The following is a 61,885-nucleotide window of genomic DNA, read 5'->3' on the forward strand; positions in this document are numbered from 1 at the left end:
TTTAAGTTGTTTGATTCATTTGACCTTTAATTCGAAGTATGAAGGCTGGTATCAACGAGCATGGAAGAAGTGCTTTGACTTGTATCATGGGGCAAATTTAACATTTCAGAGTATTCCAAGAAGATTCTGAAAATTATGTCCTAAAATTGGGATAGAAAATACGGGGAGAGGCATTAAACCTCAACTTTTGTATTTTATGTCTTTTTCCTTTCAGAACTAACTGCTACTGTAATACTAGAACAGAAGAATTAGTCATTCCTAAGTCTGGCATCTAAAACAGTGAAGAATAAGGTTGCCTCTCCCTATGAAATGTAGCAGTCAGCAGTTCTTATATAGATTAAAAAAAGGGGAAAGTGTCAGGAAATGAGGATATTCCAAATTCTGGATCACACATTCTGCACATCCAGTAAGGGACACTTTGTGGTTTATCATTTACCACAAAATAGCTGTGGAATTGCCCTTCATGTATGTTCCCTTCTGGTTTGGGTGGGGATTTTTGTTGTTGTTGGGTTTGGGGTTTTTGTTGGTTGGTTGGTTGGTTTTTTTGGTTTTCTTGTTGTGGGTTTTTTTGTACCAGAGAGGAAGACATGCTGCTCAAATGCCCTGTACTCTTACACTACAGGAAAAATGAATGCCAACAATATTTTTTTCAAAATCCAAACAGAGCTCCACAAATATCAGAAATTATTTTTATAAGATTATTTTGGATTATCAGGAAAAATCTGTATTTTTTAAATTAACAAAAATGGGTATACATTTTAAATAAACTGACTGTGGTGATATTTCATGTATAGGTTCTGTTGTCTGTGTGACCAAAAATACTTATGTACACACAATAGGGGTAACACGGTACAAGGACTGAACATGTGTTAGGGAATGATATCAAAAGGAGAACTACCTCCTAAACATTTAAAACAAAATCGTCAGTATATTGCTTTCTTTCTTAAAAAAAGTAAATTGTTAATTGCCTGGGGCACATTGGCACCCAGTCTGACAAAAACTTACGAAGCTGCCTAATTTTAGGTATGATAATAGTCCAGCTGATGCCTCTAGACCTAAGTGTGTGTAAAACAGTGTTTGTGGAGGTACTGGGTCTGCCTGGCAGACAGTTAACTTTCTTCATAGCAGCCTGTATGGTATTGGAAATACTGAACAAAAATTTTGTTGTTGTTTTTGCTTTGTTTTCAAGCAAAATAACATTCTATTTTCTTAACCACTTGAGATCTGAGTGTTGATTTTTCTTTTGCGTTATTTTATACAAGAGGAAAATGAATTAGCAGAATGGCTTTATTCAAAAAGTTATTAACTATGAGCTTACAATTGCCTCTAATAACATTTTATATAAAGACAATAAGTAAATATTATAGTCATTAGTGTTAATCTGATAAAACAATAAAACTATTTAAATGTTAGTTTTTATAAATCATACTTTTCTAGAAGACTCCACATATGAAGTTTAGAATGAATTTGTACATACCTATGTGCTTTATCTGTGGGCTTCTTCTGGTCTTATCATAACGAAAAGCTGCCCTGGGATGTTCTGATTGCGATCTGAAGAGCCCCCAAAGTTTGGGTTGCTTGTTCACTCATGCACGTTTATGTTCTTGGAGTTCTTGGAGTTATCTCACTAATCTCAGTGCGACAGAAGTCCCTCTTGATTTCCGCTGTGCTAGTGTGATCACAGCTTTCATCCTTTTATGATCGTCTTTGCCACTAATAGAAAAAGAAAACTGGGAGGACTTTTCTGAATGGAAAAGAAGCAAATTGCTGGTGACATAGCCACTGCTTGCCCTGGGAGTACTCACTGCATCCTTCAGTTTAATTTGCTTAATATATGTAATTAATTAAACAACTACAAAGTGGTAGAAATGTATTTGTGGATTCAGTCTCTGTAAATTAGTGATAAACAATTTGATAGTGCAGGATGTTAGTGCTTTCTCTGTGGGACTAATGATCTCTAATGCCTCAGCAGTCGTTTGTGGAGCTCATCATGTTTACCTATTAAAACGAAGTCATTACATTTTGCTGTAGAAATCTTAGAATGCTCTTGGTACTCCCTGTATTTGGATGTGAATTTCTGATCATAAATAGGACCTGAATGTTTAGCCGAATCCTGGTGGACAGGACCCTGTGTTAAGGGTAGATACTCTTTTAGCTTTAGAGGGCATTTTGAGGATTCAGCTGAAGTACCAGCAGTTAATTCAGTGATGCAGGACATTCTGCAACCTGAAATTTAACAGAATTACCCTTCTTTCTTTCTTTTTTTTTTTTTTTTGAAGCCTCACCTACCTGATCTTTCTCAAGTCTTCTACACAGCAACTATACGAGACAATTTTTAAGTGTGATTCATTTTATGGGAGTCGAGGGATTAAGGTGTCCTCTTCAGAACTTGATTTATAAACATTTGGGTATGCACGCTTCTGTGTAATGTCATTGGAAAACATAATGCTACTCATGAGGACCAGTGACTTCAGGGTTAAAATAAGTCTCTTCAACAAAGGTGAAGAGTGGTCTCCTAAAGGGTGGAGATCATTTACAATGCTTGGGCTGAATAGCTAGAACTTGGCTAGAGACAGCTTTAGTGTGCGCAGGTGCTGTGCCCACGTTGTGTGCAGTTTGGGTAGCTACATACGCTGCTACTGAGTCTGCATGCACAATGGTAAATTTTTGTATATGAAAACCTGTAGAACAAAATTCGGAGGTTAAACTGAAAGAATTTTCAAAATTAGGCTCAAGACCAAGCCTTCCTACTTCCTAGACAGCATTCTTGCTGTTTTTCTTCCCTTGAACTATTTAAAGGAAACTGATAATTTAGCTGGAGTCCAGGCACATGGTTATTAGTGTCATCTGTACCCAAGAGATAAGTGACGTAACCTTAGTGCAAAGAAACAAAATTGCAACTTCACTTGTTTCTTGCAAAAGTTGTTTTTTTTCTTGAGGAAATTCTGTGGTTTGTTGTCACTGTCAAGTGGTGTAACATACTTATGAACTTAGAAAATGTATTATTTGTTTGTTTTTGCAAGCTGTGGCCTACATATACAGGAGATTTTCCTGTATGTGGAACAAAATGATTTCTCAATAGTAAAGTGTAAGTAAGTTGAACGTACTGGTATTATTAATAGAGGTTAAAAAAAAAAAAAAAAGATATTTTAGTTGGTGTCCTGTGTCTGTAGCATACGTAGCAAAAGTCTTATGCAAGTCTCAGACCTAAAGTATTAGTGTTGTTTTAAAAAATGAGTGAAGCAGTAAGAGTTTTTTAAAAAGTAGTATAGTCATAAAAAAATCAGTAAGTACAAAGACACAAGATACAACGATTTAGCCCAAAACTTGGGCTGAGATGTGTGTTCTCCATCCCTTTTATTAAAGTTGAGGCATTGTGCAACAGAGCACACACGAGCCATGAAGCGGGATGAGAACAAGCAGGCCCTTTGGCTCTGCAGCACAGTGTTGCGAAATTCAGCTTGGAGAAAGTGGAAGCATCTAACCAATGGGTAGCCCTAGACCATCGCATCTGGCTTCACTGGGCTGAGACTGAAGCCATGACCTCGTTACACAAACTGAAGCAGTTCAGATCATGCCAAAAAAATAAGAGCTGCAGATCTTCAAGGAATGTTGCAATCATGCCGGGAGGTACCAAGTAAGTTTAGACTATTCCAGAGCCAGACAAATGAGCAAAAATTTGCTGAACTACATTTTTTGCCTTGGACATCAAAGTCCTTTGAACCTAGTCTCAGTAACCTAGCACATTTTTCACTTTACTTGGGTTTAATGCTCTCAGACCCGACCTAAATTTTCACAGGGTTAAATGTGTCTATTATTGTGCTATGTAAACAGGGTTAGTGTAGCAAACACCTTGCTAAGTATGATTTCATTTGGTGCATATGCTGGAAACGACATGCAGCTTTTAAACATTCTGTCAACTAATGTTCAGGTTGAGATGGTGGTCTTCAATCAGAGTACAATGTATTGTGTTTAATACATCAATTCATTAAAAAAATCATACAGTTTTAATGGCAACGGCTATATAGAATTCTCTGCTACTATAAAACATAAGCTCAGGAAAAGTCCTAGCTCCACAGAAGTCACTGGCATAAACACTCATTCCCAGTGAAAAGAGAATTTCAACTTAGGCTTTTGGTTTCAATGGTTGCTTACAAACTGTAGGTACGTGGAAGGAATTTTTGAAGTAATACAAGTATCAGTGTCTAGCTGGGCTTGGAGATCTGACTTTGAGACACTTGTGAAAACAAAGCATGCTTGTGTGTATGTAGTAGAAAACAATTTTGTGTGTATGTTGTAGCTTGATTTTCTGGACTGCTATTTTTTCATGGAAAAATAGAGAATTCAGGGTATTAGTGTATCTTCGGCAACTTTAAAAGGATTTAAAACGTTTAACCAGCTGATGTTAATTGTATTCTGAAGGGTAACCAGCTTACTTGGTTAATGGGGCTCCCTCGCTGGGGACAGTACGTGAAAGGTGTACACGTTTTCAATACTTATTTTGTTCACGTGAAACGACAGGGCTTACACAATCGGTGATCTTGGTGTCTCATTACGTTGCCCAAGGTTTGGGACCTTTTTGCTGTCACTGATTTCCTTTGCTGAAATCGAACTGCAAACAAGCTAACTAGAATGTCTGAGACATGTGTCAGGCACTACTGAGTGCACAATAATTGCAATGTTTTATTAAGGCAGTCATGAAAGATGCTTAATTTCCTTTAAAAGGGGGGGGGGGGAACCCCAAAGAACCCACAGGAACAGCTCTTTGAAAAGCACGAGATAAAGATAAAACATGTAAAGGTAGAGCCAAATCGCTGCTCTAGGCTCCAATGCCAGCATGTTGGGAGAGGAAGAATCCCTTCGCTCCCTCTGTGCATCTATCTGGCCTGTCAGTCCTATCAGCTTATTGATCCAAAGCACTACACCAGAGCGCTGGTGCAAGTTGTGCTCTGGCATGTGACTGCTACGGGGCTGGAGCTCTTTCAGGCTTTCCTGAACTTGCCTTCTTTAAACTTTTTACTTCCCTGTGTGTGCTGTGGCTGAAGACTCTGCCTGGCTCCCTTAAGTAGTTGGGCCCTTTTCCAGAAGAGATCTGAGACACTTGTGGGCTCACCTTCAGCTTTGCCGAGGGCAGAGATGCTGCTATGGTTGGCTGAATATTTGAGAAGCTGAATAGGCTGGAACTGCGGTTTTGGCAGTTACATAAGGATACGTGTGCTCACTGCAAGATGTGCCCGTTCCTCCTTTAGAGATACGAGATCACAGGCAGTTGGCACGTTTACTTTGCCCCAGTACTCGCGTGTAAAGAAAGTAACCTGCCTCAGATTGTCAAAGAAACATAAATGCAACGGTTTAAAAGCACGTCCTGGATAAAAGAGAGAGATTCTTTTCTGACTTGTGCAATGTGAGGAGCAAACATAGATGTTTACCCTGTGCCAAAATCTGCCCACATAAGCAGATCAGACTTTTTTTTTTTTTTTTTAAATGTTGTTCTGGAAGGTCAGAGACTATTTTGTTTGCTGCAGGTTTTTTTGCTTAGTGAAGCAAAGTTCACAGGAGCCAGAGTAATGATTGGATTTCCAAGTTTTCTTCATTCTTCACTGTGTGCTTAGTTAAATATATCTGTGGCAGTCTCAGCTTTGAGCAGTAGCAAAGAAGCTGTAACTTCTAAATAAACGTCTTTGTCCATTTAAAAGAAAAAAAGGAACTTCAGAATTACTGTTCTAAATGGTATTAAACGACTCGAGAGCTATTTACATCACGAGTGCTTACATTATGTGCACTGAAAATTTACTATGCAGCTGTTTGAGGTTCTGCCTCTGAACATCTTCATGTGCAAAGACTCTGCCACCTCCTATAACTCTCACTGCTCTCCTAGAGTCTGAAGCAGAAATTTGGGGTTAGACACATCCAGTGTGCAAATGCAGTGCTAAGAATAGTTGACCTTTTTGTATTGTGTATGTTTCAAACAGCACTGAAGGATTACAGTATTGTCATATGTTAGGGCTGAATCATGAGATTGAGTCTCTTTGCTTTGCCAGGGGCAGTTTTCATTTCTATCTCTTTACCATTATATTTCAATGTCTTATTTGCAAAATAGATAATAATTCTCTGTCTGGTAAGGGTATGGTGGCTTTTTCTTGGTGTTTGTGACTTTTTTTACTGAGTGTGTATTTTTGATAAGCTCTTAGCAAAGCGGACGCATAACACTGTGGATTGTGTTGTTTTGGGTATGTATTAATGCCAGCAAAATACAGAGATGGTCAGCTAGGGCCATTTGCTGCAAGGTTATGTGGCCCACTGATCGATGAGATAAACTGCCCTGTTTATCCCAATACTCCCCCGCCCTTTTTTTGGGGTGAGAGAGGGAGGTTAGAGAAGGACTCAACTTCCCCTATTGTGTAAAGATTCTTTTATCCTGGATATTCTGTGCCTCTTGTTCTGAGTCTTGTTTGATAGTGTTCACCCTCTGAATATATGTAATAGTGAAATGGAAGTACATGAGGAAGTAAATGAGGTACATTTATGCTGATTAAAACTTTCTAAACTGTTTTTAGTGCTTACTTACGCAGTGAAACTTGTAGAAAAGCTCAGCAATCAATATCGCCACAAGAAAAAGACATTTGTTTTCTGAATAATTTTTTCTGTGTGTTAAACACTGAATAACTTTATTTCTAAAACATATAATTGATCAAGTAAAATAGCTGAGGTGAACAACAGCTGCCTATTTGTTTAACTAGCATTTTCTTTATTTAGAAGTGATGGCTTCTTTACACCCTTGTTGCCTTTTATCTGTGTACTATTGAGCTAAAGTTACGAATATTTGAAGTAGGTTTCAGCACAACTGCACCTGAAATCAGTGGACTTCAAGGGAGCAAATTTGCCCTTTGTCAAAATTATGACTGACACATCCACTAAGGGGGATTTCAGGCATGGAAACTGATAAGCTGGTAAACTGAGGAGGAGGAGCTATACCTATTGAGGATAAACAGAGTATCTCCTCTGCATTGTAACTTAGGTCTAATTGTCCTACATCTGTTTTCTGCCATGGAGGGTGTATGATCTCTTGGCCCTTGTGGCAGACCTCAGTTTCATGGTCTGGAAACAGCTTTAAATTCAATGAACTGTGAGTCATTGCATTTGGAAGAGGCTGTCCGAGGAGAGACCACAAACAGAAGCAACTCTGGGGCAATTCCACAAAGTACCGAGTAGAACCCAGAAGGGCCACATGGGAAGCTACTTCCAAGGTTTATGCTCTTTCCAGAAATGTTACCACAAGCTGCTCAGAGCAATTTCAACAGCTGATCATCTCTTTTTTTTTTTTTTTTTTAGTTTATTCTTTTTCTGACTCTTAAGGATCCAGACTTGAAGTTGCGGGTTTTTTTAAAGTAATTTTGGCACTAGGTTGTTACTGAAAAAAGAAATTGATTCTTGTTATACTCGGCCAATAAACTGGTACCATTACTCCACTTTTAGCAACCAGTTATCAGGACACACTCTGCAATCAGAAAATCTGTAATCAGATTCTTTTGAACTCTTGTACGAGTCTTGTCACAGCACCTTTCTTTCACTACGTGACTTCTGCCTGCACAAACACAATTTAATATTGAACTTCATTTAGATTAGCCAGTGTAATGTTGCTTGATGAGCTGCCAGATAAGCACGTGTATATACTTCAACTGAGATTTGATCTGTTGCTGCTGAACTCTCACTTGCCTGAGGTTTTCACAATCCATTCTTCCTGTACTTAGGGCATTATCTTGGCTGCTAATTACTTCTCTCATCATGTACAAAATTGTGTTGTTTACCTTAAAGGTGATGCATCAGCTTCATCCCACTTAACTCGCAGACCTGCAAGTTAACTGCCTGCTTCTAGTTCTTCCCTTGAGGTTCTTGTTCTACTGGTTTCCTGTCAGCTTCCATTTTTCAGTTAGAATAATTTGGAAACACTCGATTTCAGTAGCTGAAATTCCAGATTGTGGAATTTAGTGAATTTTACCTATCAGGCATACCTGTTTCTACTTCACTTTCAAATGAATATACAATGTCAGTGGTTGCGTATCTGTGCAATGATTGTGTTTGACTTCCAAAATATTTTAAGATATCTAGGTGCAAAATGTCATGGAGGTATACTTTGTACTGTGTTATGTGCTACAGACCAGGCCAAAGGAGAGGATATAGTTTAATCATTAGGAAACCTTGGACTGAGAGGCATGACTTTACGTTTCTATTCTTGGTTTTAATGCTGACTTAACATGTGACTTGTGCAAGTGATTTAACCTTTGTATGCCCCTGCCTACCCACACATAAAATGAATATTACAATCTCTACTTCTCAAGTTTTGTCATTAAAAAGACTACACTAGTCTCTCTGTTGCAAGCACCCTGTTTGACAGCATGTTAAATACAAAGTTCAGCTCTAAAGATTAATTTTCATCCATCTCCATCCTCATCCCTTAACGGCATAGCTTCTACTTACTGGGGTACTGGCTCCTACACGCAGTTAGTGACCTCTCACAACAACTACGTTTCAATAAAACAAAGGAACTATAAACCTGAAGAATGAGGTTTGTGAGCACAGGAGAAAGCACATCTTTGCAGTATGGCCTGTGAATCTGCAAGTCACTCCCACAAGCAATCCTGGTAGCTGTAAACCTCAGCTTCAGAGTAAAAGGAAATAACATACTACCTGAGCTTAGTCTTTTTGACCTCACTACTCCAGACATGCCAAAATTCAGTGCTTGCAAATGAGGAGAAGGAAGAAAAAGCCAGAGCACCAATTAATTTTTTTTGTGCATAATTTTGTGGTCAGGTGCCATGTTGCCATAAATTATGTATTTGGATTGGACAAAACTGTGACAACTGTGTTCCTCTATGGTCCATACGTAAGCTGTGTGAGCAAGTTTTATTTCTGCAGGAGTTAAAAATATTGCACTTACGCAATTTGTAAGTGGTATAGATTTACATATGCATGAGTCAAAACCTTTTTTTTTTTTCCCCCTTGCTCATGTGAGTAGACCGACTAGAGACAAAATGGACCTCAACAGGATTTGGCCCAACTGTGCATCTGTCTTACCTCTCTGCAACACATACGTCTGTCACAGGAGATGTGAAAGCTCTCTGGAAATTCTTACTCTTGAAGATTAAGTCCAAGCTGAAGTCTTGACAATGCTGGTTTGGATCCATACTATGTTCCTGCCCTCAAGTTTCTAATCTTCAAGATAAAGAAGGAGAAAACGGAAGTAGAAGTTCTTAAAAACTGGAGCCAGAAAAGCAAAAGAACAGTTTTGAGTTTCAAGTGATACTTGGGCTAAGTTTAACAGTAGGGAGAAACTGAACTTCATTAGCTCCACCTTCATGTGCAGAGACTCTGCAAGGATTAGTGGAAAAGATTCCAAGTGTAAAAGGTGTATTATAAAATTAAAAAAAAAGAAAGAAGTAAGTAAAAATACTTCATCAGACACTGCTGCTGCAACAGATTTCTACTGAAGGCTGGGAAAAAAGTGCTGAAAAGCCACATATTCTTTCCTTGGCTTTCTGCATCTGCTCAGAAATAACAGTCAAGAGGGAGACATTAAGAAAATATATAAATGATCAAAAAAATCTAAATAAAATTTAGTATGGAGTGACTATATCTGATGATACAACTTGGAGAAGGGGCCAGAAGTTCTGTGTGTTAGTACAAAGCCTAACTCCAAGCCTGATACATATTCTCTGAGTGCTCCTGGAATGAGTGGTAATACTGATATAAAGATGACTGAGTGAGGCACAGACTAATGATGTTATTTATTACAACAAAATGCGTGCTTTGCTGAGGGGGTATATATTTATTAGAGATGAAGGCTGAAATTCTGGCCCTGCTGATGTCCATGGCAAAACTTCTACTGACTCTACCTCCAGCAGAATTTTACCCATCACCTTGAAATTTAGCCAGTGGAGGTAGCAGAAAACTACTGTGAGGCCGTCTCTCACGTTTTGGTTCCTATTTAGTGTTAGACTGTGGTCAGATGTTTAATGAAAAATTAAAATTTCTCTCTTTGCCCTGCGTGGCTTGCTTTTACCATCCTCCTCTGTTTCATTGGAGGCTGCCTGCCTGCTCTGGCAGGTTGAGCTGGGCACTGAGTTTGTAGAGAAGCAAGTGAGGAGGACTCATACAGTCCGTTCTGGTGTCTGCTGCTGGTATTCTCAGGCAGGAGTCATAGCGGTGTATTAAGCAGCTAAAGCTGATTCTGCAGTGAACAACTCATCGCTTTATTGAGATCATTTGTAGATCCTTTTTTTAGCACTGTTTTGTATTAATGATGCCAGTGGCTCACTCTGGTATGCTCTAGTTTATTCTCTCCTGTTTGACCATAGCTATATTAGTATACGACTTCATACCTGTAGTGTTGAAGTAGTACAGGATGTAACCTTTTCTTTATGAAGTGTTTTCCATTAATTTCCAAAACTATTCTTCTAGCTCCTAGCCCTTTAATTTTTCAATATTTCCTTTTAAAACATGAGTACTTAATTCCAGAACAGTCTCAGTGATACAATGCATGCAGAGCCGAAAGAGCATCTTTGTTCCAGTTGCATTACCGTCCTTGTAAAGACTGGACTAGCTGCTTTTACAGCGCAGAGGGCTCATGTTTGTTGAGTTTTCTACAGTAATTTAGATGGCATTTTTAGTCGCCACTTTTTAAAACACAGCCCACCATTCCGCAAACATTCGTGTTCTGTTCCTACATGTATGGCCTTGCATGGCTTCCAAGAGAAATGTTTCCTAAAATACAAGATGTAACTTAAACTTGGCTGTATAAGCAAAGGAAAACTAATTACAGAAAACCAAAAATATTGCCTCAAATCCAAGGAGTTTGAGACAGGAAAGTTTCTGTCATTCCTCTTTAGAAATTAGAGCGCATTCATGTTTAAGGTTTTCTCAGAAGCCAGTTCTGAACTTTCTTGGAAGGAATTCAGAAAAGTGGGATGAACAGCATTTCCTGTGATTCTTCAGTCTTTTACAATGGATAATATTTAAAAAAAAAATCATATTCATCCGGTAGAGGTGCATACCTCTGTATAGTAAATGCCAACTGACAGTAGCTTTGCTAATCTTAATTACTTTTTATGGACTTATGAGAAGTAGTCCATGAGCTCCCAAGGGGCCTGCAGACCACCGAGCGAAAAAACTCTGACCTGATCTACTCCAGGGTTTACACCATAGCACAGCAGTGGGCACATGCTGTTTAGATAGCACAGATCAGCAAAATCTCCAGTCACTGACTCCTTTGGCAGTATTGAAAATTAGCGCATGGGGTGGGTTCCTGGAGGCTCGGGGGTGAGATGATGGGTGTATGAGTGTAATTCTGGCAGTAAGCGGACTATGTATCAGACAATATGATCTGGTGTGTTGCACAGATGATCACAGGTGCCTGACGGCTGGACCACGAATGGCAAAAAGCTAAGGCCCCGATCCCGCGAATATGAATGACACCAGCGGAGCTACTTCTAATTACACTGCTGATGTGTGCAAAGCTACTCACCAGGTATCTTTACAGGTCTGGATGCCAAGGTGAGTGCAAGAGAATGGAGATAATGTGTGTGGCACTTTTATTTTCATGTAGATGAAAACAAGGGGAATCAAAGCCTTAGTTTAGGCTCTAAAATCTGAAGATACTTCAGGCTGTTCTATGAATAAAACCACGACTTATTTTCACAGTGGAAAAAATACCTTGGGGGGGGGGAGGATATTTTTGTAGTAAAACGCAACTTTTTAGCAAGTGTAGTGATGTAAGTAGTGTTTCATTGTTAGGTAGGTAGGAGGGTGAGATGGCAGGATAAATGACTCGGTTTGCACGCATGAGTAACGACCCAATTCCTCTGTTGAGCGAAGGTGTGATTCTTTGGCAGACTAATATTGCTGTGGAGGCTGCATTAATTTGTATTTGCATACTATGGGGATTACTTTCCACAGATCGCCTTAATTCTGTGTCTGAGATGATGTTGCATCTCCTCCGTGGTGTTTATTACCTCATGCTGTATTTGCTCAGGAATTCTGCTCTAAAGGGGGAGTTGTCCTTCACTCAGGGAGCACAGGTGCATGGTGTGAGGTAAAGCATTTTACGTGGAAAATAAAGAAATCTGCATTCAAACACACATCTTTGATAATGGGAAGTTTAGTATGTAATTCGGTGCCAATTCGAGATAATTTCATTTCCTCGTAGAAAGACGTGAACTGAACCGCAGTATGTTAGCAGCTCTTTCTAGTCCTTGAGAAGTATGGAAGTTAGGGAGCTGGAGGGGTAACGCTGGGGGCTGAGAACAGGGAGCCTGCAGTTTTACTCTTGCCCTGGCAATTATGCGCCACGTATGTGGCCACAGCATTTAACTCTTGCGTGCCTCAGTTTCTCTGCCTGAAAAACCAGTGACTTGTGTGTTACGCACAGGGAGCTCGTGCCGCATGAAAATTCCTGGTTGTGAAATCGGCTTACGTTTTTTTGGCGAGAAGAGTTGAGGGCTGCAGGGTGCCGCCAGCAGGGCCACAGGCGCGGGCTGGGTGCCGACACGCACGGCTTCCCCGCTGCCAGCCTGGCAGCGTTGCCTCCGATCTTCATTTCGGAGCGGGGACGCGGCAGGAGCCGGGCGGCCCGCACCCCCGGGCTCCGGCCGAGGGGGCGCGACCGGGAGCGAGGAGCTCCCCGGGAAGCCGCCCGCCGCCGAGGCAGCGCGGGAGACGGCGGCGAGTCCCAGCCCCCGGCGGGCGGGAGCCCCCCGCGCTGCGGCGCGGCTCCGGCCAGGCCCGCCAAGAGTTAACGGCGGCTCCCCCGGGGCCGCCGCCTCCCCACCCCGGCGCTGCATTATTATTATTTCCCCCCCTTCCCTCGCCTTCCAGTTTTGGCAGGGGATTAAAGTAGCTCCCCCCTGTGGCAGCAGTGACCCAGAAACGAGTTTGATTCACGGAGTCCTTCCTCCATAACAAGTACAAACGTCAGGCAGAGGGAGTCTCCGTGCGTGTGTGTGTGTGAGTGAGTGTGTGTGTGTGTGGCGCAGGGAGCCGCTCTCCGCGCCCGCTCCCCGGCGCCGCGCCGAACTCATGAGGCGGCCCCGAGCCCTCCGCGCAGGGGGGAGCCCGGCCGCGCCGCCCGCCCTCGCCGCCGCCGCCGCCTCGCCGCCGCCCCGCCGCCGTCGCCAGCAGGTAACCGTGCCCGCCGCCGCCGCCGCAGCGCCAGCCGCGGGAGCCGCCAGCACAGCCATATTTGATGGGGTTTTTTTGTCGCTCCGGAGGCGGCGAGAGAGCAGTTTCGTGCCGAAGGTCGCTGCCTAGTGGAAATAAGATAGTACGTCATTAACATGGCGCCAAGAGCCGAGCGGCTCGGTACGGGGCGAGGGGAGGCGGCCGAGTTGCGGCTCCGCTATCCCACAAGCAACTTGTGCCGGGCCGGGGCGGGCGGGAGGGACGGGGCGGTGGGAGGAGGGAGGGGAGGTTGTGCCGCCGCTCGGCGCGGCGGGCCGGTGCCGGCAGCGGCGGGCGGCTTTTTTGTTCCGCTGCGGGCTCCGGCGCGGCGAGTGAGGACCGCGCAGCTTCGGGGGGTGCAGCGGCCGAGCGAGCCCACGGCGTGCCGCGCTCCCGGCCCCGCGCCGCGGGCGCCGCTGCAGGCTGCGCCGGGCGGGCGCCTCGGGGGCATGGCCGGGCATCACCCTCCGCGGGAAGTAGGAAGCGCTGGAGCAACTTGGTAGGCAGATGGCAACGGCGGAGCGCAGGTCCTGCTCGGATACCGATGTGTAGGGAGGGGCGGGGGAGCCATGGCCGGCGTCTGTCACCGTGTCACCCACGCGTCCACGAGACCCGTCGCCTCTCGCCGAGGGCGGGGAGCGTGTGCGCGGGGGAGGAGGTGTTTATCTGCGGAAGCAGCTTTGTAGTTACACTGACACCCCCCCGCCCCCGCACTTGGCTTTCGGTTGTAGGAAAAAAAAAAATGCTTGGAAAGCATAAAAACTGCTCATCGGTGAAATGAAGCAGAAGTTGCCCTTTGGGAGCGGGAGAGGGGAGAGCCGCGGCCGTCGGTCGTGCGCTCCGCGGGGCGTGCGGGCGGGGGGGGGAGCGGCGGGCTGTCAGAGGTGCTCCGCTGTCCCCGTGCCCCCCCCACCCCCCGAGGCGAGCGCGCGGTGTCTGGTGCTGGAGCGCAACTTGCGGGAGCCCTGAAGTGCACGTGTTGGGGAGCGTGTGCGCGGGGGGCGGCGCGCGGCGCTGCCCGGGCCCGCCGGGGCGGGGGGCGGCATCCCTGCCGCCGGGGCAGCGGCCGGCAGGTGCACGGCGGCCCCGCAGCGCACTGCCCCCGCCCCGGGCCGGGACTTGGAGTGCGAGAGCGGGGCGCTGTCAGGAGCGCAGGCGGGGCGGCGGGGGGGGGGGGGCACGGTGCAAACTTCGGCAAGGCGCAGGGCGGGGGGGCGGTCCCCCGTCCCGCGGCTCGGCGGTCGGTGGGTGCCTTGGGGCAGGGCGTTGCTCTGCCGGCCTCCCGGGGCGGCTGTGGCGCGCCGGGGTGAATCGGCGAGGCCGTACCGGAGTTCGTTGATGAGGGAACGGGACGTCACCGGCGGTGTTGAACCGCGAACGTAACGTCACAGAAGAACAAGCGCGGGGGAGCGGCGGCAAACGCCCGAAGTTGCTCGGGCGCCAGTCAGGGTAGCTCTGCGATTTCGCTCTTCCCGGGGGCCTGGCAGGCAGGACGGGTCGGGGCTGCGGCGTGCCGGGGAGCCGCGTTGTCTCCGTGTAGCGGTCCGTCCTCGGCCTGCCGGGGGAGGCCAGTGCGGCTCCAGCGATTATTCCACTTGCTGGAATTAGACAAAGCCGCCCTGGTGCCGCTGCCACCGTGCCGCTCCCTGGGCTCGGGTGGTTGCCTGCTCGGAGGATGATTTTTTTTTTTTCCTTTATTTTTTTTGCCTTTCCCTTCCCGCTCGCGCCCGGCAGTTCATTAACGCTAGGCGGTGGGGCGTTCATCGTTTTGGGGAGGGTGGAGGCGAAGGGTGTTTGTTTGTTTGCACCGCCTGCTGGTTGGTTTCCTGTGACAAGAGGTGATACACAGTTTCCAGAACTGTCTGGGAGTGGGAGGAGAGACAGACACAGAAAATGAGCTCGAGTCTCCTCCGTGCTGCTGCTGCTCAATCCGCCAAACCGCCGTCCCGTCCCCCGTCGTGTCCCCCGTCCCCCCCCCCATCGCAGCGCGGAGATGGGGGGGCGGGGAGGGGGCTTTGGCCGTTTTCGGCAGTGACGGGGGTTTGGGGGAGAGGGAGCGGAGCCGGGGGCACCAAGTTTGATTTGCAGCCGGGGCCGAGCGGATTGGTGCGGCCGGCGGCGAGGAGGAGCAGGAGAGGGAGCCGGGAGGAGGAGGAGGAGGAGGAAGGGGCGAGCCGGGCCGTTTCGAGTGGAAACCGGCGGCCGCGCCGCTGCCCGGGCAGGTGCCACCCCCGCGGGGGAGGCGTAGCCCCGCGGCACCCGGGCAGGGAGGCGGCTCCGTCTCCTCTCCCCGCGGGTGCCCGGGTCTCGGCGCCGCCGCCGGCGGCGGGAGCTCTCGGCGCGGGCGTTAACGGCCGGCGGGCGCGAGGTGGGATGGCTGCGAGGGGAGGAGAGGCGAGGCGAGCAGAGCCGCCCCGAGCGGCAGCCGGCCGGCCTAGGGCCGGCGAGCGGGGGACGTGAGGCGCCGCTTTCGAATTTGCTCGTCAGCCCCAGCTCCCGCCCTCCGGAAAGGCGGGCCTGAGTTGGCGACCGTTGGCTCGGCGGGTGGCGACCGCTCGCTAGGGTGGGTAGAGGCGCTGCTCACCTGCGAGGCGGCTTCAGAAAGGCACGCTAACTTCTCCCCGGGTCTCCTCCTTTCCCTTCAGCTGACAGCTGTGTTCTAGTAAAGTGCCTTAGATCCACCCCTAAGGGGGGCCCGGGGGGTCCTGAGGCCTGCCAGTCGGCCGGTAAGAGCTGGCCGCGTGTGGCAGGCGAACGACTGGTTTGTGTGGCCGCACACTGGCGTTAAGAATAGATTGCCTCTCCTTGGATAGCTCTGAGGTAGTATTAGAAATTACGGGAGCGTTTAGCAACACATTTTAGTTGACATTTTAATGTCAAAGCAGGAAGATGCTTTTACGCTAGCCCCGTTTTTTCTTTTTACAGAAAGATTTAGCTGTGATTTGGAATAATTTGCCTTTTAAGCAGGCGCTGTCTTTTAAGTAAGTCAAAAGCTGCCCACACTTGCAAACCTAAAACCTTCATAAAAGTTACGCCAAAATATGCTTGTTATGATTCTATTTCTAGAGGTTTCTCACACTCGCTGGGATATTGTTGAAACAGCAAGGGTTGTACGTTTTAGCAGCAGGATTTTCCCTCTGGCTTCAGATACCACTCCTTGCTTTTGAGCTATGTTTAATACATATGTTTAAAATAAAATAATAATAATAAATTCCCCTTTCCTCTCACAGCTGCAGATTTCCCTTCCAGCTTCTCTGGTTTCATTCCCAATTCACAGAATATAGTAAAAAAAACTTCCAGTCTTTTCCTCAAATGTTTTCTCCATGTGGTTAGTACTGCTGCTTCGCACTCCTGTTTTCAGCTGGAGCTGACCGAGCTGACAGCTTTTGTTAGAGATGAACTGCAGTGGGTGCAGGGTGGGTTGAATTAATTCACGGAGCCCAATTTATCATTGCTTAAGATTTTGGGCAGTTTCACCAGCACAGTTTGGGAATAATTTGCTGCCGCTGCCCAGATTGTAAGGTAACAGTATGAGCTGACTTGCACAGGTGCATAAATGAGCATGTGGATTGCTGAGAAGCGTTGGGCCGATAGGTCCAAATTGTGCTTCTGCCTGTCCTTGTGAAATTTTGAATAGGTGTGCTGAAGTCAGTAGAAATATTCCTTGTGGAGAACACTCTTGGCCTTGGAACATACTTTTTTTCTTTTTCATGAGACTTGGAGGATTTTTTTCTCCACATTTAAGGTCTGTGGCTTTTTTTGTACCGTGGATTGTGCTACATAATACAGTAGTATTCAATTTAAGAACTCTTCTTGTATCTTTGTGGCTATAAAATGTCACTCTCGAAGCTTTCATAGGTGACAAAGAGGAATTATAAAGTTTTAGGTGGATTTTAACCGTATAACTTATTTCTGATGTAGTTACTTTTTTTCTTCTTGGTCTGGGCACAGAAGGAAAAAACCAGTTTTTTTTCTTGCTGTGTCGGGTGTCGGTTGGTGAAGACTGGGGTGGTGTCATAAACAAGCTATTTAAAAAGAGTACAGTAGTAGAAGCCAAATGCCTTCATCTACTATCCGTTTTGTTAAGACTATGTCACACTTCATTTCCATTTGTACAATAAGTGTTTTGAAGCGATTTCTTGTGTACTAGAGATAATTAGGTCTTAGTTTCATTGCAGTTAGTGGGTTACTTTCAGGAAAAGACAGTTTTTCAGTTTGTCTTCAGGGTGTACATCTGTCATAATTCTGCTTTCTTCCCATTCTGTCTCTGCAGCTGTTCAGTGCAGTTTGTTACAGTGACACCCATTAACACGGTTACAGTTAATTGTCTGTCAGAGTTTGAATTATACACCCTTTTTACCTAGAGGTTTATACAGCCCTTAAAAAAACTTCAGTAAGAATTGTGCTGTGTAAAACCTTTGACCTGAGGATGTAGATTTTTTCATGTATAATTATTTTTAAAAATCTGATTCTGTTTAGCTGTTTGCATAACAAAGACTGACAAACTTTACATCTTTCTGTTTGATCATCTCTCTACTTGGGGTCAAACTGAGTGAAAAAGTATATGGTCTTCTTAACTGCGCAGTAGTAGCATAAAAAGTTCTGTGGTGTGTTGCACGTGGGTGTACGTGTGTGCGCGCTGCCATGCCAGTTTTACGGGCAATGTCTGGATTTCTGCTCTGAGTAAGCTAGGAAAAAGGATTCAGATTTTTTTCACTCTTATCTGTGCAACTGCTGGGACTTCAGTGTGGGGGGAAAAAAGTAAAAGGCAAGATTTTGGCATTGCTGTCCAGCATGGTTTTTGGTTTTTGTTGGTTCTTCTAAGTTAATCTCTTGCAGAGCTAATAACAGAGGAGCATGATAATGCATACTGGTAAAAACAGTGAATTTGCTGTACTGTGTCATGTTGCTGGTTCTAACCCATTGCACTGCATCTGCCAGCAAATACTGGGAAGTAGGCAGAAATGTCTGTATTCCTGACTGTATCTAGTTATTTGTGTAGAGTTAGGTGTTTGTTGTTTACCTCCACAAGGATATGTAAATCCAAATGTTATTTTGTGGCCTGATGTTGATAATATTGGATTATCATCTAGTCATTTCATTTGCATAGCATTTTACAGGTATTTTGAAAAAGGCTTGGTGCTCTCCCCAAAATACAGTAGCCAGAAGAAAGGTTTTAGGCATTGTAATCTTGCCGTTAAAAACGATCTGAGCAATTGTACCATGTAAGTCCAGAGTTACTTTTATATGTTTGAAGATTGTACCTAATCAATGAGTTAAAACCCAGAGCTTAGCTTTTGGAGCTAGCATGATGAAGAAGGTTGGAAAAGCCACTGGTGACATGTCTCTGTAAAGCACGCTGCCTTCAGCTTCTGGAGCAGTGCAGCAGAGCGTGTTGCAAGCTGTGCTAGCCTCACCAGTACTGCCCTGCTATGGCTAGCTCATCTGAGGGTGCTTGGTGGCTAAAAAGTCATGGCCTCTGCCCCGTCGATGCCATTTATTGCGGTGGTGTGATTGCATGAAGCGCTTTTAGATGCTTTGTCCACCCTTGGAAACGGGGTAACATTGCCAGCAGTCGTGGCCGTTTCTATAAAGCTGTGCTTGGTTGAAGGCTCGCATTTATCTTTCTTATGAGGAAAGGCTGAGGGACTTGGGTCTTTTTAGTCTGGAGAAGAGAGGACTGAGGGGCCATCTTATTAATGCTTCTAAATACTTAAGGGGTGGGTGCCAGGAGGATGGGGCCAGTCTTTTTTCAGCGGTGCCTAGTGACAGGACGAGAGGGAACGGGCATGAACTTGGTCATAGGAAGTTCCATCTAACCATGAGGAGGAACTTCTTTCCTTTGAGGGTGGCAGAGCACTGGAACAAGCTGCCCAGAGAGGTTGGGGAGTCTCCTCCTCTGGAGATACTCAAAACTCGCCTGGACGCATTCCTGTGCAACCTGCTGTAGGTGAACCTGCTCTGGCTGGGGGGGTTGGACTAGATGATCTCCAGAGGTCCCTTCCAACCCCTATCATTCCGTGATTTGCCTGAGTCCACTTCCTGCCCCTGCACCCCAATAAATGGGTAAATGTTACAATAGAGTCCTCAGGAGAAATAACTATCAGCATGCTGATAGTTGCCTGATTTCTGAAAGGCTGGTTTTAACATGAAGAAACAATCATCTTTCAAGGAAATGAAACTGAAACAGCGTTATTAGGTTATTAGGAATTTCCACGTCACTGAAAACTCGGGGAACGTTTGGCTTGGTGATGCAGCAGCCGTTGTTACATTAGGGCTGCTGGACTCTGCTGTAGCTTTTCAAGTGTTGGGCTTAACTCTGCAGGTGAACAGCATATGGGCAAATGCCCTTTTGGGGCTGGTGTAAGAATTCGGGAAAAACAGCTGCAGAAATGTTTGTGATAGAAGATACAGGGTTCAAGGGCACTGCTTGGTTGGCTGCTTCCTTGCTTTAGAGAAGCGTTCGTTTTGCAGAGGGGATTGGGAAGTTTTTCTGTGGCACGTGTGGGTGCAGTGAATGTTTTGTGGAAACTTCTGGACTAAACAGCAATTATGTGGTTGCATGCAGTTACTGGGAAGTGAGCTCAGTAATCTGGGTGGTCTCTTCCTGTCCTGCAAGTGTTGCAGGCTGAGTGCATGGTTTTTACTTACTATTGCTATGAATCTTAAAGCTTGGTTTACATGTTTCACCCTTTTTGTGCTTCCATGTGAATTCTCTTTGCTTACAGGCATAGCGATCATAGCCAATCTGTACCATTAAACTAGCTGTGGTACAGGCAGTCTTGATGAACCTGCCTTTACTTCTGACCCGTTGGAATTGACAGGCCTACTTTTGTTGCAGAATGTTTTAATGAGATCAGAGTTAGATCAGATGCATTGTATATATGCACCTGAATATATTAAGTGTATGTCAAAATAAAGTCAAGTGAAAAATACTGCCATTTTCATGACACTGAAGAGTGAGAATTTCAAAGAAAAGTAATACTTCTGGCACTGAAATCTCAGATTAGGAAAGGAAAGAGAATAAGATAAGTAATTTTTCTGAAAAGTTTGATAGTTTTCTGCCTCTTTCAGTATAAAAATACCTCCTTATTTATACTTAAGGATGTCCCGTGAAGAATGAGTTACTATAGGTTGTTTTTTGCTTGAAGATTAAAAAAGTGTTACTTGAATTCACAGTATTCTCTAAACATGCTGGGAAAATGTGTATGTCTCTGGTTGAACAGGGAAGGCCTGCACCTTCAATCTGCACCTAACCATCGCTATCCATAATCCCTGTTTATTTTTAATGCAGTTCTTGCGTGACTTTGAGGTCACCATCACCTGATAGAAACCGATAGTCTTTTGAGGCAGAGGCACTGTGATACCCTTAAGAGCAGCAGCATTTCAATCTGTGTGGTTGTAATTCTTACTAGCTGTTCTAGCGTTATCTCTAGAACGTGTGTTCTGAACTGTGGATATGAACATCTGGTGGGAACAGTTTAAAATTATTTTAGAAGTTGAAAAAAGCTGTTTTATTGCTTCTAATGACAAAAATTCTAGGGGGTTAATCTTACGAGGTTTGAGACTTGCTCTAAGAAGCCAAATGCTGCTTTTCCATCTGTGGTTTAGCTCCCTGTAAACTCAGGTTAGGTTCAAAGGTGGGAAAATGGGATCTCTGGATTTTAACTCTTTTTTTTTTTTTTTTTTTTTTTTTTAACATGCATCTATAAAGGAATCTCACAGAAGCTTCATCAGATGTGGTATTTCTTTTAGTGTTACTTTTGAGAACACAGGCTTTTCAATGTAACCAACTCCAGAAACCTGACTAGAGTGGACAAGGAAATTACCTACCTTATCTAATACTCTGTACTCCAGGAAGGTGGCTTCTGTTCTGTCTTTTTTTGAAGAACTGTGGAGAGTGCTTGAATTGAGAGGCGTGAATACCACTCTCTCCTTTAAACAACAACAAAGATGTTTAGTTTGTTTTTTAAAGACACCTGGTAGGAAGGAGAAGCTTCCAGGTCTTTCCTTATTTTGTGAATTTGCAGAAAGTATGGCTAGGAGAAGATGAACTCAAAATACACTTACCCAAAAAGATGTGGAGGAGCAGAATTTTGAATTTTCTTGTTCATTGCAAGCTCATGAGTATGTCTCAGTGTATATACACTATGTTATTTTGTTTTACGGTGCATAGTGCTTTTCAGACCATGTGGGTGTGAACCAAGAAGTGAGGATTTTGACCAGGAATATACAAGTTAACTTAATTTTTCTTTACTTTGTTTATGGGAGATACTTCCATTCTGAGTGGGTATGTTCTTTTACATTGCTATTGTTAGTATTTCTTTCAATTACGGGAAAAGTGTGTGAACTGCTAGAAGAAGTACCTTACAGAACAGATATTTATCCCCCTGGTTTTGGCCATGTAGCAACTAATTGATTTTTCAGTTCTGTCTTAGCCTGTTTTGGATCTGAATGTTGGCTTTGTGTCTTTATAAGTGACCGTATCAGAACTTGGCTCTGGATCTATTACATTTATAGCAGATCTGTATTCAGATGATTGTGATGGCCAGGCTGGTCTGTGTATTTATTCATTGGCAGCATTTCCATCTGCCATACACACGAAGTTCTGGTCTGCTTCAAAGCAATTCTTTTGGAGGGAATTCTTCTAGCACTGTAAGAGGTTGTCATTTATGATTCTTTATTCTCTGGCATCAGACATTATATGTGAACTTTTGATATATGAAATGGTGGCAAAAGGTCTTGGTGAAGTGAACCACTGCGTTTCTCTTTACCTTTAGAGAGCAAAGTTTGCACCTCAAAACTGTTACGTTTCAAAGACAGCCATATTAAATCCCGCTCTGGAAAGTCAGTCTGTGGGAGGGAGGCTTTCCCCCCACCTCTGTTTGCATGTATGGTATGAAAAAGGAGGCAATCTTGCAATGCTCAGGCTCTTACAACTATATTACATTCACTGGAAGTGTAAGATAGAGTCTCAGGTTCAGTTGCTTGTGATTTGCTAGTGATGATAAAATGAATTCTCTCAAAAAATGCTTACTTCTTTTTATATGAATCACTTTTGGAAGAGAAGATACTTTTGTGCTTTTTTGGAAATAGTGTCAGGCTTTGGTTGGGCTTTCTGGGTTTCCTTATTTTGGGAATTAGTCTTACAAAAGTTGAAAGCATTATTGAGTTTACTACAGTGATACGCGTTCTCAGTGAACAAAGTTGAAGTAGTTAACTGTATACCGAAGAGTCAATGAAGAAAGTTTTGTTGAAAGGTTTCTAGGAAATCCCAATTCACATGAAAATGAGGAGGTTAGATTTTCTGCAGCTACCTAGATGCAAAAAAGTATTTTGGCATCTGATTGCCAAATCTGCGCCCCAGAGGTATGTATGAGGGCTTTGCTGCTAGCAGAACATCCAGACCTTGTTGATATCACTATTGATTTGTGGTAAGCAAAGATTTAGAGGATTTGATGTGCATCTAGAGTCCTTGTCAGTTTAGTTTACAGTGGATATGCCTTTCTGCACTTGTCATGTTTTTTCTGCTCTTCATCTTACACTTTTTAATGTTTTTTTACATGTAAATGCTGACTAGCTATTTACAGCTTCTTTAATTTTTCTGAATTTGGTTTCATTCTACAGAGAATACATGCGAAAATACCAGCACCCTGTGAATAGTGGTTAAAAAGATATGAAACTTTTTGCCTTTACATCACTGGTTCATGTGCAGTTGAACTCAGTATTGCTAGAAGTCTGGCAGTTCGGAGGAGCTTCTGTGTAATCAATCGGTGGTCTGATTCCTGAAAAAGTTAGTGTTAGGTGTGGTGCTAGAAATGTGCCTGCAGGAGGAAGTAACTCTTTTACCTTAGAGGGTGGTGCCTTCCAGGGCATAGATGATGCATGTTTAGTTAATTTGGGAAAACTTGGCTTGCTACTGCTGATGCTTCTTTTTTATATATATCTAAGTGGATGACTTTAATCTTTGATTTCATAAATCTGGCACTTTAAACAGGAATAAAATGGTTCCAAAAACATATTAGCCAAAGTAAATATTTACACAAGCAGTAAAAATGTTACTGTATTGCAAATCTAGTGTCAGAACGGGTATGGGAAGTTAAGCACATTGACTGAGGATACTTAGTGATTTTAAGACCTCTCAGAACAAAATACGCTTTTGTTTTGGGGGTGAAAGTGTTGCTGGGGTTGTCATTGATACTCTCCAGTTTTGTTCACCTGCTCATATGATGACTGCCTAATTAAGCATCCTTGAGATACTCACTGTTCATATTTCAGATGCTGTTTAAAGTTGTTTGTTTTCCTTCCTGTGCTGTAAATCCTCGAATGCCATCAGAAACACAACTTGATGACTGTGTATTATTATCTTGGGTTAAGTGCTGTCTCATTGCTTTGCAGGCTGCCTGCTGTTTCCCGTGGAGATCATGAAACGACGTCGGCTTCCTAGCAGCAGTGAGGATTCTGACGACAATGGCAGTAAGTGCTCCTTTGTTGTAGAGTGCAGTAGGTTATGAGTTCGAAAACACATTTTAATGCAGTGTTTTATGTGACAGAGGCATTTTGCATATTGGTTGGACTGGTAGAAATGTGTTACAGGGATTCAGTTTTGAACTCTGGCATTCTGAGCAGAGGTGGACTGTAGATTAAGGATCCCCCCACTGTACTGACTATACAGTGTTAGTTAATAAGATAAACCGAGAAAAAGTTGGCTGTCATCTTTAGAATCTTTGCAAGCAGCATAGTTTATCATTACAGGGACAGAACTTGCATAGAGGCATCTGCTAACATTGTCCCGCAGCTTAATATTTAATAGAAATTTGCATTAGGATTTTAAATTTGCTTCAGTGTTCTCATACTCTTTCATGCAGTGGCAAGGTATATTGCTTCAAACTTAAGCAGAAAAGATTGATGGTGCATAAAAGTTATTCCTTACTTTGTTTGAAGATTATCTTATTTGAGGAATAACTTTCAAGAATTTTAATTCAGTAAACCAGTAATTTGGATACAGAATGTATTTTTTTTTTTTTTTAACTGTTTCTGGACTGACATAACTAACACTGAGCTCTGTATGGTATATATATCTCTCTTGTGTTTGGATTCCAGGGATTGATTATCTTTCATTTAAGCAGGAAAAAAAAAAAGAAGGGGGGGGGGGAGATAAAATGGCAGTTTGGGAAATGTGTCAAGGTGTTTTATTTGCCCAAACAAGCAAGCTGATTGTACTTTACAATAGTGCAGCTTAGCCAGTTGTCAGAGAGATTTTCCTGGTTTTAATTTGATCTGTCTGGGTGCACATCTTCAAATCTGAAGTCTTTTGTGAGACTTCAGTCTGAAATGTAACATAAAATGATCAGGGAGGTTTCCAGGTGCTTTTGAAAGCTCTGCTCTGAAAATGTAGCCCTGTGCTGCGCTGTGGCCCTGTGTCGGTTGACTACTTCACCTGCATGCATTTCTTAGGTGTGTCTGTGCTGCATGGGAGTCTGCTTGGGTATGGCTGAATCTGCGCCTTAAAACAACGTTAGGCAAACTGTTGCAGAAATGAGGGAGTGGTAAAAGGATTGGAGAACGTGAGAACCAGCGAGCTGATTAGGAGTTAGCTGAAATAAGAGGTGTGGGATTTTGCTTGTTTTCGGAGAACTACCTTCAGTTGGGGGATTTTGGAAGAAAATAATCCCAAATCAGACCTGTTTTTTCTTGGTTTGAAGTTTACTTGGGGTTATAAAAATTGAAGTCGGTGTATTTTCTCAAAGGTAGCATGTACTTCCCCAAAACAAAGATGTGTTTTTACTTGTAAAATAGACAAGTAGCAGCAAATGGGATGTCTTTCATTAGAATTTTGCTTTACCCTTTTTTCATTCTCTAGCAACTTTATATAATAGTGTTTCATTTTCATAATACTGTTTATTTTCACTGTCTTACCTGGTTTTTTTATTCTTTGATCTCTCCATGTGCCTTGTGTTACAGGCTTTACCAAATAAAATATGAAGCAGATAATCTTGGAGTTGAAGTTCCGCAATAGATACAGTTGACTGATCTGTTGCTGATTGTAATGCCTGTTTGTAACGTCATTTGATGTATCACTATCTGGAATAGAGCTGTCGACTTACTGAATTATGTTTTCCAAAAAACTGTATTTTCATCTGTTCCATAGATCAAGAGCTAAGAAAATGAGTCAGGAAAAGAAAAATAAACTCTTGCCCTTTTATGATCTCTTTATTTTAAAGCCTAATTAATATGAATAACTATTTGTTGAATAAATTACATGGCACAAAGCAGTGAAATTTTAGAAGTATTTTCAAGTATTGTTTGAAATATATAACACTTCCCTTTCATTACACTTTTTTTTCCCCCTGACTTGATTATGTTTTTTTCCCCTTGTGAAGTTACTGGGCAAATTCAGATACAGGTTCCTGCATATTAGTTCTATTACTATACACACGTTCAAAAAGATCAAGGGCTAATAATCAGAAGCTGAGATAACATTTAATGCAGGGTCAGCATCTCTAAGGCTTTTTGTCATCCACACTTCCCTGAGAACAATGTCTAATGCTCAGGCCTTTTCTCTCCACTTTTCCTGTTACAGGAGATACCAGTAGATCCTGACAACTACGTTTGAATGTCAGGGGTTCTCCCCTTACAGGTTTCCCTTCATTTAATCTTTTCTTGTCTTCAGTAGAATTACTCTCACTATGTTAACTTCTGTACTATTACTTTGTCAGTAGTATCTCTGATTCACTGTATGGATACTAGTGTTAGAAGGGTAAGCAAATTTGGTTGCCTAAAAAAATAAAAGGTAAAAATTTCTGTGAATTTCTGGTCTCCTTGTTGAAGGCTTTAAGTTTTTTGCTTGCTATTTTTCTTTCTCGGAGTTTCCAGAGGCAGAAAACAGTTAAATAGACTATTCTAAGCACTTCAAACAGCCGCCTTCTAATTGAAAAGTTGAAATTTTAATCAACACTTAGTTGGAATCCTATTGCCAAACATCTGCTTCCCTTCAGTCAGTGGCACCTCTTGACCCTCCAGTGCGCTTCTTGCATTCCCGTCATACTGAACTTGATAGTCCTTCAGCTCAGAGCTCAGCACTGCTCTCCCTCATCTCGCAAGGTGAGGATCAGGCCTCCAACTGTTGGGTTTCTTCAGTTCTGAAGTTGAGTTTTCATACTGTGCTTTAGTAGACTGTGATCAGGTGTCTCGGATTCATCACGAGTGTCACTGGATAAATGTTGGAGTAACCTGAATGGTGATGCTTGTCTGGGGTATACTCTAGCGTGTAGACTGGTGCCACCTGGAAAATATTTTGGCATGAAGAAATAACATTTTATTTTATTGAACTCAGGAACCTGAATATTTATAAGGTAATAATAATGATGCTACTAATAATGGAATTTATCTGAAAAAATAAATGAACATACAAAGATTGTTTTTCATTAGATCACTGAATTGAATGAGTTTCCTTGGTAGTCACAAGGTGATAGAAGAACAAACCTTATACCCCAAGCACTAGAAGTGTATTATACTGAAGATATAAGCATATCTGTAGTTCTTCAGAGGAAGAAGAAGGTGCTGTCCTTTTGTGAGATGAAGGAAGGGAGAATAATTTTCATTTGGGAGTGAAATACAGAACAGAAGAACACTTAACAACACGGCTGCGGTCCTAGAGTACGTACATGTATTTAGTGACTTATGTAAGATATTTTCGTGTGGGTGGTTATATATTATTTGCAGTATTTTAAAGCCTTGCAGCTTAAAGACACAACTGTTACTTTTCTCATCACTTCTTTTTTGCCCTCTGACTTGATTCTTTCCCAAAAGCTAAGTGCAGACTTTAAGCCCCCCAAAGTGTTTATTTTATGCCCTTCAGCCTAGCAACTGAAAATTGTTGAGCTGTGTCCCTTTAAAATCAGAGTTCTAAATCCTCGTTTAGACATGAGGGCAAAAATGGCATAATTTGAGGCACTGAGCAAGAGGTGTCAGTGAAAGTTGTGCGCAGCAGTTCTGCAGTTAGTCCCCGGATATCTGAGTGTGTTCTCAGAGATTTCATTTTCTGAAATTATAGGTCACTTTTGAACATTTTATCCATGAAATATAATTGAATGAAAAATGGCTGCAGGCATAGTTCTGGATTTTGAACTTTTGTCTAAATACAAAGGAGTGGTATTGGGAGAGGCTTGGGGAAGGGTTTAAGATTATTGGCACCTCAAAGTAATCCTTTTTTTGTCATCTGGCACCTTGTTAGTTTCTGTCCCTTTCCAGATTAATGTATTACAGCAACTATAATAGACATTAATATTAGCCAGGCCCATCATAAAAGCCTCATGATGTACATGCCATCTTCTTCAAAACCTGTATTAAGTAAATTAGTAATGTTTACCTCAAACTCCATTGCGTCCTTGTTACCTGCATGGTTGGCTAGGGCTTTGATAGTTTTTAAGCAACTTTTCTTACATTGTATTTCAGCTTGCTCCTCCATCGCAAAAACTCTTCTTTATGATTCTAGGTCTTACTCTAATTAAATGTTAGATACTGAAGCTGTTTTATCTTTCCGGCTCAGTGTTTGACCTGACTTTTTAGCCTCGTTGGTCTGTAAATCTGCAAAGGTGGTTTGTGCTGAATATTCCATGTGCTTTGTTTCCTGGTGAGATAAAGCTGTGCAGCGGGGCGGTTTCCATTTATAGCTTCAGGGCATTCCTTTTGCACAAATTACATAGACACATGGACAGATTGTGTTTGAGACAAGATCCGAAGCTCAGACAGTTGTATTGTAGGGAGCTTGGGTGAAGTTCAGACCCTCCTTGATGTCAGAGAGAGTTTGGTCGCTGTTTTCCATGAGCAAAGAATTCAGAGTGTGATTTTCTTCACACTTTACTTGCTCCCACGATGCCTCTTCATTTATTCTTGGAGGGGTTATCAATTCATCATACTCCTACATGCTGAGTGTCTGAGAGACGAACTGAAGACACTTGCAGATGAAAAATACTTCTAAGATTTACAAGGTTCCATATCAGTTCCGAGAAATGAAAGATTTAATACTTAAGGATTATGGAATATAGTTCTGTAATTTAGATGGACCGTTATTCTATCATTGCTAAACAAATGTTATTTTAAAGTTAAACACATTTTGCCAATATCCATTGCTCTGACTGAATGATGGGGATCTTGGATTTAGAAAGGGCTTTTCATCCCAGTGGATTCCCGTTGTGTTTGAGATGGATCCCAGAGTGCCTTCACAAAGGTTGCCGAGTACGTAACCTTAGGTGTATACGTCATTTACCACAGAATTGCAGCTGCTGGTGGCCTGAAATGTGGCCATTACTTAGCAGTGCGCGTAACGCTGTGCAGCATTTTATGAAAAGTAAGTGAAGAACATTTTTCGGTTTTCAGTTGAACTGGCCGGTAGGTGAGGGATGGTGATTAAACAACAGAATGCAACGTAGTTACAGTGCTAGAATTTGGGCAAAGCAGCAAGTTCAGTGGTCACTACTATGCTTTTGAAAAAGGGTTGTGGCATTTGGAGCAATGACAAATGGTCAGAACTAGCATCTTACCTGAAGGTTAGGCTCACTGGGGCAGGGTGACTTTTGGTGAAGTTGTTAGCTTTTGAGCACTCTGGAAGAGTGATTTGCAAGACTTATCTTGGCTGATAGGAAATTGCATCTGAGGAAGGGACATCACATAATCATCACCGTTGTTTTTGGAGAGGCACATTTTTCTTTACAAGGCTGCTAATACTGAGTACACCGAACTCCGCTGGAGTTTTAAGGCCTGGCAGCATCATGTTATCAACCTATGAATGCTAGCTTGGGAGGTGCTCAACTTGACTTTGATAACCTGTGTTAAGCGTGCACTAGAACTTTGTACGCTGTTACAGTAAAACATTGCTATGGTGGGAAGCCTTGGGCACTTCGGTCTTGTGATAAAAAAGAAGATGGGGTCTAGGAATTCCTCACTGTTAGAAGAGCGGCATGTGGCTATGCATTGGTTACGTGTGTGTTGTTTGAGACTGTAAAACTCAAATGTGTGCTACTGAGATGTGCTACTGAGAAAAGGGATGATAGGAGGGAACTTGTATTGAACTGCTGTGGCAGGGAGCTGCAAAGACTGTTCATTATGTGTGTCAGACACTGAGCAATTGTGCAACGTTGTTGTAAAGTACTGCAGAGATCATATGGATCCATGCATTGTTCAGCAGCTGCAATTGGGTAGTTGTCAAGTGACACTAAATTTTGAGTAGGATTGGTGTTGACAAGAGATAAAAGGCCGTTGCTTTTTCTGTTTTGATCCTGAATGAGATTATTGTATAGTAATATGCTATTATGTAAAGGTTAGGAAGATAGATGGGCAAATCTTCCAGCAACAGAAACATGAGAAGGGGAATTTGGCTATGTGAAACGATGTCATAGATTGTGTTTGCGTACATGCTGCTTTCTCTGTGATGAGGCCTGAAGACTTCTGCAGACAGCTCTTTCTATACCTAACATAATGGAAAACTGGCCTTAGAGTAGTCTGCTTCTGTTTTATTTGTGCTGGTATTTGGGTCTAGGCATGTGGCGTTATGTCTAAGTGACATAAAGCCTTACTGTAGAGAGTTGTGGGCCAGGCAGCAAATGGGGAGACTCTGAGCATCTACGTTTTCTCTTCAGGCTGCGTGTCGTTCTGATAGAGCGTTGGCAGCAGCACCTAGTTGGTCTCGGGAGTGAGTTGAGGAACAGTATAGGCATCTGGAAATGCCATTGTTAAGCAGAAGTGACAGCCAGACATACATACGTGTCGGGGATGTTTTGTTCTGTTGTGCTGCCTGGTGTAATGGTGTAGCGGGAGTGTTATTTACGGTGGGAGAAGTGCTTTCAGACGCCCAGTGATCTGAGGCTTTGAAGTGTTCAGAGGCTGTAGCAGCAGGTAGTTCTCCAGGGACACAGCTGGGTGCCTTGCAGGTGGCTTTACAACAGCCGTGTGCATGATGTGTAATAGCTGACCCTTTTCCGCTCATGCTGAGTAGTATATTAGTTGTGGGGTAGAATTCCCTGAGGGCTTGAATTGCTTTATTGGTCCCAAGGAATTTTCTGTTTTGATGGGCGTTTTTAGAATCAGATCATATTCTTGACAGATCATTTAATAAATTGATACAGTTAAAATTGATATGTTTCTCCTTTTGGGAAGTGTGTGTTCTTCACAAATACAGAAAAAGAATTCACACTCCTTGATTGCTTTCTTTTATTATCAGGAGGTGTGTGTGTTACATACACCCTGTAGCGGTATTATAAAAACACTGTATTTACAGTGTAAAGTGTGTATGATAGCCTAGGGGAACAGAAAGTTTTCCTACTCAAGTCTTAGAAGTCGCCTTTCCAGCACTAGCTGTGTGTTAGAGCTTTGCCTCTCTTGCTGTCAATTACACCTTGTTAGTGGTTTGGGATTTCTTTTTGCTTTTTGCCTGTGAGTGGATAAATGCAAAGGGAAAACTGAGACACGTAGCGAGAGTGTGATCCTCCTCCCATTGTTCTCGCTGATGAAAACCTTTTAAAACATCCGGACACCTAGGCCATCTGAAAGGATCCTAACTATAAAAGAATCAGAATGGTCTTGGTGTATCTCTTGGAGTGATGATGCTAGCTAGGCTACTATGTTCATCCTTAACTTGCACAATCATGTAGCAGGATAGGCACTTAAGACACCTTTTGTCTGTGATGTCTAATGATGATAGTGATGCATGTTTTGGATGTGTTTATTTAGCTTCGTGCTTTGGAGTTGTGTATTTTTCATATTCACTGTTATTCGCATGGCTTTTGGTAGTATGGGCTCTCTTAACATCTCACTAATTTTCCGTCTGCTGTAGAAGTCTTTTCTCCCGTGAGGTATATGATGTTATCTTACAAAAGTTTTACATCTACCAAATCTTGGCGATTCAGACCTCCCTTACGTTTTTTTATTTTTTTACCAAAACTGGATTTAACTCCGTCTTGAACTTCAGTTGTTTTTCTAGTCCTGGTGATCCTAATCCAGTTTGGGACTAAGGCTGGTATTCCGAAAACTGTTGATGAATATCATCATTTTGGATACTTAATACAATTTTGGTGAAAAGTGTCTAGAATCCTTCTAAAATAACTCAGTTAGGTTCATGTGCTTTTATATTACAGAAGAGCTGTTTTGAATCCTGTGTTTGTTTTGGCCACAGTAGGTTGTTCCTTCCATATAATCCGGGAATGGTTCTTACTTCATGTATCTAGACGTAAAAATTGGGTCATTAATCACTGAAGTAGCTGTAATTGCCTGTGAACTTTTGCTTTCAGTGAGGTCCCTCTTCTGGGTTAGGTATGAAAATATGGAAAGGATGCTTAAAAGACAAATAACATCCTTCATTTTCCTCCTGCACTTTTATTGGTATACTCAGAGTAGGTGGATTGCTTACTAATGAAAGCAGCTTTGAGTAATTCAGTGACCTGGTCTTGGCACTGTTGAAGGCAGTGATATTTTACCATTAACTTTAATGGAAGCAGAGTTGAAACTCTTGTTTGAGATTTCAAAAGTAGTTAAATTTAATACTGTTATGGGCTGGATATTTTACTATCATTTGACCGGCTCCTTCAATTTCTTGCACTTTTGTGTAAGTGGTGGTGGTGGTTTGAATCTGTGATTGCATGCCTGCTAGTTGGGTTTTGTTTATTGAGTGAGTAAATGTTTTCCCTATTGAAGTGAAGCCCTTGCCAAAGGTCATCTGTTAGCTACAGTTACTGATCTTAGTGGGTAGTAAAATCTCAGTCTCATGAGAAATTCTTCCACCTTTTTCTCCTAGTATTACGTACAGTCAGTTTGCACTGCTCAGAAAAATACAACAGTCTCTTCAGTAACTTACTAAAAACATTGTGTGTTTTCACTGTGCATTCACCAATTTTATGTGCAAGGAAACAGCTATTACAGAACTATGTAAGAAACTATTTCTTCCCTTATTCATTGTAGGAATTTAGCTGGCATGGAAAAAATACTCATTATAATATATCCTGAGGAAGGCTGGCTGCATTTGAGTTGTCCCTTATGCATGGAAATGTTACATAGTGTGCTTTCGTATAGCGCCTTAAAAAAATAATTCAAAATGAAGATTCTGTAGTTTTGGTGCTAGGAGTTGACAGTTGACCTTTCATGTTGCATGGAATAGTTAATTAATCCAGTGGCCTAACCCTTGTGTACATGGACTGTGTCTAAAATAGAAGTAGACATTTAAGACACTGTTTCAACGTGTAGCATCTGCAGATGGCACAGTAAAGAAATGGAGATGGAAGATATGGTACGGATTATTTTACTCCTCACCTTTGTAGCTTCTCTGTGCCATGAGAGAAACCTGGAAAACCATCTTTTAATACCCGTGTTAACAAAAAAAAAAAAAAAGCCCATATGCTTGCTTGCTTGTCTTCAGTTTATGGTAAGTTGTCATCAAAGCTGAATTAAAGCACATGGGTAGAGATCCAGAAGTACATCATACTGCTACTGCTCTAATTTTGCCAGATGCATGCATTACTCGGGAACAACTGTATTAAAGCTTCCAGACTCACCAGCTCTTCTCCCACAGAAACTTCAGAATCAAACACCACTTTGCCACAAATGCCACAGCTTGTTCTTAACTCCTTATCTTGTATGCAGGCTCCCTCCCCCAGGTCCAGTAGTGTACAAAACACTCAGATCCACAAATGAATTAGAAATTTCAAAGTGTCTGACTTGCTGGTGCAGTGGTCTAACTAGCTGAATACCTCAGTGGCAGAGAGTTGGTCAGATATTCATGTCTTGCCGATGGAAAATATCAGAACCCATGAGAACTGAATACTAATCTGTGCGAGTATGTATGTGGTCTATGTCTTCTAGTGAGGCTGTTGATTGAAGAAATCACATCTGTCTGAATGTTAAAATGTTAAGACTTATATTGTTATATTGCAGGAAAAATCTGTTTTTCTGTCGTGAATTTTAGCTGTGTATCTGACACTTTTTGAGTGATTTCACTTACTCCCCTCTGACTTTTTTAGGTTGAGTTTGGGTATGGGCTGATAGGATCCTCAGAAGGAGTTTATACTGCTGCTTGTGTTTTTTCTTTAGTTTTCAAGAGAACATTTACATGGAATGGTAGTTAAATGATCTTGGCAGTCTGGCTTTCCACACAGATTAGTAAATGGCAGTTGGTTGCTTTTTTCCTTCTTCCCTTCATAGAAACATAAAATTATAATTGTAAAATAGAGGCACTTAGGAAAAGTGGCCATGACTTTTTAAAAACCTTTGAAATCACCAGCTTTTATATTAAAACAGTAACATTTGCTTAAAATAATCTTTTCTGTATTCTTACCTCAGAAGATAAGATTTTTAGCTGTTTGCTGTGTACCTTGCTTCAATTTTGACCATTATGCATGTTCTGCGTAACGTCTGTTACTCATTGCTGTGTTATGGAGTGGTTTTTATTGGGGCAGATTCCTTAGTGTATTACTAACTGAAAAGAGCAGACAAAAGCATAACTACAACATAATGAATTCTTCTGATGACTGGTTACTCAGTCATATCTTTCCAGTGCAAGTCTTGGACGGTCATGTCACTTTGGAAATGATTTTTGTTTTTAATAGAGAATTTATCCCATCCTGTGCAATCTGTTTTTGAATAGTGCTTTCTGATCCCCAAGAGGTTTCTGCTGGATGATGTGAGGTGATGTTGCTCCAAGCATCAATGTGCACAGGCAGTGAAGAAATGAGCAGTGTGGGAAGGCCTTTGCATCCATTCTGTTTTATTTGTCTAATGCCCAGAGCTGCAAAATCTGTTCATCCTCCACAGCTCAACATGTAGGTTCTAGCATCCCTATCCTATAGACCTTATTACAAGTCCTTCATCTCTCCAACTCATAAGGATTTATTGGCTTTTTTTTCCATTACTGATGTGTAGTTGGCAGTGGAAAATACCTGCCATACCTGTGAATTTTAGTGAATTATAAGTAGTTGATTTGCACAGGTGTAATATACTCCAGCATCAAAGCACTACCTTGTCAATGGAGTGTAGATTCTTTCTCTTTTTCCTTTTCTCCTGTTACAATATTTCTGAAAGCTGACAGAGACTCTTGTCAAAAGGTTTCAAGGCAAAAAGGTATAATTTGTTTGGAATGTAATGAATAATTATGGCGATAAAAATTGTACAACCACGTTGAGAGATTTGCTCAGGAGAAGAGACAGCGGCTTGTTTGGTGGGCTCTACTGTGTGTGCATGGCAGTGTGCTTCATTTTGAAAAGGCTTGCTCTGGTAAAAATGGGGTAACTAATATGGATATTTAGGACATCAATACATTAGCTTCAAAGAGTACATCTCAGGCTATCAGCAGACCTCCTGGTCAGTTATTAATCTGCAGAAAGTGGTTTATTAATGCTCAGGGGGGAAGCATGTTATAAGGTAGCTTTCTTCAAATGCTGGGTGGAAGGCCGGTAAGTGTAGTGCAGCCAATACATGCATGTATCAGTAGAAAATTATAAGCAAAACACAACCAGAAGAGTGATCAGAGAAGTTTACGACTGAGCAACTTTTATTTTCTGGTTCATTTTGAAAGAGTCTTTTGAAGGTTTGTTGTAGAAGTCTGACTCTGGCTTGCCTTACTCATAAAGTCCCATTGAAGTCAATTGGCTTTCTTGGGTGTGCGGAGAGAGCAAAGGCTTTTATTGATAGATGGCAGCAGTGTCTGCAAATGATCATTTCTGTATCCTAGGTCTGTCCACCTGGTCCCAGCATTCCAGATCTCGACATCGGAGGACTTCATGTTCCAGACATGAGGATCGAAAACCTTCTGAGGTATTTCTGGAATTTGAGTGGCATTTTGTTACACCTATCAAATACAAAGCTGTATATATATTCTGGTAATGGATCCATTTCTTCTGATTTACATTTTCTTTTCTTTTTGCTACATTTTAGCTGGCATCTGCCCCCCACCCCACCCCACCCCCTTTTTTTTTTTTTAATTTGCCAGGAGATGAGGGAGTTCAGCTGTTGGCACAGCCACTGCCAACACCAGTTTCTATATGTGAATTTTATTATAGTCTGACACCCATTCAACATAGCTGCAGAGTCTTTCTTCTAGCGTTCTAGGCATCAGGGTTTATTTGTGGCTTGATTTGTGAACAGTGAAAACTTACATTAGGTGCATTTATTTCATAGTTGGTATTGGGTCTTGGTATGTGATCTTTGTTAAAGTGGTTGTCAGACTAGAAATCTGCTTCCTCACAGTTCTGTCTTGCATAGTGCTTTGAGGATATCCTACCTAGGGAGATAAAAATCTTTGAACTTTCCAGGACGGATCAACTCTTAGTTACACATAAATGCGATCCAGTTCTTTGAGAGTATTCTTGCTGAATCTCCCTGTCTTCAGGCAAATACTAGACTGCATACTTAGTAGAGGCTACAAAGAAAGCATTAGCTTTGGGAGATGGAATTTCTTCATTTAACTTACTTGCCCGATACCTGTATTTCTGATGCATTAGTAAGTGATTCATACTGAGAAAAAACATGCTTTACTAATCTCCCCAATGACAGTATACCTAAGTCCCAGACAAGAGTTTTCACAAGAATCCCATTCATTGTTCAGTGTGAACTACACTGAGTACTGGTGTTTTCCAGTCTTCTTTTTTGATTGTTGGCTGTTAAAGACCTTTTTTATTTTTTTGGTGAATGTGGAGACCCCTGGTGAATTAATTCTTGCTAGTGATAGGCTTGCTTTCCTTAGTTATCTTTTGTACATCCCTTAGAAGTAGCCCCTTAGACACAGTTTGGGAATTACCTCGTGAAAGGCTATCAAGAAATAATCTGAGATAAATATGAATCTTGCTGTTGTTTTTTGTGTGCTTCTGCTTTCTCCTCTCCCTTTCCTTGCATTTGTTGCCAGAATCTTTGAAGTTTTGTGCTGTTCTCTCCTGTTTTCTCAGCCTGGATGGACTTATCATATACTTCCTTTCAGCTCTGTTCGACAGTCTTTTCTCTCCCTCCCTCCCTCTCTTCCTCCCTTCCTCCCTTTGCATTGTCTCTGCTGGCCACAACACACTGTTCTGATGATAAGTGCACTGGCAGAAAAGTGACACTTGCTAAACTCCCCGGGTGAAATCCTGGTCTCATTGAAGTTGGTGGCAGAATTCCCATTGACTTCAGCGTGGCCAGCGTTTCACCCTTTAGCTTTGAAGTGTTCAGTGCTTCTGAGAGCCAGCACTTCTGTAAGCTCTGCTTTGCTCCGGGCAGTCTAATTGCATCAGAAATTAGAGCAGAAAGAATGGTGTCACAGGGCCACTGGCCTGGGAAGGAGTTTCTTGGCTGTCAGGTGCTGCATTAGCTTTGCTTTTGAGGGAGTTTTGCGACAAATTAGTTTGAGAGCCTGAGTTACTTTGGCTCTCAGATTGAGCAAGTTTTGTGTCCCATTTTATATTTTTAGTCGTCTTTTCATTTGACATTTGATTGCTTTAATTCAAATCACTTCGAAGTGTAGAATCCCCTGGCCAGTTGTGCTTGTTTGTTTTATGAGCCAGTTTACTTTGTGGCTTATTCTTCATTTCTTGATTGGAGCCTCACAGGACTTGTAATTTGATTGTTTAAAACATTTTGTTCTATTTCATTACCTGCATTCACCCTTTCCTTCATATGGTAATATTATGCTTTATTTTTTAACGTTGGCAGTTTTTCTGAACAAGACAAGTGTTAAGAAAACCATCATGATTTTATGCTATTTTTATGACAAAACCAGAGTGGAAATGGAAACATACTGAGACAGAAGTGGGATAGTATGTGTGTGTTGGGAGGGGGGATGTGCAGTGGGGTAAGGCAAATCACACTTTGAAATATTCTCAGGAGGATAATTAACCACCAGGTTCACCGTTTCCCTAAAATACTTCCTAAAAATTATAGGGAATCTCTTGAGATTTCAGGTGTGTGAATAGTGTATGACAGAAACTGCTCCTGGGGAGGCCTGCCTAATGAGCACTCTGTATGGATCTGGTTCTTCCTCAGCCGTATGCAACAGTTGGCTGGAGCTAACGTAAAACAGCCAGTGTCTCCACTGGTTTGGGGCTGGGTGGGAGACTGGGAGGTTGTGTCACTTTGCCCCGTTAGCAGCCCCATGAGAGTATCTAGGAGCCCTGCCCTGGTAATCCTTTGTAACTCTGCAACACGGGGCTGGGTGGATGTTGACTCTGTCTACCACAAACTGAGAAGTCTGCAGGGGGACTTTTCTTAAGAAATTACCTACCTTTTTCTTGTCCTGGTGGTGCTTATTTTCTGTCACCTGGTTGCTTTTTAACCCTTTCCTTTGAACGTGGCATTGAGTAGTTAAAAATTTGTGGTTGTAGAGATGAGGAGTGCTGAGTGCAGTTGCTGTCATCTACAGCAGCCTTGCCTTACAGGGAGAGCAGAGTGGGGAGAGCTGGAATACGTGTAAACAAGTACAGGCTTGTAGTTCTGATGCCTGTGATAGCACCCTTTGCCTTCTGCAGTGCTGACAGGCAGTGCCAAACCAGGCTGAAGCTGCCACAACAGTACCACAGCATGCCTGCTACAGAGTGAATCCCTTTTTATTTTATTCTATGGTTTATTGAAGACAGCATCGCTGCTGATTTATGGCTGCTAACTCAAAAGTTGCCAAACATCCTGCTTATTTTAAGGGTGGGTGCCTTTTGCAAAGGCAAAGTAATATACAGCTATGCTGCAGAGGTGTCTCTAGCTGATCGAATAACAAGCACCTGTGCTGAACATGGAACTGCCACCAGAATTCCAGTTTGGGTCTTATTTTATTTGATCTTTTGGGTTATTATTATAAATACTTGCAGAAAGAGTCATCTCTTTAGAATTTCCTCTTGCGGCTGGTCATGGTAGAGTCACGCCTTGATTTCTACCACAGGGAATTTCTAGAATGTCTTTGGATTAGTCAGAGCTCCAATAATTAAAAAAAAACCAAAACAAAAAACCTTGGAGCAAAAATGAGTCTTCCTTGTGCTGCTGTTTTAGGATGCAAAGCTCCCGCAGCTTTTATTGCAGCCAAAATGGAGGTAAAAGTGGGTAGCACCTTTTAGCATCATGTCTCCAGTGCAGGGGGAGTGCCAGGACTTGTAGTGGAGTTAGCTGGAAGTCATTCTATCAGCATTTGCACCTTCAGCCACCCCTTTCCCTGCGATGAAGCTAAACTTCTGTCCTGCAGTGGGCTGGGTTAGTTCACTGTTGATACAGTGACCTTGTTACACACTGTGCTCCATGGTTACCCTGAAGCTGTGAATCATAGAGTGTAAATATCAAATGTCAGTGTCTCTATTTTTCTCTCTTGGTCACTCTCTTTGCAGGTGTTCAGAACGGACCTGATCACTGCCATGAAGTTACATGACTCCTTCCAGCTGAACCCTGATGAATACTATGTGCTGGCAGACCCCTGGAGGCAGGAGTGGGAAAAGGGAGTTCAGGTGCCAGTTAGCCCAGGGACCATCCCAGAACCAGTAGCCAGGTATAGTTTGGAGGAATGTAAACAAATACACATACATTTATGCTAGCAGCTTATGTCTACATTGCTTTGGCTTCTTGAGCTTTATTCCACAGTGTTTAGCTAGAAAGGTCTTGGTTCTCGGAGACAAAGAGCAACCTGCCTCAGCTTTGTGAATGGTTGGAGAGGTCAAGAGTCAGGCCTGTTCTGCCTGTGTGTTGAAATATGGATGTCAGAGAATCATTTTTGGCATTACAGTAGGGTGGAGTGTGATGACAGAACCTTAAAAATAGCTTCTATTTTTAAGCCCGGACTTGACCTCACTCAGCATTGCTGGGAGAGCCCTTGTCTGATGCTTCTTGTCCTTAGTTCCGAGCCATAGGTTCCTTTCAAGGAACAGTTAGACAAGCCAGATTTACAGGCTAGAGAAAATACAGCATTTATTTTGGTTTCATGTTATTTTTTTGGTTGTTTCATTTACTAACTTAGGAAATTGTTTGTTGTACAACATTTCAGCTGTTTTAAAAATCATCCAGATGTGTATGTAACTAAATACATTAATGTGAGATTTTCTAGCTCTTACTCAACAAACCCTTATTTTCCTTACCTTGTTTGTTACACTTAGATACTGTTTTTTGTTTCAAATTGAACAGTATGGTTGTAAGGGCAGGAGTGTGTTGCAGCCCATTTATCTATTTTATGCTTAGCTGGGATTGGAGTTGGAGAAAGTGAGAACAATAAGGATTATTGCCGTTTAACCATTCTAGATCTCTGAGTAAGTCCAGCCTAGCCCATGAGGGGCTAAATGACCCGTCAGTGCTGGTGGGGCCAGAACAGCCCAATCTCTCATATACAGCAAAAAATTCTGGGGTGACGCTACACTGCTTCCTTAGGTCTGCATCTGCCACCTTTAACCTTGGAGTAGGGGGATGACAGGAATGCTAGTGCTTTTTGTGTTCTGTGCAGACGACCTGCAGACCGCTGCACAGCCCCACTAGGTCTGTACGATGAGGAACTTAACTGCACATCAGGTAAACCCTTTCCTTCCTTCTCCTTCTGAAGGATTGGACCTGGAGCTCCAAGGAGAACTTGGCGTTTTCCTCTCTGCGGTGCCGTTTAGAATACGGGAGTGTACCATTTCTCTGCAGTGCTTGTAGCCTGCTCCACAATGACCTCACTCATTCCCTCTATAAATGAACACACATTGACAATGTGAGCACCCATGTACTTCTCCTCACTGCTTTCTCCTTTGAGCATCTCCCAAGGCTGCAGGAGGGCCAGGAGACCTGTGGACTTTAGCAGAGGGAGACGTCCCAGGGGATCCCCACCCCATATCTCTCAGGGAGGTGGTTTGGTGGCTATATCAGATCCAGGTACTCACTTAGGAATGAGTTTTTCTCTGCCAGTGACCAACAGAGATGTTGCTCCAAATTGAAGATATTAAAGGAGATAGGAAAAGAAGGCACCCGCAGTTGTAGGTATTGGCACAGGAGGCACCACTTTTTTTAGTTGCTGAGCCATCTTGTACGGTCCTGCTGGTGAGCACCTGCGGGTCAGAGTGGCCCTCTGATGCCTGGTTATTACCCTGTTTGCTGCCTCATGAAACACTTGGAGAGCCCTGCCGTGGTGGTGCTGGAGTGCTGGAACTGTTCAGTGCCTAACTTTGGGAGGGGAGGGAGATGTTCTGTAAATTGAATTAGCAATAGTCAAATTGCTGGTGTAGAACAGAAGCAAAATACAGTACAGATAGCTGATGCTAATGAGGTCCTTAATAGAGAATAAAAGGTTTTGGCCTTGTAGTGACTGGTCAGGGCAGCAAAGAGTAGGTTCAGAGGGGTGGGGAAAGGAGCAAGTCTGTGTGGTGATTCAGTGTAAGCATGTGGTCAGATGGATAATTCAGTTGAATGTGGGTTTTGGTATGTAGCAAGTGTTGCTTTTTTTTTTTTTTTTTTTTACTTCTTTCTATCACAGAAGTAAAGAGATGAAGGTGGTTTGTTTTGAAGCCAAACTACCTGTGCTTATTTCTTCTGTGGTACAGTGGTATTTAGACAGCATGTGCAGGGTGCTGCCCAGAGGTTATGATTTCTGCATGGAGAGAAGATTCAGAGAGCAGTGCCCAGTTTAATGTAAATTCTCTGTGAGAGGTAGTAGTTTGTAATATTTTAATACTCTGCAGTATGACCAGGAACAGTTTGGGCAGTGCAGTTAGGCTGGCAAGGTCATTCAGATTCGTATTCTTCCACAGTTCCTTTCTGCACCTCAGAAGCCCCAAATTCAGCATTTGGCTCTTGCCCACCATTTCTCAGATCGTTGCCTGAAATAAGCTAGGTGAGGGGAAGGTTTAGGGCTGTGCAGGAGACTGAAATAGGTAGAGCATTAACTGAGATCTGTGTGCGCAGGTAACAGTAGCAGCAGATCAGGGTCTTCTAATAGGAGGAGGAGTTAACACATTGGACCTCAGATGGGGGCAAAACAGGGTGGAGGATGTCCTGCTTGTTGTAGAGCTTAGGCTGTTCCCAGCAGAAAGTTGTGTCTACACGGAGTGGTGGTATCTCCTCCCTTGTAGCACTAGAGCACCAAAAAATCATCAACACTGGTGCTGTAGGAGGCAGTCATTTGGCAGCGTGTCCTGTTGCTTCTGGAGGTACTAGTGTTAATCGTGAAGTGGGTTTCATCCAAACTGAATTTCAGTGTGTGCAGTCAACTAAGAGAAGGTGCAGTGTCCTCTCCTGAGAGAATTGCGCTGCAGGTGGACTGACAGTTATCTTGCTGTTTGGAGGCAAGTCACCAGCTTGCTGGTAGAATGACCGCTGTCCTTTGTGAATTGGGAGGTTTTGGCCACAGCTCTTGGCTTTGCAAAGTTGTGGTGTTGCAGGAATCTGACCTAGAACAAGGTATGTGCTGTAGATACTTTACTGTTTCCTGAACCAATGCCTGTGGTTGAACAAAATTTCAGTTGGCTTGCTTGCAGCTGAAATACGCTTTCATAGTTTGTTGTTGGCCAACTGGAGCCTCCAAAATCTGAGAGAAGGTAGTTTCAGCAGCGTCTGATTAATATTTACACTTGGTGCAGTATGACATTAGTGATTGTGAAAGAGGAAATGCACACCCAGGATGTCAGAGCTTGGATCTGCTTGGGTGAGTGAAGGTGAAGCTTCTGCAAATTACTGATTCTCTGTGGAAAGGTCTTCTGAATTTTCACAGATTCCGTAGCTACACATGCACGCATTAAAAAAAAAAAAAAAAATTCAGAAGAAACATACTGTAAGAAAGAAGACTTCAAATGTAGCAGGAAATAATACTTTTTTCCTTCAATTTTCTTGACCTTAGTATTGTCGTTAAACAGATTGATTTAAAAAAGTCTTAAAACAGAGTTTAACATCTGTGTATATGGCAGCCATCACTACGTAAATAGTGTTCCTCCTATTCTAGTTTTAAACAAGCATGAATTTCAGGTAAGAGTAAGCACAGCTCTGTCCTCTAATCTCTTCAGTTTATTTAGAATCTGGTAATGAATTGGGTTTCTAGACAACTCCAATTAATTTCTTATAATACCGCCAATACATTGTGAAAGTGCACTGTACTGTTTTCTCTTCCTGTCTCAGTGGTGCAAGGTGATGGTTTAGGTGGTTAGATGATTGCTGATGATTGTTAGTCACTTAGAATGAGGCATTTTGAATTCTTTAGAAACGAGTCTCTCTGCAACCCAGCACACCTGATATCAGTTTGTCTGTCTGTTTTAGGATAGTGTCTGAGACGAAAGCTGTCACGTTTACGCGCCCCAGGAAGTACATTGTTTCGTCAGGTTCGGAGCCTCCAGAGCTGGGCTATGTTGACATTCGAACCTTAGCAGACAGCGTGTGTCGCTACGATCTCAATGATGTGGACGTAGCATGGTTGCAACTTGCCAACGAAGAATTCAAAGAAATGGGTAAGCAATGAGTGCTTGTGATTTTGTTGTGGGTTTTTTTTTTTTGTAAAGTTGGCAATCAAGAATAATTTTAGGCAGGGCAGCAGTGGGAAGAGATGATAGAGGTATGAGGGTATAGTAATCATATGAGTTGGGGTAGCTGTGGGAAACCAGACCTGATGTAATTCGGCCCTAAGATACATGCTTTCATAACTGCTGACTTTTAACTGCTCTGACCGCTAGTGGTGTTCAGCACGAAGAAGGCAGACAAAGGAGTCTTGGGAAGTTTAGAGAACCTACACCAGCTGAATTGCACAGGGAGTGAGACAGTAAGGGATTCCCGCAGTGATTTATTGGAGGAACCTCCCAAACCTTACTGTGACCCTGCGCTCCAGTTCCAAAGCAGGAGGAGGAGCTGTCGCAAGGGGAGCAACTGTTCTCTCTTCTACAGCGTGTTTTGTGTGTGGGAAGGGGCAGGGGAGCAGGGCAGGAACAGGAACATTTCTTCGGTAAGGTGTGCGCTTCAGGAGAGGATTTCAGTGGAATCGAAGATGATGTAAGTCAGCACAGAACTTTTACCACATTGTTTAGGTAAGGGAAAAGATGCTGTGCCAGATGGAAGAGGTTTGGACAGATGGAAGGAGTTTGGACATGTTGGTGAGCGCTGTTGATTTTTGTTTTAGCATTGTGGCAGTTCCCTGCTTTGGATTACAGTTTAGTCATACGGGTTTTACCTGGCTGTAGCCCATATGTGGCATGGCTCAAGACCTGGTAAACCACAAACTGACCATTTATAACTCTGCAAAAGTTTCTCCTTTTTAAACCCGCATATGGAAGAAACAGATGACCCAGCCTTGACCTGGTCTCTTACCCAAGCCTTTTTTCCAGATCTCAAGGCAGGCCCGCTTAGGTTTAGTGTTGGGCTTAAATGATTTCAAACCAGTTCATGATTCAAGAGTTCAGGTTACCTTTCCAGTTACCTTCAGGAAAACAGCAGCAGCAAGTCCCCTTGGCTTTCTTCAAAGAAATATTAAGAATACTTTTAATGATTTGTAATTGATATCCACCTATCCAATTTCAATAATCCCCTCTGTCTGTCTGTCTTTTGCCAAAACCAGAGGAGGGCTACCAGAGTGTTACACTGGGGTGTGAATAGCATTAGTTGATAAAGCGCCCAAGAGGGGCACCTGTGCATGAAGCCCTGTGGTAGCCATTCTGCTACACCAACATAACCTTGAAAAGTACACCTTGCACATGAAACACCGAACAGCTAGAATTTCATAGATCTGATCTGTGATGTTGTGTTTTGGTGTGGTTTCTTGTAGTTTATTTGCTCTAAATCTTTATCCACTCAGTTTTGCTGTACGCAGAGGGGAAGAAATGCTCCTGTCAGTACCAGGCAGTACATTGCGGGTCTTCAAATATGTAGCTGGGTGCTCTATCAGACACTGCACTCTACAGATACTATTAATGGGCATTTGAAAAGTGAAGTATTTCCCGATCTGCAGTTGTAGCCCCTCCTTTATGGCTTCCCTCCAGCTATGAATTCCCTGTGTATTCTTTGATACTTGTTGGAGTGTTTCAAGTACTGAGAATGTATAGTCTATCTTTAATAAAATGAATGTAAACATTTGAACTGAAGCCACAGCCCCTTGATTCCCTTTTTTTTTAGCCCTTATAAGTGCACGGTCAATGACCTATCTCTGAGTTTTTTATAAAGTGATAACAATCGTGAGGTTAGAATTTAGTTGCAAACTGGTCTAAAACCTGCCATCATCTGCTTTGCAGGTGCCATATTTCTCGGCTGCAGGGCAAAATTCACTCTCTTTCATCAGCAGGATTTTGGATGTTCCATCTTGCTACCTTTCAGCTGCTCAGTTTGTGTAGTATGGGATGCATTGATCTCTGCTGCAAGGGTTTACCTGTCAGTAAGGGAAGCTGGAAGTACTTTTGTAGAGTGTTTGTCTTCTGACCTGGGGGAGCTAGAGAGGTTTTTTTCTTCTTCGTTCTGTGAAATTTGTGGCTCAGTTACTCACAGGGAGAGCCAAAGGGAGGATTTTCTTGTTAAAACACCCATCATGAGGTTGCCGTCTTCTGTATGTCACAGTAAATGTTAGATGTTGGGAATTAGACCAAAAGCAGGATATCCTAAGCCTGTGCTTCATCGTAGTGATTTAAGTATATGGAAATTCTTGTGCTTAACTGGCTTTGCAAGAGGAAGATGATTGTTTGCAGTAGCACGCTTTCTTTGATTCACAGGTGTTTGTGTGGCATGATTTTGTGGTAAAAGTTGGTGTAGTACCAACTTGGAAGTATTACAGACAGCTCATTGTTGTGGCAAGTGAGAGATGGAAGGGAGAGAGGGAAGCACTGTGCTCATTTTTGCTATTTTTCTTGCTGCTTCTATGATAGGTACTTTTTCAGGTCTGTAATAGTAATTTAATATAATTAATAAATTTGAATTATAGAATACTGTAATGTAATCAGCCTGTAGCTGTGGTCTCATGAATAATTTTCTGGTGGATGCTGTTTGAAAAGACCAAATCCCACATTAGATGTTGCATTTATTTATTCTCCCAGATTTGATGTTGCATTTATTACAACTGTGTTTTTCACTTCTAAAACCAAACTAATTTATTGGTGTAGCAGGGTCTGATGGAGACCTCAGCTGGGGTTGCACCCTATTGGGTTGGAACTTGTAAAAAACCAACAACTGTTGTTAGAAACTGCAAGTTTCCTACAAGTATTGTAGCAGATTTTGTCATTGATTTCCCCACTCTACCCCCAGCACTTTTGGTTCAAAACACTCCCAGATCTTTCACCAAAGAGTCAACATCTGGGTTGCAAAATTGAAGCAAGAGCCATAGACTGTCCCAGAAGGAAAAATGAGAATAAGACCAGGAAGCCAAGATCAGTTTATGAAAGTTTTTATCAGGATTTCTAAAGATTGGTTTGGGTACTCTGCTTCTGTTAGTTTAATAGAGTTATAAGACTACTTTTGACTTTTATTTTTCCCTTACAGTTTCCCTAGATTAGGTTGCAATAGGCATGATTGTCTAGGAATGACATGTGTACGTGTGGTGGTTGGCTATATCTACTCAGCTGTTAAAAAAGATGCTGGAGTTGTGTGTGGCAGTGGTTATCGCTCTTTCCTTTAAGGAAGTAACAACTCCTGTTTCCCAGGGATGCCTGAGCTGGATGAGTACACGATGGAGAGGGTCATAGAGGAGTTTGAACAACGATGCTATGATAACATGAATCATGCTATTGAGACGGAAGAAGGACTTGGGATTGAATATGATGAAGATGTTGTCTGCGACGTCTGTCAGTCTCCAGATGGAGAAGATGGCAACGAAATGGTGTTTTGTGACAAATGCAATATTTGCGTACACCAGGTATGGCAGCCAGGGCACAGTGGGGGAGTGTAGGGGTGGTGACAGAAACTTTTCCAAACCATTAAAGATAACAGGTTGGATTTCTTCCAGCGACAGACATTGATCTGTTAAGTTCTTGCAGAGTTCATCATTGAGCGGTGGGATGAATTCAGAAATGATGCAATTCAGAAGGAGAATTGTTACATGTAATTCTAGAAATGTCATGCTAAGAGGGTTAAAAGTGGTGTTGTGTCTGTGTGGAGGAAGTTTCAAGGTGAGGAATAGCCTCCCCAAAACATACACGTGTGCATTGTATATTCTCACCTGGTCACTTCTCTTGCTATATTCTTTTCCTCTCTTTCTGCACACTTCTGGGGCTGACACACATTTAGCATCAGCAACTTAGGCTCAGCAGAGAGGGGAAAAAAGAACTTTCAGGCAATCAGTAGGGACACAGGATTTATTATAGTTATTTTAATTTAATGGAGAACCTACTGACCTGAGCTGACCTAATGAAGCACTATCATGTGCCACCTTTTTGTGGCTGTTAAGAAGTCGTCTTAGCATGAAAGAACAGATGCAATTTTAGCATATCTGTTTCTGTGGTTGCTGCTTACTGTGGCAGATGCCTTCCTATCAGCCTGTCCTTCCATCCCAGCTTTAAGAAGTTGCTTTGTCATTCAGTGTTCGGAAAACTGTGTTGTCTGATGAGCAAGAATGGTATTTTCTTGCATGTGTTACTTAAATGCATTTGTACTAATGATAAAGAAATATGCCTGTGACAGCTGTGAAGTACAACTGGCTGTCTTGCAAGATACTCAGAGTAAAGTGGACTTTTTTAGACCTGTAGTGGTTCTCTGATCCTTAGTCTCTGATCACATCGTCTCTGATCACATCAAATCTGAAACTTAAGAGGGTTAAAAGTGACAGTAATTTGGACAGAGGTCTCCATAAAGATGCACTCCTCTGAAAAAAGTGATGTTAATTAGTTGCTGTTCTGCACTTATTCCTCCAAATAAGAAGTAAACCCCAGTGCTTTGGAATAACATGGAGTATTGCACAGCAGAGCTCTTGAATTTGTGGTTCTTGCCTTTTGAATTAGATACAGTCCAGTTCCTGTGACTTGTAGTCTTTGAGATACTGAACTTCATCCTAGCTCACTGCTGGCAGGGTTGTCTGTCGGGGGTCCCCTTGCTCTTTGGGCTAGTAAACACATTCTTTATTTCCCCAATTGAAGTGGGCAGTGTTTTTTTGCATAACAGCTGGTCATGACTTCTGCACCTTTCACTGAAAGATCTTTTTGGAGAATGAATGGGTGATGTGGTTGGCAAAGTTTATGAAAGTATCCTGAGATCTTCCACAAGCTCATGTTTCTAAAGTGTGAGAAATTCCATAAAGAACATTTTGAGAGTTGCAAGAGGCTACGTGTAAACAGCTGAAAAGTAACAGAAATGCATGTTGTGTCCTTTGTTTTCTTTCCCTTTTCTGTAAATGGGAATACAGGCATGTTACGGGATCCTGAAAGTGCCGGAAGGCAGCTGGCTGTGCAGGACCTGCGCACTTGGCGTTCAGCCCAAGTGTTTGCTGTGTCCCAAGAAGGGTGGTGCCATGAAGCCGACCCGGAGTGGCACCAAGTGGGTCCACGTTAGCTGTGCTCTGTGGATTCCAGAGGTAGGTGCTGTTCCCCTGGGAGTTCAGGGCTGCAGTGATTCTGGGAGAGAAGAAATCTGTTAAAAACCTTGTTCAACCTAGTGCGTGTTGCTACACTGACTGTAATAGATACGGTACTTCTTAGGAAGACAGTAGAAAAGATTTTGCATTAGATGTAAAGTCTGTCGGGGTGAAGTATAATCTGTAAAGAAAGTAATTACATCACCTTTGTCAACCAAAATTAGGCCTCAAAAAATTAGGCCTTTGCTGCTGGCAAAGCTCATTTAAGAAGCACAGAAAGTACCATTTTATGTTGTGAACAGAACGTTAAAGGTGAATCAGGAAGGTTTGGAATGACAGTGAGAATTCCCATGGGTTCTCATAATCAAAATATTCATCCTGTATGCGAATTTTAAATTGGAGGGCTTCACCTTCAAACTGTTTTTTTCATGCAGTGAGGAGCTGATTTTTTAAAAAAATTTTAATTATTTTAGTTCCTTATAAACTGAGGAACTTGTACATATGCAAAATTAGCATGTTCCACAAGGAATTTGATTTCTTTGATTGAATTGTTTCCCTTTTCAGTTAACAGTGTAATAGTCACTTTGTGTTTTTTAACCATTTTTCTCTTAGGTGAGCATTGGAAGCCCAGAAAAAATGGAGCCCATTACAAAGGTTTCTCACATTCCCAGCAGTAGATGGGCACTGGTGTGCAGCCTTTGTAATGAAAAAGTTGGAGCATCTATACAGGTAATTTAATTGCACAAATGTCCGTGTGTTGTGTTTTGTTTTGTCGGCTTTTAGTGGATACGCATGTATAGGAATATATAGGAAAACCCCTGTATTTATGTGATGTACCACATACAAAAACGAAGCTTGAATGCCGAAAGCGTCTGTTCTGAAACCTATCTGCTAGTCCCTATTTAGCGACTTCTAAGACAAGTTGGATACCGCAGTGGGAGTTGAGTATTTCCTGTAACAACCTGAATTTTTAAGGTGCTGAGCGTGCCCAGCTCCCAGTGAAGTCAGTGGAAGTGAATGCCTTCACTTTGATGATAAAGCCAGTTGTAGCTTTGAATTCCCAGTTTTAGGTACTACTTAACATTGGACTGTTTTGGCTGTAAATATTTTTTCTGTAACTGTTTTATTGTTGGTCCAGCTTTTAAGTTGCTGAGGAGACTATCTGATCATTTAATATTAGGCTTTTTGAGCAGTAGGAAAGAAACAGATTGTTTGACTGATCTGCTCTGAGATTAAAGCAAGCCACAAGCTGAGGAAATGAGTCCCATTTCCTCCATCGGTTGTGGGTAGATTCTGGAGCTCTTGGTGTGAGTTTCCCAGTTCACATTGCTGTAGAAGCAGTGCCACATTACCATTCTGACTTCTCGTACTCGCCTGAGCTCAGGCATGATGACTGCCCGAAACAGCAAGACGGGCAGAATCGTAACAAATGTCTAGTCTTCGCAGTTCCAAAAAGAACGATTTCTGTATGCAATAAATAATTAGACTATAAAGCCATTTGTTTCATACCGACAGCTCAAATTCTTGGGCCAGTGCCGGTTTGCCTCATTGCATACTTCTGAAATTCTCTCTGCAGTTTCAGTTGGATTTGAAGTCAGCCTGTCTCACCATAGCCTGTGCATTGTCGCTGTTAAATAACTGAACTGATCTGCACCAGAGCATTTCAAACTGGGCAGTGTGGTTTCACGTGCATATTTATTTTGGGCTGTTAGCTGTAAAGCACTTGCAGATCCTTTACAGTGGAAAATCACTCAGAAATGTTAAATAATAATTTTAAGAACGATTTTAAAATCTAGAGAGATTGAGGAAAACACATTACCAAGCCCCAGATTTTTGAAAGAGGAGATACTTAGTTTCTTGAGACATGAGACAAAACTTTGATATACCTTACTCGAGAACAGATGATGAGAGTAAGGACAGGTGACCCACTCGGGACAGTGTTGTGGTTGTGTAGAAAAAGACAATAAAATGTAGCTTAATATTGTGGCAATGTTCTTCACCTTCGAAGTGCTTCAGCAAAATGATCCTCAGAAAGCTCCCTGAGACAGGTAGGAAGATACTGCTGTCTCGTAAGAAGTCTGAAGAAGTAGAGCTGTATTTTGTAGCTAGCCTAATGTTACAGGATCCGTGATGGTAAGACCAGCATTAAGACACAGAAGTTTTTAAAGTCCTACTCTTCTTAAAAATCAGGTTTTATCCATTTCCTTTTTTAACTCTGCTCTGAGTCATTTGAAGAGGTTGCCAGAAAAAGTTGTAAAACAGCAATGCAGCAGTAGTTCCAGTGAAACCTATCAGTCCGTTTCTATTTAAGGAATGGTATAAAATAGTAAATGTTAAGTAGAGAAAATAAATCTGTCCACAGCATATAAATTTGCAATCGTAATACCTCCTTGCAGAGCTGTCCCCTTCCTCTTGGCCTCTGTTATGTAGTTGAAACTGTTTTGTCCATTCTCCAGACCTGTTCTGAGGGGTAACTTAGAGTAGTTTCGGTTGAACACTTGAGTATTTATGTATGTTAGTGTGCAGGGGAGAGGGGAGTGTCTTTCCCTATTTTTCCTGATACCACCTCTCCCCTTCTAGTGACAACACATGACGACATGCAGGCACGATGGCTGCCACTTCAGGCAGTTCTACCTTTGAAATTATGGAGGAGAGACAAAAAATTACAGTTTTGCCTGACATTTTATAGGAGTTGTGTAAATCTTGGTATCATTAAAGCTAGCAGCTAGAGATACTTAATTTGTGTTGTGAAATTTTATACAGTAAAGGAGAACATTACACAAAGCCACTGGGATAGAAAGAAGGTAGCATTAACTGGATGAACTGAGAGAGACAGGTCCTCCAGAGATATTATGTGCACAACAATTAGAAAAGCCGGCAGCTGGAAGTATGCATCAGACTGGGCAGAGAGCAGCTGCAATAAGCTGGGAAAAACGAGACTGCATATTCTCCCAGGTTCAGCAGATTTCCTTCCGATGAGACAGGCTTTTCACCTTTTCTCCCAATAAAACATTAGCAATACTAAGAGCTGATTATTCTAAATGATAGCAGCTTGGAAACCATGGCTAAAGTACTCTTCCGTACTGTTTGGTGTTCCAGCTGGGCTGCTTTTGCCCTGTTTGCTAGTAAGAGAGGAAAGGGCAAAAGATGCTTTGGTATTTTTTAATTCCTTTAATATGTTGATTTTATTAAATAATGTTCATTTGAAACTTCTGCAGTTTCTCTGTTGTACCTTTATTATGCCATCTGGCTGCTGAGTCAACCTGAGCAGGAAAACCCAGAGGAGAAAGTATTTGGCTTCTTTACAAAGTGCTGTATAAACATCATAGTGCAATGCATTTCTCTTTAAGGTTAGACGACTTGGATTAAGCATGGTTTTGTTTCCTCCTACTTAATAGCATTAATGTTCATTTCCACTTTAAATTCTTTTCACTGGAGGCAGAGGTGTGAGTTAATACAAATGCATGTGTGTGTGTCTATACATACATACGTATATTTAAACCTTTCAGTTTGCGGCTGGCAACAGCTATGACAGCATTTTGCAAGAGAAAGTTACATCTAATTGAAATGAAGTGCTAAATCAGCTGAACTAGTGCTCATCGCTCCATAACGGCTGGGTTTACTGGGAGGGAAGAAAAATGACAAAAAATTGAATTTCCTGTTCTCCTTATTCCCCAGCTGAAGGCTGTAGTCAGTGAAGTAGTGATTACAGTGATTTAATATTTGACATTATAAAATTGGGATAAGAAGAAAAAAAAATTCCCCTTGGTGGAGGCCTTTCGGGTAGCATGGGTCCGGGTGCTGGGAAAGACTTCTAATTAAAAGTACCAAACTGGCCTGGAGTCACGGAGATGTTTTTCCCTCTCTTCATGCTGGCACAGTCAAAGGGGGAACGTTTTCCTTTGCGTAACACTGCCTTACGTGAGTGGCTCCGGTGACGGTAAGAACGTTCCTCTTGTAGATTTGCTGGTTATTGAACAGCGTGACTGGCCTAGGGAGGGGTTAACCACTCCTGTCCCACTGGGCCACTTGATCGTTGCCTGGCCTGAAAGCACGAAATCATAAACCTAATTAAAAGACAGCAAGAAAGTACATGCAGCTTAGAAGCAGAGCGTGCTAACGGAGTTGTTCTTCCAGAGCAGCCCTGGCTGCTCGAATAGTTTTAGGCAGTGTGGCTTCTTAAATTTATATTTGATTAATTTGAACTTAATTTCTGTAGTGTTCAGTGAAGAACTGCAGAACAGCCTTTCATGTCACCTGTGCATTTGACCGTGGCTTGGAGATGAAGACCATACTGGCAGAGAACGATGAGGTGAAATTTAAGTCATACTGTCCCAAGCACAGCTCCACCAAGAAAGCAGATGATGAGACTTTCAGTGAAAGCCCAGGTCAGGAGAATGGGAATGGGATTCAGGACAGCTCTCTTCCTGCCCACATCGAGCCTTTCCACAGCATGGATCAAAACCAGGAAGAGGCCCACAGAGTCAGCCTTCGCAAGCAAAAGCTCCAGCAGCTGGAGGATGAGTTCTACACATTTGTTGAGTCTTTGGAAGTGGCTAAAGTGCTGCGGCTGCCCGAGGAGCCAGTGGGATTCCTTTACCAGTACTGGAAGCTGAAGAGAAAAGCCAACTTCAATAAACCTTTGATTACCCCAAAGAAGGATGAAGAGGACAATCTGGCTAAACGGGAACAGGATGTTCTGTTCAGAAGACTGCAGCTCTTCACACACCTCCGGCAGGATCTAGAGCGGGTAAGCCACTGCGCTGCCTGTGCTTGCGCGAGGCATGCTGGCCTTTGTTAGCCGAGTTTCCAAACTACGCTCTCAGTTACTGCCTTTGCATGCAGGCACTCCGTGCTGCATCTTAACTCAAAGTTGTATTGTCAGAAAAGACCATTAACACTAAGTTTCTACAGAGCACGCCAATTACCCTTTTCACATAAAGGGTTAGTTCACAGGGCCAGCAGGTCTTGGCTTGTAGTATTGTATCTCCTTATAACTGGATTGTCGTATTTCCATTTACACTGTTTTACTGGCTGTGGACTGTGCTGCAACCCCCAACTGGAGCTTTTTTAGCCTTCAAGGGCTTTCTCTGCATCTTTCATGTGGTGTACAAGAAGGAAAAGATTATGAAACTTACCTTGATTTGCAGCAGATTTGTTTTTCATTGACACAGCACAGTAGGATGACATTTCACTGGACTATCTGTGTAGTAGGTTTGGGAGGCACATGGTATTCCACTCAATTAGGTTTTGAATGTTTAAAGAACAGTTCAGTAGGATCAGTTGGTGTTTTATCTTAAGTACATCTAATCCTGTAACGACCTGAATTCCTTCCTTTTTGTTTTTTTTTTTTGGTTAACTAGTAAAGTTTAAGGTATGTTAGAGCCAGAAAGAGTACTGAAATCTTTAGTTTCTCATGGCCATACAGCATATGGCTCCTGTAGGCCATGCACAGAACCCGGCTCAGAACACCTCAGCCTCAGTAACCTGTGGGTGAACTAGAGCCTTTCTTCCAGAATACTATCTAGTCTTTAAATCAGGACAGCAGGTGCTCATGCATCTACTGCATCCTTTGTAAAGGATCCTGATGGCTAATTATTCTTCCAGTGAATCGTTGCAGTTCTTTTGTTTTTCTAGTTCCAACTTCCAGCCCATGACCCTTCTCTAGCTTGGTGAGATAGCTGTTCGTTACTCTATCTTTTTTTTCTGCTCTGTGTGCTCAAGATTTCTTTCAGTCTTCTCTTTGATCACCTAAATAAGTTGAGTTTGTCACTATGTTCTCTGGATCTTACATTGTTCTGTACGCATCCTTTCCATTTTTAAGTGTCATGTCAAAACAGCATACATAATTCTAGTAATATTTTCAATATTTTACTACTCCATTGTTCCCACTGATTGTACATCCAAGATAACTTGGGTGAAAAAAAAAAAAATGGGGCCTATGCTTTTTTCTCCAAGATAAAGTTGGGTAGACCTGATTATGAATGATGTTAGTGACAATGTCATCCATGTAGAAACAGATTTTGAAATCGCGTCACCCAGTTCACCTAATGAAACAGGTACTTCTGTGGATGTGACGCATCTGTTGTGCAGCTTGGATCAGGCAAGGCAAAGAACAAAAGGCCATGGACTGTGTCAGAAAGGGTACCAGGCTAGATGAATCCCTTCTAATTCAAATCCAGAGAGTAATGACAGTTGCTTAAAAGTACTGGCTGTCCTGGGACTGGTAAGCCTTAGGTAGAGCAGGACCTTAGCAAAAACAGTCACACTTGTTAAATGTCTCCTCCTTGATGGTTGTGAGGTCAGCCTACAGGGTTGTAATCCACAGGGCACCACGCTGCGTGCAGCTACACTGAACTGAGGGGAGCCCTGGGAACACTGATGTATACTTCTCAACGATTCCCTCATCTGGGAAAGAAGTCACTTCTAAGCTCCAGGAGAATGGTTGTTGTGAAACTTATTACACAGCTGTAATATGACAGTCATATTTTAAGGGCAGAAATGTAGCTTTCTTCTAAAAAAAACCCTGAGATAGTAAAAAATAAATAATCATTTCGTTGCCGTTTCCAGTCCCTGCTACCTCCACTGTGCTATGGCATGAATAGACTGGCCTACCTTCATTTTGATCAATCATACTGCAATGGCAGGGTCTTCAGAAATACTGGTACTGTTGAATGGCTCTCTACATTTTCATGCTATTAATTAAGTATAATTTTCTGTTGTGTCTCAAACAATAAGTAGCAAATGGTGCTAGGCTATTTAATGCTGAGGATATTTAAGCATTTCCATAATTTCTCTAGATTTCCTCTGTGTGTGTTTGTGTATATATGTATGATTCACGTGTTCATAGAAGTTACTTCTGTGCTGTGGCCCTCCCAAATCTGATGGACTGATCTGTGAATTAAATGGTATTTAAGACTCTTTTCTAAAAGAAGTGTGTTGAAGAAGGTTAAATTTAAATACATTACTAACTTGTTTAAATGGTGTATAGTACTTAAACTGAATTAATTCAAAGCACGGAGTGACAACATTATAGAAATGCAATTCCTGTAGAACTCAGCAACTTGATGTCTTCTAGGTGCGTAATCTCACTTACATGGTGACCCGAAGGGAAAAAATCAAGAGATCTGTTTGCAAAGTTCAAGAACAGATATTTAATATCTACGCAAAGCAGCTGGAACAAGACAGAGTTTCAGGTATTGCCTCAGTTACCTTTTTCACATAAGACTACAGGCACAAGCACTGAAAGGTTTGGTTACAGGCTAATGACCGATTTTGAAGGACAAACAGGACCTCATTTATTCTCATTAAAATCTTGAGTAGTCCACCATGTATCAGCAGATTGGAAGAAAAAATGAGAATCTGTGTAGCTCTAATGCTGGGCACATGGCTATAGAAACTGGCAAGTCTGTGTTCTTATCCATGGGGCAGTGAATGGCTTGCTGCTTCAGATCCTTTCTGGTGTGATTCTTTAATGATTCCTTATGACAGAAAGACCATGACTTCCATTCAAGTGCCATATAGTACCTAGTAAGTCTGTGGTTTATTAGTGCCGCTGCGTTAGTGTTTACTATTGTGCTTCTTTGCATCTTAGATGGCAGTTTAAAGAAAGGAATTTTGAAAAGGCAGCACTCTGGTTTTAAAACAACATGTTTTTTTCTGCCAAATCTCATTGACAGTAGTCTTTTCTCAGAAAGATGAATAACTTCAAAGTTAATGAGTTAAGTAGATTATCCTTGAAGTATTCAGTAACTAATAAACCGTATTTTAGACAGAATCAATCAGATCCACTTGCTGGTTGCTTTTTTCTCCCCTCTCTGAGGAGTGAGTCTGTCTTCGTGGATATAGTAGTGCTAGGATTTATACTTGCTACAAGTGTAATTAGGTGCAGCATGGCTACAGGGCAGTAAACTGTATCAGCAGTATGTTGTGAAATCACGACATAGCCACATAAATCGTGAAGTAGAGGTGCTGGATAGGCAACCAAATACCCATTTATGCTGAAGAATGTTAAACATAAGGAACAGAGTTAAAATTATGTACATTCAAAAGTGGTATTACCCAGACATGGAATTGCTTGACTTTAACTGAATTTGTTTACATTTAGGTGTGCCTTCCTCATTCTCCTCAATGGAAAACACGGTGTTGTTCAATAGTCCATCCGTGGGCCCCAATGCCCCTAAGATAGAGGATTTGAAATGGCATTCTGCATTCTTCAGGAAACAAATGGGCACATCTCTAACCCACTCTTTGAAAAAATCACACAGGAGAGACAGAGTAAGAAACAGCTCTGGGAGTGACAGCAAATCCATGCTGAGGCAGCCCAGCCAAAGGGAAGGCGGTGCAGCTGCAGGTAGCTTTTTAAATTTTAACAAGACCTTTGCAGAAACACGGATTGTATCAGCACAGCAGAAAAATGGCATAGTTATACCGGACCACAGAAAAAGAAGAGACAATCGTCCACAGTGCGAGGTGATCAAGGCAGAACTAAAGGAAAAGACTTCTAAACACAACCACAAACCATTGAGACCCACAGAACTCTCCCAGAGGCAATCAGAAAATAAAAGGGCTGTGAACCACTCCAGTGGTAGGTCAGCACCTGGCACACGGAGGGATATAGTGCCTAAATGCAATGGGGGTCTTGTCAAAGTAAACTCTAATCAGACAGTAGTTAAAGTGCCTACGACGCCCACGAGCCCAGTGAAAAACTGGGGCGGATTCCGAATTCCAAAGAAGGGGGAGAGGCAACAGCAGGGTGAGAGCCTGGAGGAGACCTGCCGCCAGAACGCCAGCTACCCCTACCTGGGCGTGGGCAGAGTTTCACCGAAGGACAGGGCAAAAAGCAAGCTAAAGCCTGACAGCGAGAACGATGGGTACATCCCTGATGCCGAAATGAGTGACTCAGAGACTGAAGTGGCTGGAAAAAAGTGCAGGCAGCAGAGGCTCAGTCCAAACAGCACTATCAGCAGAAGGACGGACATTATTAGGAGAAGCATCCTGGCATCCTGACGGGATGCAGGGACACGGTGTCAGCACCGTGGTCAGTAGAGTCACTGCCTACAAGCCAACTTCACATTATTTATTGGTGTGAGAGAGAAGAGTTCTTAGACAAGGCTACAGACTGACAAATTGATAACCCATTATTCCTGAGCTGTATAAACATGTTTACATGCACTTAAAAAGCTGGGGTTTTTTTTGCCCCCCCTGCCCCCCAATTCTGTGAGAAGTTTGAATCTCCTTTATTTGCAACTTTCCTGAGTAAGCAGATAAATGACATCACTACTAAAATAGGATTTGTGATGAACACTAAAATTAACTCACAAAAACCTTTTAGAAGGGGCTAGGGTGGGTAGGGGGAAGCAGGCTGCATTCATCCCTTTTAGCTAAAAAGCACTGATAAAATTTTACTCCCTTCCCCTGCCTTCTGGAAAAGCACAAGCTCTTAATTTAACTATTGTGTATTGAATGGAAGATGGTTGTTTAACCATACTGCACTGCTAAACCGCATTACAAATGGTCACTTTCCGTGGATGGTGGTAGGTCTTTCTCCTCTGTTTGCAGAATGTTTTCTGTTGCATTCAGTTTGAGTATAGATGGCAGCTCAAAACCCTCCATAAGCTCCAGAGTTTACATGTAAATACACCTACGAGATGACCAGATTTAACCATGACGTTATACTGGAGAAGGAGGAAGGGACGGGTCAGGGCTGCAGCTGCCTTACAGTGCAGCAGCTTGAAAAGACTCAGACGGAGCACAGAGGACACTCAAATAGCTCAGATCTGAGGAAGGGGGCAGGCTTGTGGGTGACTGCACCCTGTGGAATAACCCATCACCTGCCTCTGGGAGTATGACGACAATTCAAGAAAAAGATTTCAAAGGCACTAGTCAGTAGGATTTCCCAAAGCCCATCGCATATGCACTAATGGTATGTATTGGGAAAGCCAGTCTTATGACACTAAAGGGTTGCTTTAAAATGGACATGAATATATATTTTTAAATAGAATAAAATGGAAAGGCAATAAATTGTGATTAGCTCTTCACAGTCAAATGAAGAAAAAATATTTCAATCTATTCTGGACTAGATTTGATGAAAGAGGGAACTCATATTCTGATTGTGTACCTTTTTTAATAATTGCAAATGGCAATAACTAGTAAGCTATGAGCAATAATACTAACAGATCATTAGGATACTGTTTTGTACCGAGTGCACATATAACAGTGGAGTGTTAGGAGCCTGTAAATTTTGGAATTCTGCATAGATGTAAGTCAGGTATGCACTGGTGAAAAAGTTCAAGCAGCAATGTGTTACAGAAAGACAGGCATAAAGAACCCTCTTCCCCCCTTCTACTCCTAGCCTGCCGTTTTCACATCCACTCACTTCTTAATGTTAGGCCCTTGCCCCTTGAGCAGGGAACATTTAAAACACAGTAGAACTCTGCCATAACTGAGTCTTCCAGAGGATTCAATAAAAAAAAAAAAAAGGCCTATGAACACCCTATCTTGCTATGCAAGTTATCGCTTAATTAAATATTTCAGCAGAATGCATCCCTATCATTTGTTTTAAAACTCAGACGTCTTAACCTTTTGATACCTTTTGGGATGAAGTTGAAGGGGAATTTTGTGTAAGATAGTGTACTTTTAAAATACCATTGCTGGTCCCAAGAAGTTAGATTAACTTCATGACTTATACAGGTGAAAGTCAAACAGGGCACCAGTGAATCTGAAATTACGCAGTCACTCTTGGGATGTGTTAAAAGAAAAGAAAAGTACTTATTTGATCAAACAACAGACAGACAAAAGCTAAATGCAGGTAAGTTCTACTTGACGTACAGCAACGTTTTCCAGACAGGCACTGTTATTTTCTGTAAGAAAGAAGCTTATGACCATGTAGGAAATTGATTGTTAAGCCATAGATGGAATAATCTAAATTTTGATTCTAAATATTGAACCTCATGCCAGTTTGGAAGAGGTACCTTGTTAATTTGCACTATGATGAACGCGAACGTTGTGCAGAATTAATGCCTTATCTGTTTTGCTCCCCAATGTTTAGGTTAATAAGCTTTCTAATGTTTCAAGTTAAGCTGAACCAAAACCAAAAAAGCTGTAAGAAGACTGCAGTATGACCAGCTCTGTAGGTTAGTTTTGTCTCCCATGCTTAGCGCTCAGCAGAAGAGGTGTCGTAAGTACAGCAGTGACAATACAAACTGTATTTTATTGGGATAGAACCATTTGCTGAATTTCTGTTTTTAAGCATTACCTTTCCTTGTGCAGACTGACCAAGAGATCTTTGATTATGATTGGTGTATTCTGTCAAACTGTAGGCTAGTTGAACTTCTGTAAAGTTGCTGGAATGCCATTTGTTAGGCTATAAACTCACACAAATCTGAATGAAGGGTTATGTGTTGTGTATAAATCTTAATTTCAGAAATTTGAGAAAATCGTCATTACATTTGTAAAACCTTGTACAGAAGATTTTTCACTATGTGCCTAGCTTTGGTGTCCATTCAGCTGAAATTAATTAAAAAAGGTGCATGAAGAGAAACAGATAGAAATAAAAAGTATATGTAGAGATGACTATTTTATATTACATGGCCCAATCCTGTATTTATTTTCTCCCTTTTTTGAAGTATTTATAAAGACCTAGTTGAAGACAGCTGTATTTTTTGTTAAAATATTCAGTAGAATTGTGCCTTTTTGTCTGTATGTGAATAAATGCTGTACATTTTTGCAGTATCCTTGCCAGCAGTGTTTTAGAATTTGCAGCAGTTATTTTGTTTGGGTTTTTACATAAACACTTCACTGCAATGATCTGAAAAACTTTCACGGTTAATTAAGCATTTAATTTGGATTATTACAGGTATCAAAATGCACACTGCAGTTGCAATATTATTTTTTTTGGTTTTTTTAGGAATAGCGTAGGGACTTGTTACTGATAGGGGTGCCTATCCCATCAACAGAAAAGTGTATGCTTTTTTCCTTGGGCTCCTCAAAGGTATGTTGCTTACCTCAAATAGTGTACATTTGTTGATATATGATGTCCTTCCAAAATCCATAATCTTCCTACATGTTCCCCTGGAAGAGGAACATGAGGTTTCTTAGCTGTAGATCTTCAAGGTAAGTATACTGAATGTACATTCACACTATGAGCTGCCTATAGCCAAGCAATGCTGACAGAGAACAGTTGCTGCTATAGCAGGATCTCAAGGAGACAAGGTGTGACGGGCACAGTAGGTCCTGATCTCTTGCTTCCTCTAAACCCAAGATGCAGAAACACGGAACGGACTTAGAGCAGAGCAAGAAAAGGACAAGGTTGAGAAGGTGTATGTCTAGCAATACCTCTTGAAAAACAGCTGTGGGTAAATAATTTTTCTCAGATCTGTATTTGTATCGCATGCATTCACCGTGTGGGCAAACTGTGAGTGGCACCCCTCAAAAACATATTTCAAAGAATGAAGATTAAAGTATGGTCCTCCTAAGAGTTACTAGGGCAAGCTCTTCAAGGCATGAATAAAAGTGGAAGAGGTTCTTGCAGCTGCTTTATAGATCTTGCTGACAGCAGCCTTTCTCAAAGGCACTGTGCGGCTGGAGTTACCTGAGTAAGACTGGGTCAGAGCTGAGGGCAGCTTGCTAACCACTTAAATAGACTATGAAAAAGTTTTTTGTATGCAGTGAGAGATCTTTCAAGATCTGGCCTATGCAAGAAGGCATAGGGCTCTTGGGAAGACCCAAAATGAAACTTGTACTACCTTCATAGTCAGTTTCTCTCACCTGTTGAATGGAAGTAACTATTAACTTAGAAACTTTTCCTAAATAAACATAGTCAAGAACCAAGTTTTACTCAATGGGAAGCATTAATATCACACTAGGGGATCTTTAAAACACTCAAAAACTGGTGTTGTGGTGGGAAAGGAAGGTAGGGGAAACAAAAACTTTTCAATGGAAGAGTGACAAGAAAAACATAGAAAAAAAAATGCAAAACAACCAAGACAGAGGGTTGAAAAGCCTGCTGCTCTACTCCGTGAAACAATCCAGTATCATGAGGGAAAGAGCAAAACTTACCTAACCCACAAGCCTCAGATTTTAATCAATTGCCTCAGCCAAGTGCCTTTTCTCTGGAAGTCCCAATTTGTGAGCAACATGCCAGCAGCCTCCTCTAGAAGCCAAACGGAAATGAAACGAGGTGGTGGGAGGATGACAAGCTTAACTTGACCACATTCCCTTTTGGCGTTCAGAGAGATGTATTCGGTCATTTTTTAATGCTCAGAGGATTAGGCAGACAGATGAAAGCAGGAAATCTTTTTCTTTCCTGTGTCATCTGCCATAATTGCTCTGCTTCCCCTTTACTATTAGGTGCTTATGCTATCGTTGCAATTCATATTCTGGCAAATAACCATTACACAAGAGCTACACTGCAAGTTGAAAGGAATATACCCATAATTAAAAGGGAACCAAGCAGGTGCCCTTCTGTGCCTCAAGGAACAAATACACAAATACTGTTGCTCAAAAGCTTACACTTACCTGCCATTTTCAGCCAGGTTTCACTTCACAGCTAGAGTCTCTTTAAGGAGTGAATAGGATTAATAGCTTGCACAAAATCTTCCAGGTGGTCTGTCGTCATCTCAGATGTGCATTATGCAAATAAAAACAAGGTGCTTGGTACTCACCTCCCTCTGTATCATATACACGGTTGATTGATGAAAATCTCACCGCAACAGACGTTGGAGCTTCTGGACAATGTGTGCATGTTGCTTTGAAAAATGTTTGAGGTCTTTTAGCAAAATGAGAGATTGCAATGGATACAGGCATATATCAAACTGAGAAAGCACTAGTAAAGAAAAGAAGTGTACAACTGTAGGAAATAAATAGTAACTTCCTCTGCAGTAAGCAGAAACTTTTCTTGAGGTTGCATCCATCTTGCAGGCTCTACTTTAACAGCCAGGTTTTCAGAAGGTGGCACAAACTCTGATTTTCATGTGGTGATCAACCCAGGTCTGTCCTCTAAAATGCAAATACGGTGAAGATCCACTGCGACAGACGTATGCGTTTGTTAGTCCAAAACAACAGTTTTCATCAGCCATTGGGTAAGCATTATCCATCAACTGAATTAGAAGTTATAAACCAGAATTATACTCTTCACATTTAAGAGGAAGGGCAAGAAATTACATCAGTTAAGTCCAAGATGGGAGCACTTCAAAATCAGTTAACACCTATCAAATGTTTTTACTATATGCTGAAAGAGAAAACAGAGTTCAGCTCTAATTTTGGAAT

The 61,885-nt window shown here is 42.1% G+C and overlaps 1 protein-coding gene across 1 annotated transcript; it reads left to right on the forward strand.

The window, feature by feature from the left end:
* Nucleotides 1-23,626: 23,626 nt before the first annotated feature.
* Nucleotides 23,627-56,851, forward strand: JADE1 (jade family PHD finger 1). The gene is made up of 10 exons (XM_059826819.1): nucleotides 23,627-23,688; nucleotides 34,928-35,010; nucleotides 38,529-38,691; nucleotides 42,426-42,593; nucleotides 45,756-45,967; nucleotides 47,450-47,617; nucleotides 48,230-48,346; nucleotides 51,837-52,367; nucleotides 54,696-54,813; nucleotides 55,725-56,851. The coding sequence occupies exons 1-10, from the start codon at nucleotides 23,637-23,639 to the stop codon at nucleotides 56,624-56,626; spliced, it is 2,514 nt and encodes an 837-aa protein (XP_059682802.1). The 5' UTR covers nucleotides 23,627-23,636; the 3' UTR covers nucleotides 56,627-56,851.
* Nucleotides 56,852-61,885: the final 5,034 nt, after the last annotated feature.

This window comes from Gavia stellata, chromosome 19, assembly GCF_030936135.1.
Source record: "Gavia stellata isolate bGavSte3 chromosome 19, bGavSte3.hap2, whole genome shotgun sequence".
In the NCBI taxonomy this organism is placed as follows: Eukaryota; Metazoa; Chordata; class Aves; order Gaviiformes; family Gaviidae; genus Gavia; species Gavia stellata.

Coding starts and splice junctions, on each gene's coding strand:
- JADE1 (XM_059826819.1), top strand. CDS start 23,637: ATGAAACGACGTCGGCTTCCTAGCAGCAGTGAGGATTCTGACGACAAT. Junction 47,618..48,229: donor GTGCTCTGTGGATTCCAGAG/GTAGGTGCTGTT, acceptor TTTTTCTCTTAG/GTGAGCATTGGAAGCCCAGA. Junction 52,368..54,695: donor TCCGGCAGGATCTAGAGCGG/GTAAGCCACTGC, acceptor GATGTCTTCTAG/GTGCGTAATCTCACTTACAT.